The sequence below is a fragment of the Pezoporus occidentalis genome, unplaced genomic scaffold (assembly GCF_034315485.1).
Source record: "Pezoporus occidentalis ecotype Australia unplaced genomic scaffold, CSIRO_AGI_Poc_V1 ctg48, whole genome shotgun sequence".
In the NCBI taxonomy this organism is placed as follows: Eukaryota; Metazoa; Chordata; class Aves; order Psittaciformes; family Psittacidae; genus Pezoporus; species Pezoporus occidentalis.
In genome coordinates this window covers 1,926,084-1,998,172 of record NW_026915813.1, presented here as the reverse complement: position 1 = coordinate 1,998,172, position 72,089 = coordinate 1,926,084, and the positions used below count along the sequence as shown (strand labels likewise).

General features: G+C 38.7%; 1 protein-coding gene across 2 annotated transcripts; it reads left to right on the top strand.

The window, feature by feature from the left end:
• Positions 1 to 28,025: 28,025 nt before the first annotated feature.
• HS3ST1 (heparan sulfate-glucosamine 3-sulfotransferase 1) lies at positions 28,026 to 39,404 on the top strand. Of its 2 annotated transcripts, none has more exons than XM_062636383.1 (2): positions 28,026 to 28,173; positions 36,669 to 39,404. In XM_062636383.1, the coding sequence occupies exon 2, from the start codon at positions 36,804 to 36,806 to the stop codon at positions 37,764 to 37,766; it is 963 nt and encodes a 320-aa protein (XP_062492367.1). In that variant the 5' UTR covers positions 28,026 to 28,173; positions 36,669 to 36,803; the 3' UTR covers positions 37,767 to 39,404. The 2 variants fall into 2 exon arrangements, with proteins under 2 accessions (XP_062492367.1, XP_062492366.1); XM_062636382.1 differs by having other exon boundaries at positions 36,666 to 39,404.
• Positions 39,405 to 72,089: the final 32,685 nt, after the last annotated feature.

Here is a 72,089-nt window from a genome sequence, read left to right as displayed (position 1 = left end):
ATGTGCACCCAATTTAAGATTAATATTGTGCCTGAGGAAAAAAGAGGTATAGCCTTGGAGCTAGCAGTTACATTCAAAACCTAGATTCCTTGGATAATCTCCAGCATTAATCACAGCTACTGGAAATTAATTTCACCGAGAAAACTAGTATTCTGAAATTTTTTCTAAGAACAGGTTTGTTTCAATCACATGTTTAATAGGAAGAAGTTAAAAAAAATCTCTCAAAGCACTCAGAAATGGGAAATTATTTCATTCTGACAATGTTGAAAATATTTCATTCTTATTTCATTGTTAATTTATATCAGGCTGCACTGCATTTCATTGAAAATCATATAAGCAGAGGAAAAAGTTGAACTGAAATATTTTAACCATATTAAAATAAATTAGACCTTCTTGAAATGAAAGCAGGTGATCAACAGAAATGAAATCCTTCAGTGATCCCAAATCACAGAAAATCAGATCTTTTTTTTTATTTATAATTTCACTGAAAGACACTAAACTACCAGATCCTCTCCCTTCCACAAACATAAATTCAGTTTCTGACCAGCTTTACTATACTCATTGTTTGTAAAGATTATTTTATTACCTCCCTATGAGCTAAATTGCTCCTGTTTGGCACAGACTACTGGAAAAAATCAATGCAGACCCATACTACCATGGAAGGAGTAACAGGAAACAGTGGGGTTTCTCAGAACTCCCTGACTGTCCTGGGAGATAATCAAACAACTTAAGGTACCCTTTTAGTGAGGTACAGTATATTCACCACTATTAATCTCACTGTGCTGGTAACAATAAAGCTCAATAGCTACTGATTATTTTTAGAAGTTGCAGTGGGGGGAAGGAATGGGGATGAGCACTTTAATACCCAGCATGTAAAGCAGAGGAAGGCACAAAATTTGCTTAAGGGAAGACTCTGAGAGATCAAGGTAGCATTAATAAGCTTACTACACGCACACACACACACACACACACACACATGCAGTAGGAATAGCTATGTAAGTATTTGGTTTAAGAGAGAGAAAAATATAGTTTGATATAAATGAAGTTATGTTATTTCATGCAGTATCTGAGCCCACAGGTTGACATACAATGAGAGCTCCCTTTGCAAGCAATAAGACAACAGATCAGACACACAGAAGCAGAGAAAAGAAGAAGGGAGACAAAAAAATACTCATGTATCACACATCTCAACTCTATACAACCTCAGGGTCTCATGAATCATCACTACTAAGCAAACAGTATTCAACTTTACAATAGGAATTGACGTGCAATCTACGGTTTGCTTTTTCCTTCTCACACACTGACACAAAAACTTAGCTCTTCACATTCATTTAACATTGCTGTTAGGTGTTAGTTTTCATTATTTCATAAGTGCCTGAAACTGTGTCACTTATAAAGCAAACAGATTGCTCTTTGTTCATGTGACGGTTATTCATTCAGTCGTCAGGTGAGATACTGGAAAATAAATACTGATAGCTCAGTTTTGAACGCTGTATTGCACAAACCATGTAAGGTCCCTCTTGGGAGAAGGCTGAGGGTACATTGGTTTTATTCTTCTTTAATTCTCAATTAAAAAAATAAAATTAGCTTCTGTATGCTCATGCCCTACCTTTTTGCCTGCATTTTTATGAACTCCATAGAAGAAAATTAAGATAAACAACAACAAAAACCACTCATAAAATATGTACCAACAAAGGGCTTAAAACTAGTAAGTGTATTTCACTAATACATTGTAATTTGTATCATTTGGTAGTAGACAGCTGATAGTTACTTTTGAACCCAGTGACTGCCAGCCAATCATGATTACCTTGCAAGGTGCTGAAGCTAAACTGGAATGAACCTGAGGAAATAAAGTTCCAAAGATGGTTTAGGAGGAAATAGTTTTAGTGGCAGACACCATAATCCAGCTTGTGAATGAAAATGGTGGTTGTGTCATAGCTGGTGCTGTCCTACAAATATGAAAATGCAATTCCCATGAAACAGGTGCTCCATCTGACTCCAGTATTGATCTAAAGCCTATAGGAAACAAGCCAGAATATTCATTACCTTCAGGTTGGGTAATGATTCAAAAAAGGCAAGGCTGAGCACAGAGCTCACCCCTAACCCCTGAGCTGAGGGAAACTGAAGAGAGTACACAGAGAAGTTTTCTTCCTGTTCTCCATGCTCTCATGACCTATAAAAGCCTCCACTTTGCAGAGCTCACAGTGGGAGTGTCACAGAGTTTTTCGAATGCTATATATTTAATTTCAAGAAAGAAAAAAAGCTTGGTTTATAGTCAAGGGAGAAAAATCGATAGAATTCAGGTTGGCAATTCTCCCTGTTTTGTCCCTTCCAACATTATTGGCTAAAATATAAAATATTAACATGACTCTTGGTTTTTTTATTCTACGTTTGCTCAAACCTGTAGACCTAAGATTTTCCTGTTGCAAAGATCAACCTTTATTTTAATATGATTTCATACAAAAAGCCAGAAGCACAATTAAAGAATGTAATTCCTCCAGTTCTTCATATATTATAAAATTATCTTCAAGCAATCACAATGAAATGCCAACATTTTCTGCATACACTGAATATACATGCAGATCTCAATTTTTATCCCTGTAATGCTATATTTTATTCTTTGAGTGCATAGTTATAATGCAAGAAGACAAAGCAAGATACTGTGGCAGTTCCATTAAAATTAGAATGGAAAATAGTGACAGGCTACATTGAAAAAGCCAAATTCATAGATAGTGTGAGTCTGACAATGTCCAATATCAGTGGAATTAAATCAGAAATTAATTTGGGCATGGAATTCCATATACAGATACAGATACAGATACACCACCAGAGTATTTCACTGAGCAATTTTTTTCATTATGGAGGAAACCCAGATTGAAATCCAGTCAAACTGTATAGGCTAATCTGAGTCAATGCAAGCTGTAAAATTCACTGTATAATCAACACTCCTTAGCATTGTTGTATTATTTTTGCTTAAACTGTACAGGAAATGATAAATGCACATGAATCCTGAAGTGCACTGTATCTGTATATTTACATGAAAGATAAGTTGTTCAAATCTCTTCCTGGGACTTACGTGAACTACAGGTGAAAAGTTTAAAGTAATTGTAGATGTTGAAGATGAGGCACAGAGGGTTTAATTCACTCATGTACCCGAAGTAGCCACATAATTTACCAGATACTCGATTGTTGCATAATGTTGGCTGGCAGGGGGAAAAAGGCAAAGGATTACAGCAGGAATGAACACGTTGTGCTGTATAGATGAGTAAGAGCAGGTGTTTTATTACAGAGCATACTGACTATTTTACTTGTTAAAAGTTTATGCAAAAGTTTTAAAAGAAAAACTCAACAACAATGTCCAAAAACTTCAAAATTAGGTGATTTGGGGACTACAATTTAAATGTGTTTATGGCACTGTGTTCCATAAAGTCTCAGGTCTGTACAGTGGTTCTCAGCACTCATGAACTATTGCTAACTAGTAACTATCATGTTACTAGCACACATTAACACAAGTCAGCAAGATCATATCCATATGTCCACAACCAACAGTCTTCTTTCTTCTACAGAACTCAAAGTGGAAAGAGAGAAGAGAATTTCCTTGTATTTATCCAATAGGCATCTAAGCTCAAAACCTTTTATTTCTCCCATTTTTTGTAGTAAATGCAAGCACATAAACTCTTATCTAAAATGAAAGCCCTCAGTTTTAAGAAGGGATAACAAAGAAAATGAAAGAAGGTCAAGTAGAAGGTTGATAAATATGTATTGATTTCCTAGTAGCGAGTTTTATTCTGAAGTGGAAAGAAAGATAAGTGTGGGTTGTTGTTTCTTTTCTTATAACAAAATTTATGCATCAACCATGCATCGCTGTAATAATTTTTGGCCCAGTTCTGGCATCTTTACTTTGTTAGCTGCACTATATAAGGACTTACTTCACTGAGAGGGAGCTACTTGCACTGAGGGCTTTACAGGTCAGAGTTTCCAAATAGAGAATAATTTGCTTATTTTCATTAACCCAGTGTGATGTCCAAGGCCAGATAGTGACTGGCATGCATTATAACAGTATCACAAATTTACACCATTTTAAACACTTGCTTTAAATGTATAAACACAGATGATGTGTAGACTGCACCCTGATATTCCTGCTCAATCACCTTTTTAAAGAAGCTGAAATGGGCTTCACCAACAGCCATACAGGAACAGTCAAGCACAAGTGATGTCCTCATACTTCAAGTCCTTTCTCTCAATTCCCAAGTACCCATGCCCTATAATCTTTCTCATAATTTCCCATATCCAAATACAATTAGCTATTTTTGGCACCTATTATTCAAGGCTTTTCTTTATCTGATGGTTACAAACTTTCTTACTTATAGACTAAATGGCTATTCATGACAATCCAGACCCATTAGTTTTAATGCTAAAATTTGCCTTTTTACTCAATTCACCTCCCTTCCTGCATTAACCTCTTCTCCTAGTCCTGGTATATTTAGTCGTGTCCCCTTTCACCCTTTTGCTGTTAAGGGAGGCAATCTCTGTTAACTCTCTTATATTTTCATAGGCCACTTCTGTATATGTTTGGGACTGCATTCACTTCATTGTCCCACACATCTGTCCATAGCAGAGATGTGGACTGGCATAAGCAATTCTCATACTGTTTCATAAAGCATATATATAAAATAAATACATACTCATTTATATATGTGCCTAAATGCCTTTTGATTGGAAATATTTTTAGCCAGCTTACTAGCAAAACAACTGCAGAATCCAAATTCTCATGCAAGCTCATTACTTTGTCCTATTCTTTGATTATTTTGGGACAAACACTTTGCAAATCCAAAAGATTCCCTGGACACTTCTTAACAGTGCATTTAATTAGCCAGCTGAGCTCTTCTTCAGAAGGTATTACTAGTGCCAGGTATCTAGTCTTAACAAAAATTTAGGAATTGGGCATTTGACTGCATAATTAAATCTCTGACAATTAAATCAGATGGGAAGAAAACAAAAAAGGGATGAAAATACTTACACTCCAGGGAAAACCTTAACTATTTGATGTTAAGAAGAAATTTCTTTTTAAGTGCATTACTTGCATAACGTTCACTCCAGTATTTCTTTTACATTTTAGTCCATCGTTTGAAGGAGCGGTTGCAGAAGACCAGGAATTTCAGACAAGGGGGCAGTTCTGTAATAGATTTTTGCCATGTGTCAGAATTCTTCACAGACCATAGAAAATTCTCACAGATTGCTGTGAGGCCATAATATCAAATTTTATTGAACATACACTGTGAGAAACACAGTTGGGCTTTTTGAGAAGGTCCTCTCTTGACTAAGGCACCTAAGCTTAGGAATCTCTGAACTAGTTACTTGATGTTCTATGTTGATAGTTATCTTCCTAATTTACAATCCCCCACTTCCCTCTTCTCCTCACATCTGTTGTTGTTTTCACATATGGCAATAAAGAGCTGCTGAGCCAAACCTTGACCCTTGCTCAGGTCTGCCTTGCACAGGAATGCAGACAAACTTTTTCAGACTCAGATTCACAATAGTGAAGTTTGGAACCACTGCTAGAACAGGAACTGGTGCTTGTTAAAAGATGATTTTTATTCATACTTTAGCTATATATACACTGCCATTACAACAGTGGGTAAATTATACAGTGGGTAAATTATATTATCTACATTTTACAGGCAGCTCAGAGTTCAAGCAGGATGCCAAAGTGCTTTTCATTCACACTGTAAGACATTGGCAGGACCACATCAGAGCTGGCAGGCTGGACTATAGCACAACTGCATGACCCAGGGTAGGGTCTGAGTGCTGTCCAAAATGGCAGTCCTACTTTAGATGGGCAAACATTGTCTCCTGCTAAGATCAAGTTGTTAAAAGGAGGCAGTGACATGCAGCATAGTGACAGAGAGCTGTGCCTGGCACCAGTGTCTGCATCTCTGCAAGGAGTAATGCAAACTCACCTCCTGGCTGAAGACTGTCTTTGCACTATGTGCACTATGACCCATGCAACCCTGCTGGATGATTTCTCAAGAAAGATGAAGCCTTCTTTCTGCCTAGGTCTTATCCTCATTAAAAGTGTTACTACAGGCTGCTTCAAATACTGATGTGGAAGGTGTCGTTTCACTTGCTTTTGCTTATCAATGAATAAGTTAATAAGTTTCCTCAAGTAGTGCAAACTGCCTTACCTTCGCCCTTCACTTCTATGCTGTTAGGTGAGAAAAGCTCTAGAGTATTCTGCCTTCTTGTTTACTTTGATTATTTACAGTCCCACTCTTACCTTCACTGCTATAATTGCTTATGAGTTACACAGAATCAGTCACTTGCCTTTATTCATGCTGAATAGCCCCACAGACTACAGTGAAGGCATGCTGAGTGCAGCATACTTCAGTTTATGACACCCATGAATCTCACCAGACTGAAGAACTTTTAACAGGAGAAGTAATTCAGAGTAACTTCCACTGTCTCTGAAAAAGAGGACATGGCTCGTACCTCACCCTTCCTCAGACCCTCTGTCTCTAGAGTTAGCCCATTTCTTGATTGTTTCCGGTTTGTCAGGATATTGTGTTGATTCCCAATAAGCAGAATGACTCAAACATAAAAGTTTAATAAATGTCAAAATATGTATGAATCTTCCCTTCTGAATGTAATTTTAAGAAAGCATGTATCTACAAAGAAACAAGTATTTGTATGTAGAGATCTTAGATCGAAGGTCTTTCAGATTTCAGCATTAAGAGAAATTCAAGTGAAAGCCAAGATCCAAAGTTCACCTCCTAGTTCTGGCATAGCTCTGACACTTGGGCAAGGCTTATTATTGTGCAAATAAAATTAAAAAAAAATAACCAAAATAAAAACGAACAAAAAACTCCACAAAAAATTGCTGAGAACTACTGAGGAAAACCCAGTACAATCAGAACCCAAAACAATCCTTGAACTCCAGTCTCGGTTCAGCCTTCTATTACAAGCCCATGAACAACTCATCTTAAAATTGACCTAAGGCCAAAGAAATTTTCATCCCACAGACTTTGCATTCTCAGTTTATCACAGTTCTCTGTCCCTTCTCTTCTTCTTCTTTTTTAAATGTGACAAGTAGTGTTTATTTTGAGGGTTGCACTTACATTGAGAATGTAAACTGCAGTGAACCACGGAGAATAAACCAGTGAAATTTATTGCACGAAATTGTAGTTACTTTATAGCAGCCAAAAAAATCCTCTCCAGGTTCTAAGCTTTTCTTACATGAGGCTATACAATTTCTACCTACAAAAAGTGTGATGTGAAAGCTGTTAGATATGGAAGTAGCCAGATAACTATAATTCACCATGGTCATGACAGAGAAAGAGGGTTTTTCCTGGTCTTCTGATACCCTGATCTACTACTTCAAGTATCAAGCCAGAAGAAAAGGACAAACCAATGTGACAGAAGCAGCAACCATAGAAGTACAGCCTGTTAAAGCAATATTCAACAATAAGAACAACCCAACCATTCCTCTACCCCTCCTAACTTGAATTGTGCCTTGATGCACAATCTGCTATTTTTTCAGCTCTGCTGCACAGCCAACAAAAGGCATATTGCTTGTGTTATTAACAAGACTGAAAATAAGCACTGAGACTGTGAAAAATGTATTCATTCTTGAGATAAGTACTTATTGACACCATAATGGGTTGGCTGCCTCTTCTATTTCATGAGCTATAAGGAGCTTTATTATCAGGGAGTCACCTCATTCTCTCAGAACAAAAGAAATTCAGGTGTGGGGTAAATTGCTCTTTAATGTACTATAGACAAACTATGCTTATATTGTCTTCTGGTTTTGCTGCCTGAGAGATATTTCCCAGCAAACAGAAGCAGTCGGATTTTTCCCCATTACTCTTCGAATCTTTGCTCAGCTGCCACCATGGCATTTGGGACTGCTCAATACAGTTTTCAAAGCACTGCATCTGATATTTATGAACCTATAAACTCGTGCTGTGTTTTGAAGCAGCTCAGGCTGTTGGCAGGGCTTGTTGTCAGTTTTGATTGCAAACAAGTTCTGACTGCATTTCAAGTTCATTCAGAGTGAAACCTTGAAAAATCCAGTAAGAGATACTAAACAACTTCAGGCGTGTCTATATGAGCCTTGAGTGTTTCAAATACCTTCTGAGAAAGGGACAGATATGAAGTTCTCCCCACTGACCTTCTCGTTATATGTATGCCGTTCTTCCATCATCATTAACAAATAGCCACCATGGTTTCAAATGAATATTTCCAAGGAAACCCTACTTCCCAGTCTTATGTTTCTGATTTGTACACTTACTGGGAGAGAACAAAGACTAAAAGGTACACATTTTGTATTGGCTCATCTCAGTGTGGTATGCAGACTATATAATTTCAATAATAGCTTGGCAGATATATATCTTACTAACATCATCACTGCAACCACTTTATAATGGCTGTAGTCCAGCTCTTATTCATTACAAGGATCTTTTAAACTAAAGAGGAGCAGAAGCCTGTAAAACACCACAGTTTTCTACCTGCTTTCTTATGATCTCTTCTTCCTTCATCATTGGTGCATCATCATCCAAGAGTGATGGAAGAAGTAACACCACTCATCTTTCTGCTTATCTATCCACTTTAAAGACTATTTTCACATTGTACAGTGGGAAAGCTCCCAGACTGTGGAGCACTACAAGCTATGCTCAATGACTCCTGGTGCCACAGCAAGGACTGAAGAAAGACTTTCATCAATATCTCTCCATTTAGATGATGCTCATTGGAGTTTTATTTTGTAAATAAGAGGTTCACACAGCTCTACTGGCCAAGGCAAGTATAAACAAACTCCTCTTATTAAAGTACTTATATGTCCTCCACCACCACAGACAACAACCGAATGAGTAAAATAAACAATGCAAGGTGTGATGATTTTGGCTGGGATAGAGTTTATTTTCTTCATGGGAGCTAGTCCGGGCTATGTTTTATATTTGTGCTGAAAACAGTGTTGATAACACAGGGATGTTTTCACTACGGCTGAGCAGTGCTTACACAAAATCAAGGCCTCTTCTTCTCCTTACCCCACCAGAAAGCAGGCTGGGAGTGCACAAGCAGTTGGGAAGGGATATAGCCAGGACAGCTTACCCCAACTGACCCAAGAGATACCCCATACCATATGGTGTTGTGCTCAGCATATAAAGCTGGGAGAAAAAGAAAGCGGTTGACATTTGGAGTGATGGCATTTGTCTTCTTAAGTAACCATTACCCATGATGGAGCCCTGCTTGCCTGGAGATGGCTGAACGCCTGATCATGGGAAGCAGGGGATGAATTCCTTGATTGTTTCTGTGCACGGCTTTTGCTTTACCTGCTAAACTGTCTATATCTTAATCCATGTGTTTTCTCACTTTTACCCTTCTGATTCTCATCCCATCCCACCACAGAGGGAGGCTGTATGTGGCTTAGTTCCTGACTGGGCTTAAACCATGATACCAAGGAGTGTTCTTGACATGAAAATGCCATTTTTCATGCCATTCAAATCATCTTTAATATGGGGTTGACTAGGGCAAACTAGCAGTCTCTAAAATAATTCTGAGCAAAGTTTGGGTAGTAACACAAGCCAAGGACCTTTTCCAAAAGTCGTTTTGCCACTCGGTTTAAGAGGAAAAGACTTTAACCTTAAGCTCATGACCAGATCATATCACTTAGTATAAAAGGTGAAAAATATTCCCTGACAATGTTTAATTTTCCAGTAAAAATGCAGTAACAGTCTCTAAGTGTCACTCAATCTACTGAGATTCAGCTTAAGGTGGGAGAAAGGCAGTAAATATTGTTGCAAATTATGCTTGTCAAAGGCACAAGGAAAATAATGCTTACTTTCTCAATAGCATTCAGTTATGCAGCTCTCACAGCTTCAAAGATCAAGGTAGGTCTAACTTCTTGGGTAGAAAGGGCTTTGAACCCACAGTAGGAAAGAATCCAAGCAAATGGAACAAATCTTGTTTCTGTGGACCAAGCCTGCAGCTAGTATTAATGCCAAAACTGACCCCGTAATTCTGCCACAGTCAGCACAACACTTAATCGACTTCAGGTGTGACTGTCCCATGCTAAGACAGTTATCTAAAGTACGCAAAGTTGCCCTTTAGCAGGTCTTCTCTACTAATTATGAAGAGAGCCTTGATGACTATTTTGATGCATATACTTTACTTTTAGAAGGTTAAAATTATGTGAAATATATCTCAAACTTAATCCATTTTTGAGACTAAAACTATATCTGAATAAAGAGCGCACATTGGGCAATGTATCTTAGGAAGGCTAGATTTAGATATTTAGCTTAATATTTTATGAGAACTTGAAGCAAAAACTTGAAGAATTCACAAGATAAGGTGCAATCATTTACTAATAGTTTTGCATAATTTCTAACTTTTTTCCTCTTAATGGTAAATTTTAGGGGTAATTTTTTCATTATCATAGACTCAGTGAACTCCAGATAAATCACAGTAATTTTATAAAATTCTTATCAGCTCCTTTTATTTCTCAAAACCAAAGGTAAATGTGTAACTGTAGTTAAAGGTTAAGAAGTCAGAAAGATTTATCACTGAAATGACACAGATAAAATCTGCTAAGGAACATCTGCTCTAAGAAATTTATTATTGCAATACTTCCTAAGTGCTCTCTTGATTATCTTGCAAAGGTCTGCATACTAACAAATCTGCTGAATATCAATTTATAGTGAATGTATACTTACTTCTTAACACATCAGAAAAGCATAAATACATGAAAATTTCAGGCACAAGTCTATCATAGGACAGCCTTAATTATAAAAGATTAGCTCCAGTGCCACATGCTTTGCCATGTTCTCTATCCCAGATCTGTATTTCCTGTTCTCAGTCTTGAAGCAAACAGTACAGGCGAATTGTGTGCCTAGATACATCTTGGATCCCCAAACAAATGAGAATGAATGTCTTGTTTTCTTTTGGCAAAACCCGTCATTCTTTGTAACGGAGGGACATAAATAAATATACATCAAATTATATAACATGTCACAAAGCAGAAAGTCACAAGATGGATTTGCCTTTTTTAAAGACATAGCCTGTGCATAGATGTTGAGAAAATGAAACCACTACTGGTGTTATAAGGTACAGCATGGCTCCTTTGACCTGGAGATAAAGGAAGACAAAGCAACAAAGGCATGTCACACTAAAGGATATAAAACCAGAGAAGCCTGAGCACCCTAGTTTTGTGTACAAGTTTTCTTGAAAGACAGAAATATTTCCTTTAGATTTCCTTCTCTGTATCAATATTGCTTTATTCCCAGAAAGCAGCTCTGTATGTTGCTCACAGAGAAATCACTCATCATTAATGGAAAAACAAATCAACAATATATTTACTTCACTAATGCACTTCCTTAAGTCACATTATACAGGAAAGCTTTTAAAAATCATTTGTTTGACTGGTCATACTATGGTCTGAACTGTTAGCTACTCAGAGTCGGAGACCTCATTTTAATGCAAGGACTTTAAAGGTACAGTTCAGATGTGTTCACATATGGAAGGAAGGAACCACTCTGCTGCAAACCAGCTGTATGTATGGCAGATGGAATGTGTCAGGAAAAAACAAACTCTTTTAGCATCAGCTCTCAGAAACTGTGCTGCAGACTCGGCTCATGATCGTGCTGCAAGAAGGGACAATCCCAGCCAGCTAGCAGATCTCCTACTGCCTTTCTGGGTTGGCGTGCCAGAAAGCTGAGATTTTTCTTGGGCATTTGGGTAAACTTAACTACCATGACATGGGATAGCAAGGGGGCATTTCATGATGTACGGTATGTTCCAGCACAATTTACCACAGGAAATATGGCCACAGTAAACTCATCCACCTTTATGTCTTGCAACTCTCAAAACCAGATTTTTATAAAGACAGTTACTGTCAAACCTGCACATGTGCATGCATGCACACAGTGCATATGCAAATATGGCATTACTCTTCTAGCGATCTGTTAATTGCAATCACTCTTGAAAAGAGAAGGTATATAAATGGAGGTATATCCATCCTCACCAAGAGAAACAGAGTCTCTTTAAGGTCTCCCCAGAGTCTTCTCCAGGCTGAAAAACTCCAACCCTCTCAGCCTGTCAAGCTACTTCATCTGTTTCTACTAGAGAAATTTTTCCCTTTGCAACATTTTATACTCCAGAAACTGTTTTCTGTAACAATTCAGTACCAACAGCTGACTAAACCAGATACGTCATTAATTCCGTGGAATGCAAACACAAACCAATGTCAAATGAAGACAGGAGAGAGGGCAGGAGAGAGGGCTATATGTTACCCAGAGGAATTATGCATTACCCAGCCTATTGCTGTATTCTTTCTCTGTCTGACTAGTTCTCATGCACCAGTTTAGTCTTTAGGAGTTTTTTCAAGGAGTGTGATTATTATTATTTCAATCGGTCAAAAGAAGCTAATGTAGGCTATATAAAAATAGCTAGTAAGTAACTTCTGGTCATAAAAACACCTCTTTTCTGACACAGAAGTTAAAAAAAAGTTGAAATTTTTAAGTTGAAGTCTCAAGGTCAGAAATAAATCTGGTTTATTTGATTTTATCCTTTACATTGAGAAGTACAAAAGACAAACTTCCGAATGGAAATATATATGACACTATTTATGTCTCAAAACAAAATGGAAGATAACAATTCTTTCTGTGAGAATTTCTCTTATTTGAAAAAATGTATCCTAAGTCTGTATTAATTTACAGCCTGTAGTGCAAGCTTTGGTAATGCTTTGTATTATATGGTAATGCTACCATCTTTCAAAATCTGTTCTGAGTGGCTGAGAAATTATAGCCCATCTAAATTTACCTTGATTATTGTGCATCCACTTCATGGAAAACCTCTAGAATTTTTGTTTTGGGAAGGCTGCAATAGGAAAAGTATATCACCATCTGCTTGCTCCATTCATATCTCTAACATCCTAAATTGACCACTAGTGTACATGCACAGCAGTCTAAACAGACCTTTGGTTTGACTCATTACGAATGTTCTTATGTTCTCAGAATTGCTTTAGAAAAGGGAGTATATGGCTTCCTAATAAGTTTTGTGTTTCATTTTGTTTCATAAAGCAATAGCAGTGCCATTCTCTTTTTTAATCTGTTTTGCATTGCTTAGCACTGATATTTTGCGCTCCCAATGTAAACAGATTGCCCTTTGATGTCAAGACTAATTCCTTGCATGTTGATGGAGCAGAATATCAGAGATGAAATCAATCATATGGCTCTGAGACAAGAATCCATCTGTATCATCACACTAATTTGAGAACATATTTGGAGCCAAGATAAAATATAGTGCTGCATGGAGCTAAATATCATGCTGATCAGCAGAGACACAACTAAATGCCACTAAAGTCCAAGGAAAATAAAATCAGTGGGCAAACTGAATCAAGTTATTCAACTGTATTTCTTTACAGAAATGCAAATACGTGTGGTGCCCGTATATGCACATATATTAGTAAATACTTGCAGATATAGCATTTAGATTTGCTGTACCCTGGTAGATAGAGTTTTAGTGCAAGTACTGAAGGATGTTAGATTTTGCCACTTTCTTTGGATCAAAGGAACCTCTCTCACCAACTTCAGCATAAAATAAGGCAAGCATAAGAAGTTGCTCCTTGTGGCAGTTGTCATAGGGTAGACTTAGCTGACAAGAACTGCCAGCATATGAACTCTAGCTAACCCTATATGATAAAGGAGTAACTTAGTTCCAAAAATAGAAGAGTACATTGAGAGTAAACAACCTGTCAAGCAGTGTGAGAGAGCCTTTGAGATGGGCTGATTGTGAGCACAAGCACCAGCTAGCTCTTGGGTACTGAGGGAATTTGAACAAACCAACCAAGAATTAATTTTTCTCTGCCCAATACTATAACAATTGGCATCCAGAGCCATTCAAGAATGGAAAGGGACTTCACAACCCTCCCCCATGTCTAGGTACCACACAGCTGGAACCACTACATGGCCTCCCTCCTGACTTCTAGATTGTGTTGGCTCTCCCATGGGGCAGGGAAGTCATGTAATTTGTAAAATTGCTTACATCTGTGATTAAAGTGTTTTGGCATCCAATCCACTTAGTCTCTGAACTGCCAGTCTAGTCTTAAATCACAACACCTCTTCCTCATCAACTATATCTATAGTCTCAGACACCACTTCAGGAAACGTGTCGTTATTACCCAAATGACTGTGATGTAAAGATTAGATGTCATGAATGACCCAGAATAGTGGTGTCCGATTTTTCATGTTAATAAAGCTCTCGTGAAGGTATATGACTCCTGTACACTATGGTTCATCCCTCCCATGTAAGCAAATATGCACCCATTCTGTAATCAAACTGCAAATGCCTGTCATCATTCACGTTTTCAAGTATGCCATTGAACAGTGGCTACATTTATGTACCTGTCACTTTCCCCAAAAGCATGTATTCCATATCATGAGACAGCTATATCCCCATTCATACAATGGGGCATGCAAACATCTTCAGGTCACCTAAACTTACATGCCTTGTGGAGTACCCATCATATTATGAATGATCATATTATGAATACACAGTTGGCTATATAGTGAAAAGGACTGGTCATACAGGGAAGGATGACAGGTTTCTGAAGACAGAGGGTGTCAACAGTAAGGACAGGCAGGAATAAATTATTGTCTGTGGTGCCCCATCCCATAATCCAGCTGACGGTCCTTCCTAGCCCCTATCCCTGGTCAAACCTTAGTAAATCCTCCCAGAGACAGTTCTCATTGTCTAAAAAGCACATGCACTAACCCATTTTGCTCATATCTGCCCACGTGAGGAATGTTGTGGAGAAAACACATCTCTGCAACACCTGAATGGATGCGTCCTGTGTCCTCCTTCATGCATTAGCAGCAGCACTTGGTACAGATGGAGCACAACTTATGTTCTCCTTCTCCAAAGTCTCCTTATTCCTCTGAAAAGAGGGTAGTCCAGATATTGTCTGGTGGACCAGAGAGAGGACTCCCTCTAACCCTGCTTAGATTTGGATCAGCCTGGACTAGGGAGACTAGACAAGATGTGAGAAAAATCACAACATGATGAATCTTAATGGAATCTGACTTTCAAGGAATTGTTCAAATCCGTATGTGATGTCCCCCATCTGTTACAAAAATAAATGTGCAATATTCTTCATGTCACTTAAGTGGTTCTGAACACTGCGTGGGAGAACACAGGAGAAGGATTAAACTAGGCTAGGTTGATTTCATAAAATTTTGTGGCATCTCCTTTCGGTAGGGTATATTGCACTGTCTACTGAAACTCTTAGATTACTCAGATTTTCATGTGGCATGCCTAAAAAGCCATGAGGAATGACACATCCTTTGGGTCAAATTCACGTTCATACAACAGTAGCACACATTCATACAGATAGTAGCAGAAATCACAGGAAGCTTTTCCACTGGTACTCAAGGTAATCTGCAGGTACTGGGAACGGGGGAATAGGGACAGAGAACTCCAAGTCAGATGCAGTCAGATGAAAAAGAAGGACCTATACTTCTTCACTAATGAATCATATTAGTTCATAATTACAAATTTAAGTGTTGGCTGGACATCATGATTCCTTGAATCTAGCTAAGGAGGTGCCGATAAAGAATCAGATCAATGATTCTTTGATGATCAATGATCAGGTTATGATTCAATTCATTTTATCCTGCTTTGGGCATTAGAGCTGAACTACTCCTTTTCCTTTTGTGCTGTACCCTCAAAGCTGTATTTCCTTCATCCCACAGGCAGCTAAGAAGATCACTTTGGGTACAGGTAAAACTCACTTTGAATTCTTTTGAGTGGCCAGCCTACAGCCACAAGTGGGTAGAGTACTCTCCACCTTTTGTGGAGCTCAACTTGTCCAGCAAAGGGAATGCTAAAAGCAGAACAAAAGTAACGTCTTGTGTTAGGGTCCTGAGTATTAGGCAGAATAAGACAGTACTATAGACTTCTTTTGTAGGTTCATGCTACAGCCAAAGGGCAATTCCTCTCTACAAGTGCATGCTTTTGGTGCAGAAAGAAGAGTCCTCTCCTTCAGGAGTGTCTATTTTTGCATTGACTGTTACTGGCTTATACTAGGTTTCCAACATTTAAATATTTAAGTTTCAGTGAGACTTCTCCTAGCCAGTCTGCAAGGTTCCTCTGTCCCATCTACTCTAGTACTATCCTAGGGAGTGGAAACATGACAAACAGAGGGCTTTTAACACACAAACCTCTCCCACCGCTTTATAAGCCCCTTGGCCTTCACAGAGAACCTATGGACTGCTGGTCACCTACATCCGTAGTAGCTAACCAAGGAGGGATACGAAATTGTTTAGTTTCAGGTAGTCATGAACTTGCATAAGTGCATGAGTATATATAAAACTGGAGTTGAAGGAGAAACATATGTGAAGGTCGTGTGTTAGACCTGTTCTCTGTGATGTGGGCGTAAGGAGGAAAATGAGAGCATTGGCAGGTATTTGTAGAAGAAAAGGATTGCAATATTCTATTTGGTTATTTTCTCATTCTTTAGAAAGGTTTAAGAAAATGCTTTCTCTGTCTTTCCTTAGATGTGGGTTGACTCAACAAAACCTGAAACTCTGCTATCTTCAGCACTGTTTAAAGATGGGAAATGCAAGGAACATGTCAGCGTGAGGGCGACAGTAGATGCAGAGCATAAATTGAGCCCCCCCCCCAAAAAAAAACACAAAACCAAAGCAAACCAAAACAAAAAAGACTGAAACCAGCATTTTTCTATGCCTTCCCACAAGTGAGCAAGGAGGTGCTTACAAAGTACCCGTTATGTGGCCTCAGCAGGTCAAAGCACTGCCAGCAGGTGGAGGGAGCAGTACTTGTAAGGCCACACCTGGAGTCCAGTTCTGGGCTCCCCAGTACTAGAGAGACATGGATGTACTGGAGAGAGTCCAGAGAGGAACCACTAAGATGATGAAGGGGCTGAAGCATCTCTCCAATAAGGAAAGACTGAGAGGGCTGGGACTGTTCAGCTCAGAGAAGAGAAGGCTCAGGGGGATCTTATCAGTGTATATAAATACCTGAAGGCAACGTGCAAAGAAAATGGAGATAGATTCTTTTCAGTGGTGCCCAGTGACATGAACAGAGGCAATAGACACAAATTGATATAGGGCAGGTTCACAGGAGGTTACCTTCAAACATCAGAAAACACTTTTTTACTGTGAGGGTGACTGAGTACAGGTTGCCAAGAGGGGTTGTGGGGTCTCCATTCTTGAAGACACTCAAAAGCTACCTGGCCATGGTCCAGGGGAGTTACCTGTAGGGGAGGTGGACCAGATGACCTCCAGAGGTCCCTTCAAACCTCAAGCATTCTGTGATTCTGTGTCAAATTAGAAAGAAAGATGTTTCTTAACCCTTCAGTTGAAAATCTTGGCTTGGTGGAGCACATCAGAAAGACCAGGGCCCAGCTAGAATTTAATTTGGTTATCACTATAAAAGACAATAAAAATGTTTCCATAAATACATTAAAAAAGTGAATGACATGGGCAAAAAGAGACCAGAACTGGGCTGAAGGCTGTTGTTCCATTATCCTAGACTGATAGACAAGTTGAAAAAATTAAAAATAAAAATTGTAAAGCCATTGCTTGAGTGACTGACCAAGGATATTTGCGCATTTTTAAGTCAGATATCACAAATGCAAGAAATTGTTTTCTTCCTCTCTGAATAGCGACAGTGTTAAAAGAAATGTACTGGGAGTCTTTCCACCCCTCCAATATAAATACAGAATGTTCTCTGGTGCTGCTCCTCTTCTGTGTGTGTTTCATAACATAGAAGCTTATTTCTATCCAAAGGAGCTGAATTCCACTAGAACTGGAAAAAGGAACAAATCTGAGTGGACAGATCAACCTTTTCTGCACAGCAGGTGTATAGTCACCACAGATTAGTTCTGCTTCACTCCAGGACTGATTGAGCAATGCTGCCCAGAGACCAGTGACATCCCAAGAGGACAGGTGGGGTATTTAGCCTATGCACTGAGACAAGGATTTAGTCCCAAAGGCTAATTTTCTTTTCTTGACTTTTAACTAGGCTTCTTTGACCTTCTGTGTCTGAAGAATTTGTATAAAGATCTTTTCTGTAGCTATATCCCCTCTGCACATCTGACAGCCCAGAGTTTTACTGCAAATGTTTCCATCTCCTTTTAAAAACAGGTCATTTGTCTAGTTGAATCAGACTTATATAAGACACAGCTTTACCGGGGTAGCCAATGTGCATTAGCACTCTTTTATTAATGAGTTGTACACAATGAAACTGAACAATTCTTTCTGCTGTTCTCCCTGAGAACTGAAAACAGACAAGCAGTTTAAAGTGACTGTCTAATCAAGCTGCACCTTATTAACGGAGGCTTTTTTTAATAGCTTTTTATAGTGAGATTGCTTAAAAATACACTTTAATTAACTCCAGCTCATTTTTGCTTACTTCTCTTCATTTGATTTAGAACAAAGACCCTGTCAGATGATGCTTGCAAACAGGAAGAAACATTTTATGATAACTTTTTAAACAAGTGAGATTTAATCTTTTTAATCCAAAACCCCATGTCTTTCTAGTCATATTATTCACTATGAAAATATTTACATAAAATCTAAATGCTTATATGTACAAATATTTATATACAGTTATATTAGCTGGGCACATTTTAGTAATACCAGTACATACCAGTAAACACAGAGAGAAACATCAACCTAGAAAATGTAAATACTAGAATAATACTAGAATATTTAGAACATGTAATACTAGAATAAATACTTATTAGAAATCAGAATCCCAAGAACACAGCTTCCTTACACAGCGAGTGCACACCCCAAGGGCACTACTACTTGTAAACAACACAAAACGCATTGAAATCAGTCCCAGTGGGAATCAGATCAAGACCTGAATTAGGCCAGAATGATTAAGTGTTACTCTAAAGTGAGCTTGAAACAGTAGCGGATTTGGGTTCTTCTCCCACTCCATAAAGGAACTGTGCCTTGATGCTTTCCCTAAGGATATCATAAAGCATCTTTCACCCAGTCCAGTACAGTTGCATTTCAGTAAGGACAGCCCTATGAAAGACATATTGCTCCACATAAGGTTCATTTTTTCTGATTACTTTGATATGTCAAACTGAAGTTTCCATGAACTACAGTTCAGCATTTAATAATTCTGAGGGCTGGATTCCTAGGTAATGAACAGTTTTGCAACCAAGGAGCCAGGATGATCTAGAGACACCACAAATGCAAGCAGCCCCCAGGATGCTGAGTAACTGGAGAAACAATCAAGCCCAGAAACGAAGAAGGTCTAGGCAGGATTTCAGAAATAAATTTATTTCCTTCATTCTCCAGCAACCCTATTCTTAGTTGAAATACTCTGATTTGACTACATGATTTGGGTAAGTATTTCAGCTGTACCTATCCAACCAGTTTTCATCTGTACCTTCTCAAAAAGCTGACAGCTGGTGTCAGTCCTGTCCCTCAATGTCTAGGCAACCTGATTCCATCCCTATACAACTCAAACAGCCAGACTCAGAAAGGTAATGAGTTTCATTAAAGCTGTATTTTCTAGTAAACAGAAAAAGATTTGCTTTTCATTCTTTCTAACAAGTGAAATAGGGAATAAATGTTCTTCCCCTGTAGCTAAAGAAATCTGAAACAAGTCCAAACAGCCTCTGTATTGAATTTATATGAACAGCAGCTCTAAGCTCATAAAAATATATCACTTTGAAGCCTACAAATATGCCTTCATTTTATTACTCTTACAACGATAATTTGGAGCAATAAATATTTTACACCGAACTTGTATGCTGTCTGCAACGTGGGTCATTTAATTTCTTTGGACTTCACTGTATATCTGGGACTCAGTTTTCACAACCCAGTTGGTCTGTGCCTGGAAATCCTAATGATGTTCACGGCAGCTAGCTGCATGCAACAAAGACAAACACAGACCAGCCCATGTTACATATGAGTGGTATTTAATGAAAGGCTGGATCAAGTTTCTTTTTCTCTGTTAAATGTACCTTTCTCTGCAAGGTCAGTTGATCTCCACGGAGTCACTTGCAAACTTAGGTAATGCTTTGAATCAGAGTGGCAGAGTTCAGACTTAAGGGTTAGAGGCCATCACCGGGGGAAAAAAAAACCCCAAAGCTCTTTCAAAAGCTACAGTGCCTTTAAAGGAACGCAGTTATGCTGGGTATTATCTGGTAGGTGAAAGCATTCAACCTTGAACACTGTGTCTAATAAAGACTACAAAGCATCTGTGTGCCTGGGCATGTTCTTTTCATCTAAGTTAACCATACCCCTACTGCAGTCATTGCAAACAGCTTAAATCCTTTTTAAGTGTTAAGAGCAATCATGGCTTGTTTTAGGCTTCCAGCCCATTTAGTGATGCTACCTTCTATTTGAAACAAGCAAAGAGCCCACAATCAAAAGAAATTTTTCCTGTAGGGCAAACCCAGGGACAGATGACCATACAGTGGGTCCCAGTCTTGGCCCCAAGCAAGTGGACACATCACACTGTCTATGGGGAGGGTGGCTCAGAAGTGTCCTGTCACTCCCCAGTGCTTCTGAAAACACATAGTATGTTTCATCTCCTGCTGATCTCATGGAAGTGGGCATGACCTTACAAACTTTTAATCCATTTAAAGACAGCAGATATCCCAGACAATTCAACTGGGAGCAAAGTGTCCTTCACTGCAACGCACCTAGGCTCTGCCTAGGATCGTGCTACTTACAGCACACATTTCAATTTTCTATCCCCTGTCACAGCCCATGTCACAGACTAAAGGCTGAGTAAAGTCTAGCCCTCAACAATACACTGAAGTACTAGAAGAAACATATCTGTATTTATTACCTCATGCAGATTTGTATTTGAGTTGCAGACTATAAATTCAACAGAAAGTATTTCCTTCATCTAAGCAAAAAAGCCAGTACACTTCAATTTAAGTATGCAGATTACTTCTTGCCTATTATTATTATGTTCTCACAGACCATGTAGCATTGGCATGCCAGGGATTTGCTTCTAAAGAAAGCAATAATGATACACATTCTCCCCAAAAATCTAGAATAATATATTTCATCAGGTGGCACATACAGGAAAACAAAAGCAGACAGAACATATGCAAAATAGTTTCAACTACAGTGATGCCTGCTAAAAAGTGAGATGCAAACTGTCATTCTGAAGGGCTTGAATATCTTTCTCTTAAAATAATCTGGGGACAGGAAATTTTAATTTGGAGTAGCCAGAAGACTAAGCAAAGAATTAACTTGTCTTATGGAGACTTTTTGGCTATTTCCTTACATTTGTACATGGCTGTGAGTAGAAAAATATCTTCCAGCTCTCAGGTGGAATGTATAATAAACCTAAATAACACAAAAGGCTTTTTGACGCTGAGAGGTGTCTGAAATGACAAGTCTGGAAGCAAAATAATGCTTGAAGGTGACTCCAGTCAGTCATTTACCCTGCCTTCTTTCACCATCCTCAGGTTTTTTTCTGCATTTGAAACTGCCCAGCAGGGCTCAGATGCATGGATCGCTGTCACCCACCTTGCGCGAAAGGGTCTGTGTGCTGCAAGGAACGTCCAAGGGATATAATAGTGTTTAACTTTTTCCCCTCCAATTCCAAGTGGCTGAAAGTAGAGATCCTAACCTTTTCTCACCAGCTCCTGGCCACATGCTCTTGTGTTGGGGCAATGCCTTGGTGACACCGCTCCTATGAAACCAAGAGGAAGCAATTCTCTTTGCTGGTGTCACCAGCGGTTTTCTGCTGGTTTAGGAAACACAGCTGCCCAATGAATGAGTCCGGCAGCAGAAAGGTGGGGATGGGGAAAGACAGACCTGCTTTTTCTGCACCTGCAAGCTCTGCTGTCCTTGCAAGGAAAACCTGTGCAGCAGCAACACTCTGGACTCAGCTCTGCCTCTCGCCCAGAGCTCTTGTCACCCATGCAGCTGCTTGGGAAGATTACACTGCAACAAATATCCCTTTGTACCTACCCTATTCTACTTATATAGCAATACCTTACCTGAAAGGGGTGCTCTGCGTTCTCCAAGGAAAGATCTTAATTACTTGCAAAGCTATAACGAGTCTGACACATCTTCTGGAACTTGGATCTCATCCATTGTCAATTTACTACTAATCTTTTTTTTTCTTTACTTTGTTAAACCAAAAATTCTTCAGATCTGTAAAAGCCATCATCCCGAGTCTTGCATCACTAAGTAATAACTTCTGTTGCTTATTACAAGCTTCAGTCAGGGAAAAGAAAAGTATTAAATGTTTATACTGAACTACAGGATTTTGACAGGCTTCGCACTTACAGCAGTATAAACCTCAGTGCTCCTCAGTGCTTGACTCCTGGAGCTTAAAGTGCCAGCCTGAGAATCTTTGCCTAAAGAAAACATATTAGAAAGCCATGACATTACCGCATGCTTCACAGAGATCATTTTAAATGAAAATCTAAACTGTGCTATGAGGTAAGGCTGTGAGGAATCTTCAGATTAATCCTTTATTTATTTCTCCAGAAAAGTTCAATATTATCACTTATCATTCATCCTCCACTTCCACTGTAAGGTTCCTCCCTGCATGCCTCCCTTCCATCTAGCTTTCATAAGCTCACCTATACAGCAAGTCTTCACTTACTCTCTGTAGATAAATATTCTCTGAAAATATATTTATGAGATTAGGCTTTTTAGATTTTCATTGCACCTCCTTCAGTATTGTTCCTACACCAGTCTGGTCCCTCTCACACAGTTGCTTTCCATCTGCTACATTTTGTTTGTTTTCCCTGCTTTTATTGCTTAATCTAAGATGTGAATTTAATTTAAAAATATTGGACCGTAAAAAGAATATATGGTAAATATGGCTTCCAGCCACTACTTGTCCTCAATATTGCCATTACTAAATCTGCCATCACTGCTTCTGAGATAGCAAAGTTTGTTATCTGCAGCACTGGATACCTGACAAAAACAAACACAACTTTCAAAAGGTTTAGTTTAGCCTGTTATATATTTGTTCAAATCTGCTACCCATTTGGAATTACTGCTTCATTCCCACAGTTTGTTTTCCTATTTCAGCCGTACCTTCTACCATGAACAATCAAGCTGCTGTTTTCCACCCCAGTCACAGCTCTTCTCTGGACAGCTCAGAAAGCCTTAGAATCATAGAACAGTTAGGGTTGGAAAGGACCTTAAGATCATCAAGTTCCAACCCCCCTGCCATGGGCAGGGACACCTCACACTAAACCATGTCACCCAAGGCTCTGTCCAATCCGACCTTGAACACCTTGAACTCTGGCCTTCTCTGCCACAGAATAACCTTTCCCAGACCAGAGACATACAGACCCTTCTACCAGCACTAATCTAACTCTACCCATGGGCTGAAAAATCCCAGGCCCTTCTTTCAAATCCAACATCATCCAACATAACTTGTATGCTTACAAAGTCTCATCACCCAACAGTTCATTTTGGAGCATTTCTGTTAAGGCACGGCTCTATCAAAAGTGACATCAGGCCCAACAAGCAGCACTGCTTTACTCCACTGTGTGGGAGACAACTGCTTACAGACCGAAAGAATGGCTCCCTGGACTTACACTGACTGTGATCAAGAGCCACAATGCCTGGTGGCCATGCAGTCACAAACTTGGAAACCTCATGCGTCCTTGTCTTTGGGGATAAAGGAAAACGCCATGTGTAGGAAAGGAAAAAACTTCAAATGTATTTCACCTGAGCGAGGTCAGCTTATAACCTGACACTTCCAGCCACATCCGACTTTCCATACTTTCCTTCCCTTTTCACTTCCTTTGCTTTTCACATCACATTGGGGCATTTCTCATGTCTTTTTATTCTAGCCCCGAATTAGACCCATCTCCTTTACCTTTCAGACATGAAGTAACATATCTCTTATTTCCTGACTTTCAAATAATATTATATCTATTTAAATGTATTTTATAGCTCAACCCCAAATTCCCTTAGCTGACTGGATCACACCACTACTTTCTCCCTGCTTTCCCTTGAGTATTTCCCAGTGACAAATCTAGAAATATGTGAGCCTGAACTGTCCTGAATTGCTTAAGTCATAACTTCAACCTGACAAATGTAAACTTTGCTATGTAACAGGCAGCTCTGACGCTGACCACACAGAGAAAGCTCCAAGAATTTCCTCAATTAAGTAATTCCCATGTCTTTGCTCTTTCAGCCGTGATCCACCTCGGCATTTCCAAAACAGTGGAGTGGTGGCACAGGGTTTGAAACAAAGTTTTCCAATCCTGCTGAGCAGGAATTCCCTCCCTGATGATTATGGCAGCAGGAAACCACTGTTCTCCAGGCTGTGCTGGGAACAGCTCCAGTGCTAAGGCAGCAGCAGAGCCCACCGCCAGCGCTGGTTGAGCTGCACTGTGGTCGGTCCTGGGAGCCACATTGCCACCAGTGAGTCACCACCTCCTCCCTCCCCACCATTCAGGCACTCCACCTCTGCTCCCTTCCTGTCTCCAACATGGGCCCTGTCCTCACATTATCCAACCCTGGCTCTGAATCAGTTGGCATCTCCTCCAGCAGAATTATTTCCTCTGAGCAGGCTCCCATTTCATTTATTGTACGGGTATCCCTCTCCTTAGAGTGTATGACACATGACAGTCATCCAGGATATGCCGGAATTTTGGTAAAACCAGACACTTTTCACATCCTCCTTTTCAGACTAATAAAGGAAGTGTAAATGAATATTGGCAACATTGCATTGATAATTTTAATTTCCTTTCTCATTCTTTTGGCTTTATGAATTCTCATTTCCTCTTTCTAAATTAGTCATCACTCAACCAAATAAAAATAGAGCACGTGTACAGCTAGTGTCACTCTCTCTCACCAATTTTCCCACATTTGAAGAGACGCTACGACCACCATGTCAAACAAATCTGCTTTGAAACAGTTACAATTTGCTGATAAAAGATGTACACAGGCAGAACAGACCTAGACCTAAGGCACCAGATCTAGTAGCTCAGAACATCTGAATTTAAAAAGTAAAGACTACGCATCAATAAATGTACTTGAAAGAGCTTAAGAACCGAGTAACCGATAGATCTTGAAACCTTGCTGGCAATTGGGATTCATTACCAAAACACTGTGGAAATGATTCCATTGTGAATGTTAAGATCAGTATTTCACTCACTGATGAAAATTTGTCAAAAGTAAAGAAAAATAATCAAACTTCCTCGACCCTTGTGAAAATGCCTTTCAGTGAGACACTGCAAGAGATCTCCTGGCTTAGCTTATAAAAAAATACTGAGAAGTGACTTAATTAGAATAAGAGGGTATATTTTTGAGAAAATGTTTTGGGAAAGTGATAATACAGAGCAATGGCTTAGAGCTACACTTAGATACATTCAGACTAAAAGATGCACAAACATTACCTGTTATATTTTGACACCAAAGATGGTTCATGATTGGAACAAACTACCTAAAGGAATGGTGAATTTTTCATCTTTCAATTCTTTTATATCAAGACTGAGTATTAAACATGAAATGTTTTTTATGGTAGTTGATCTAAAGATGACATGCCACAAAAATTAATTCCTATGCCTAAATTTTGTGGCTATTGAAACAGAGGAATATAGGCTGTAGCAGCTGCACAACATCTAAACTTTTTTGTTTTAACCTCTTCGTAAGAAACCAAAACCCACTGTCATGCCATAAATAGCAGGGTTAAACAGCAAGGCTAATCTCAAACAGAATTATTTCTATACTTTACTCTCTGGGTCTTAAAAATAAATAGACAGTATTATCATTTTTTTTAGTAAACACATGTGTGAAATATTCTATTTTTATCTTAAAAAAAAAGTACTCACACGTCTATTGGTGATAAAGAAATTCCACTGAAATCATCTAGTAATCTCAAATACAGGAAATAAACACGAAATCTGCAAAAACATAAAATAAAATAAATGTATAGTTATTACATCCTATTTTTCCTTAAGTAGTTCTTGAAAACCTTTAACAAGATTCTATTTAGAGATACTGCTTTTAAAACATAATTGAATGCTTTTCATTCCTTACATGTTCTACTATGTATTTATTTTACTGATTAATTTAGCCATACAAAAGTATGCCTGTTCAAGGCAGGAGGCGGACAAACAGTTGTAAAAAAAATAATTCCACCCCCCCCCCCCCCTTCCTGTAATCCATTTGAAATTGCTGGTGATACTTAAATAAACATAGCATCTTTGCTCTGCATCCCTCAACAGAAGTCATGATTAGTAAACAGGGTTTCATAATTTAGTTCTGTGGCTCCTGGTGCAATATCAGTGCAGGCCAAGGCTGAAGGAAAAGGACTTAAGAAAATAATACATGATGAGAATTTTTGCACAGCATTAGTACACTGCACTGGGCTTTGGTGCAGGAAGCACATGTGACCTGACATTGCCACACATCTGCACTCAATGCATGAATGAACAGTGAGTAAGTTGCAGCCAATGGCCATAGTATCCTGAAAACCTTTCGTTAGTCCACTTTCAGCTGGAATATTAACCAGCATCCTGTCAAGGTTTGGAGAGGTGATATAAGCCTTTCTCATCTGCTTCTTATTTAAAGAGCCCACTCTCCGATGCTTAGGTCAAACTCATGCCAACCAGTCCCCACACAGAAGCCACAGCAAGCTTCTGGTAGAAGGGTGGAAAAAAGCTGGCAGGTGTACATGTACAGTGAGAACTGTGTCCTGCAATGCTCATGCAAACAGCTCCACCAACGCGGATGGAAATTCAAACATCAAACCCTAAATCAATACAATCACGTGCCATCAGAGAACAGCAGCTCTCAAAGCAAGCTGGTGAACAAGCAACTATTCTTTCCAAGCCAAACTACAGAAGTAAAACTACAGAAAAGAAGTAAAAGTTTGGAACAGAAAATAGGAGAAAAAAAAAAAAACAGGAAATCTTAAACTGACCCTCAGCTGCAGAGGTTCCTGGCTGCCACCCATCAGGGGAGTGCTGACCCAGGATTAAGCAAGTTATCTCTGTAGGGAGACAGCACTAAAACCTGTGTACAAACAGTGCCAGTCCACCTTCCTTAGGAATACCTCACTTCTCTCATATGTATCAGACAGTGTGAAACACCCCAGACAGGAGCAGAGCTAAACTGTTCAAAATCAACAGAGAAATGAGCTTTTCCACCAGCCCCTGGTGTTTTTTTTTTAGTTTTGTTGTGGTGTGGGTTTTTTTGAGTTTTTTAGTTGCTTGGCCCTGCTCTTTCTTCCTAATAAATTTCAAGGGAAATTTGGCTGTTGCAATAACGTATGAAGATGCAGTATGTTAACGCTGGGTTTGATGCATTTGGTTTCAAAACAACTCCATTGATCAGTTCATGGTAAATATAGACCTATTTCAATAAATTAACCCTATGACTTAAACTTCCCAGAAACCCTTTCCCCACTGCTTTTCATCAACAGTGGTTTTGTTATTCTAGACATCCATGTGGCTTTAGATTCAGGGGGAAAAAAGCATTTCAGGGGGAAAAAAAGCCCAACCAACCAATTCAAAACCAAACAAAACCCAGATAAACATAAAAACCCCACAAAAACCCAAAGCCACTTTGTAAAGTTCAGAGACATAAACAAGAAGATTCAAGGCCAGGCTGGATGGGGCTTTGAGCAACCTGGTCTAGTGGAAGGCATCCTGCCCATGGCAGGGGGGCTGGAACTAGATGGTCCTTAAGGGCCTTTCCAGCCTAAACCATTCTACGAAGCACATACAAGTGCGGTCTGTCTCTCATTCATGGGAACTCCCATTTTTGCAGGTGCAGGAAGGAGGCAGCCACGGGGCGGGGGCTGTTGTCCGTAGATGGCAGATTATTTCCCCAGGCCCGTAACATTATATGAATCGCCATTCCCGTGCACACGTGTGTGTATGTGTGTGCGCACAGACTCGCTGCATACACGGACGCCAGCACACACCGCCCTCTCCCCATTCTTCTCCCCGTAGCTCCGCAGCTCTCCGCGCCCCGGTAGGCACCTGCGGCTGCAGGGTGGGCAGGGCGGGGGCGGGGCCTCGCCGTGACGTATGAGGGGCGGGGCGGAGCCATACAAACAAGCTGGCGCCGGGCGCCGGCTGCGCCGCTTCCCGGTGGGTGAGGCGGGCGGCAGAGAGCGGTCCCTCGGCTCCCCCGCGGGCGCCCATGGACGAGCGGGGCGGGCGCTGGCCCACGGCTCCGCGCCCCGGCGGTGAGTGATGCGGAGGGCGCGGCGCGGTGATGCCGCGGCGGGTGCTGCCCGCACGAAGTTTGGGGTGGAAGCGGGGCGATCGCGGAGGGGGTCTGCTGGGACACCCCCGGGGGTGCACAGCGGCTGCCGCCCGCCCCCTCCACCCCCCCGCACGGCAACCTGCTTCGGGCAGGTGGGAGCCCCGCGCACGCGGGAGGCGAGCGCCGCTCCGGGGCTGAGGAGCGCGTCTGACCGGCTGTGCACAGCCCGTCCTCCCCCTGGAGGGACGTGTGGCTGCTTCCCCGCACCTTCCGTATCGAGTCAGGCTCTGGGAGACGTCGCTGACGGGGGTGGAGGGAAGGAAGGGAGGAAAGGAAGGAGAGAAAAAAGTGGTTGGAAGCACCTAGATTGCAGGTCTGTCCACCTTTGGCCCCTGGGCACTTTATTCCTTTACCTCCTGGTTTTCCCTATGGCTAAATAACAAGGGCATGTAACGGCAGCATGGCAGGGGGTGGAAGCAGGGTGACAGAGTGCAGGGCTCCTGCCCGACAGCAGAGCAACTGGCAGAAGCTCTTCTGAGCATCTCTGATCCGTTCCCACGCTGAACGCTGGAGACGGCTGGGTGCATCGTGCCGGGCTAGAACCTGGCAAGATGCACAGGGCTGGAGGGCAAGGTGGTCTCTGGGGGCTGGCAGGAAAGCACAAAGCCTGAACTCCAGTTCACTTCTGTTTTGAAGGACTGGCTCCCACGGGAAGTACAGGGAAGGCTTGGTTACTGCGGTTCTCGGGGTGCTTTCCGTAGATAAGGCTGTCAGAGGTTCAAATCTTATGGGGACAGAAGGATGCCAGGAGGGAGGAGTGCAGGTCTCCAACTGGAAGAATTCTGGTTTGGTCTTGTCTTGCAGCCATTCAGAGGATCAGGAGAAGGTACGTAGCTAAGTACAGGCATTTCAATCACTTCAGCTGGCTGGGAATTAAAGTATATGACTCTGTCACTGTGTTGGTGCAGTAGGTTGAGGGCTTTCCTTGCTCCAAGACTGTTCTTTGGATACTGAGGAGGAAAAACTATCTGGGAAGTCCTATGACAGAATAGCAGGTTTGAATGTTAGGGATGGAGTATCTGCAAGGATCATCCTTCTGGTGCGAGAGACCCATTCATAGTACTGAGAGCTTCTGCAGTAGATATGGCAAGTGAAATGTTAGTAGAACAGGTTCAATTTGGTGTATGCCCATGTGTTGCCTGGCTATCAAACTTAATGTATAGCTATAATGGCTATTACAATTTACATCTGCCAGCATTTCTTACGCTCTCAAACAAGTGCATTTCCCACATTGCTCAGACATGAGCACCTATCAGTATGAGCACAGTTACTGACATCAGCTTTAGCTGTCCCCTGCACATCCACCCTTTCAGTACCCACCCTGCTGGTTTTGATGTTTTTTTTTACCTTTTTGGAAAATGCAGAGGGTTTTGCCATTTCACAGCCAAATGAATGCCTCTAATAGGTTAGCAGCAAGATTATGCTGCTGCAGTGGGGAGGCACTAATTTGACATAGCAAATTCTAACCCCAGCATTGCCAGGTTCCTGTCCGTGTCCCCTCTTTGTCAGGATGCTACCTTGCTTATTTTGAATTGGCCATATTCTTCTATAGACATCACAGGAAAACAGGGTGGGTGTAAAACAGGTTTTAGATATGCGTCTATACATATGTATGTATAGATACATGCAACTCATCCTTTTCATTAGGAGAAACCAGAAATGTTTTTATTAGTCTGACTAGCGTGGGATATATCGCTTCCCTCTTCTAGAAATGCCACCCAGAGCCAAGAAGGCTCAGAGCCCAAAAATATGTCAAAGATGATGGATTCCCATGAAAAGTTTTGATAGTTAGAAAAAGAAAATTGAAAATATACCTGGGCAGTCCAAAATAGAAGATCCTGCTGGGTCATCTCACTTCTCCCTCTAGAGGGTGAGGGTTCCCTCCAGGTTACCGTGTAGTGCCTCACTTAGTAAATTGATTGGTTTAGCTAAGTCTAATACAGTGACGACCTCACCAGTGAACACTCTGCTCCAGTATTATCTTGAACGAAGGAGAGTGGAAGACACAGACATCAGCTTGGAATATGAACTAAAAGATTATTTGGAGGTTTGGATTTTTTTGTTTTTAAATGTCTGTTTTGTATTTGAAGTGGGACTCACAGCTACAGAGTGGTAAGAAATAGCTTGGCAGAGGAAATGAGAATGGGATTGCTTAATCTGCTATGCTCCCTTTTTCAATACATCCAGTTAAGGTGAGCCTTTGTACAGGGAGGGAGCAAGACATGAAAGAGCCATCCTTTTGCACAGGTTTTTCTTGGTGACAGCTTTGATGAATTAAGAAACAACTCTATTAACTGTGCAGTGGATTTCTATTTCCTAATTAAAATGTGACCCATTTTGCTTGGGAAGTGGGATGGGGAGTAATTTCTGGGTTTCGAATTGAACATTTGGGTTTATGGGGTGTAGAGAAGGCAGTGGTAGAGTGTACCCTTTTTGCTTTATTTAAAAGAAGGGTCCTGATAAGTATTATAAAATTGCTAGAAGGTGGCAGAGGCGATTCCATATTAGTGTTCAGTACAAAAGTTTCTTGGCATCTTGAGCTTTTCAGGTTTATTTTTATTCTGCTCTAATGTCCCATTTTATTTTTACCTGCAAGAGGCTTTCTGAAATCTAGGGTATTCTCTGTTATAAAAAGATTTATGATCTCTTGGCATGCAAGACTGCAATGGTCGCTTCTGACCTTAAGAAAAAGAGTATACGTTATATATAACTACAGTCTATTATAAATTTGCTACTTTATTGCTCATGCTGGAGCTGAATTTCTTTAATAGTCATGAACTGGTGACCTAGCTAATTTGCATATACTGTATTTATCACTGCAGGTGCAGAGCAGAAATATAGCAGATTTCAGCCAAAAATACTTCCAACAAAGTCAGCCTTTCTTAGCTTGTTAAGTTCCCCTAACCAAAATTTAGGGACTTTTTAAAGTACATTTCTGAAGTCTTAGAACTGGTAGGCAATCTGTCATCTTAACAGCACTGAAATCATGATTAGATTTCTTAACATGCTGACTATAAAAGTTAAAGCCATGGTTTGATCTCTACTAGTTGTGCACCATTCTTAATATAATTTGGGAAATGTACCTAGACTATTTCACTTAAGCACTGTAATGCAAGGCCATATGGTTACTTATCTCTTCACCTTCCCTCTTAATGCACAGATGGCTTTTTTATATCATGGGGTGATCAATAGTTTATGCCCCTAGAGATCTCTGGCTGCAGTTGTATATAGTTCTGTTTAATTTAATACACTTGTCTCTGTAGCACTTGCTCAGGTAGGCAATTACTTGTTGGTAATTACTGGAAACTAGAATTCAGGCGTTTCATTGGCACATGTTGTTTAAAACTCTTGTTAAAATGTGGTTAAACAGTGTGTGGGGGGAAGTGTGGGAAGCATTCCTTCATGAAGAGGGCATTGTGAGACAGTTTAATAGTTAAAAATAACAAAACGCAGAATACGTTTCCAAGGAAAAAAATGTTTCATAAACTAGATTAGATTAAAAAAAAAAAAGTGCTCCCTTTCCTTTCCTGCTTTTTGCTGAACTTTAAGTGATGGTGGTACTAGAGAGTTTTATTCTAACTGGATACAGTGTGTCACTCCAAAAAGCTCATATAAAAAAAACTAAGGAATATTTGCTATGGCAGACACCATCTATCCTTAGAGGATAGGAATATATACTGCTCATATCAATGAGTGCCTGAAGAATTTCAAGCGCAGTACAATTGATCTAGTTCAGTTTTTTTTAACACGTTACTGAATACAAGTGTTCAAATTGCTGACTTTCCATCAGTTTAGGAAGTTGTTCATAGACAATGCTTAGCTCAGTTATGGATTTTATTTATTTATCCAGTATAAGAAGCCATCATAGCAAATGTGGGGGTTGTACTGCACAGCAGTATTAAATCTTACATTTTGCAGTATTGTATGGAAATGAGTCCACAAACTGTCCTGAGGTTCTATCACAACTGCAAAACTAAATACACTTTTATAAGAACAGAATGTTTCCCTCAGATTTTCAGATCTAATCTCCCTCTAGAGACTGACTTTAGCAATGGTTCTATGGTTCTTGTTCAGGCCAGACTATGCTTTTTTAGAAGCCTTGGCAAAGATCTCACCAGTGAAGGGCTTCTGTTCTGCAAGGAGACAAAGTGAGGACATTTGAAACAACCTGTTTATCCTTGGTCCCTAGAGAACCATAAAACCACAACTCTTTAATGAAGGTGGAATCACCTGTGTGTTTCACGGAAAGGATGCAGTCTTCCCTCTCCTTGTTGCTGTCCTGGTGGTGACTGTGTCCCACTAGCTCTGCTGAACCTCTTGGTGGCCTTTTTTTTGTGAACAATCCACCAGTCAGATTTGCCAGCAGGCCCTATCTGACATTTACTACAGACACTCCTTGCATTGCCTCCTACCTGATTTGGCAGCTAACTTGAAGGTTCTTAGGAAAGTTCAGAGCTAAATCCAGCCCCATTCCACCCCCAGCAAAAATGGAGGCTGGGCAAAAACTACTTTTTATTAATAATAATAATCTAGGTAATTTAGGCCATGCCATTGAGTGAGGATAGACATACCAAGGCATACCTTGGTAATGTGGTAAGAAATAATAAAATACTGACACATTGTTCAAAGAGCACTGTAATATGCTTAAAGTCAGTTAAATATGGTAGCTTTGGCTCTCATACTCCATTTACTAAGAAAAGCTTCCATTTATTTCCAAGTTACTATTACTTCTGAAAGGGTACAAAAGCTGATTTGATTGGCAATACCCACATTGAATCTTGTTGAATAAACAGTATGGCACATTTTGCTAATTAATTGGAGAAAACTGAAGAAAAGATTAAGCAAAAGCAATCAGGCTTTTTGAAAAGTCTTGCTATAATCTTTGAAGCAGCATTTAACATAAACTGAGTTTCTTTTATCAACTTGCTCGTTTACTTGTAGCAAATACAATAGTAATGACTGTCAGTTAAATTTTTGTACTAATCTGGAATACAGTCATTGAGTGAAGTCATGTATGCTCTGCATGACTTGTGGAGGCAGTAAAGCACATTCTGAAAGCAGAAAAGTAATTTGGCAGAGGGGCTGCTAAAACTCTTCAGTGCATGCTTATTGTTGTTGAAACAGGTTTTTTGGACCCACAAATTTTGAAGCTATGAAACATGTTTGCATCATTTTATATAAACTGCTGTAATTCTAGCCATGAAACTGCAGATCTGCATAAAGCATTAAAGAGAACATAAGAGAAGAAAGCTGAATGACAACCAATTTATGTGCTGTTTTATTCCTGGACATCACTTTGCCCACACAACATATGTTTTGTGCTGAATTTGGAGGCACACTCATGTCCATTGTGTTGCATTAGTCTAACACACAAAAAATAATTGATATCAGATACCAAACTTATGCAGTCTAATAGAAACAAAAGAGAATGGAAAGACAGAGCTTTACTGCTCATAAGCAAACCAGCAATAACATAGGTACTTTAAATGGCATCATTACTGATATGGTTCACTGACTGTAGATAAAGGCAGTAAATGCTGCAGATACTGTGGCAGTGTTCTGCAGTATAAGAACACCAGATGTACACCTGAACAAATAGTCAGGGAGGAACAATGAAATTCTGTATGTCTGAAGCAGGAGATACTCCCATGTTATTCTGAGGTCTCATGCTGCACCAGAAAACAGTTGCTTTTGTTTATTTAGAAAAAGCTATCTCCCCAAAATTCTTTGAGTTAAGAATGGAAAGACACTGAGACAGAGCTCCACTGAGGCTCAGAAAGCTATATGAGGTGAGGCCCTAGGCAGCATGCCTGTAATATCCCACAAGTCTGATTTCAAAGAGTAATGCCAGCCAAAACAAGAGTAGAGCTACAGTTAAGAGGCGCCTTTCTGTGTCTTTGGTTTCCCCCCCAAACAATTCCATGCTATACTCAGCCATAGGAAGGTCTGAATAAAAAAAGTTGGCAACTGAGTAGTATGCAAACTATGAATTAAAAATAAACAGTCCAATAAATTGGTATATATAATTTATTAAAAAATAATAATCCCAGCAAGGTTTTGTCACTAATATTGAAGACCAGCAGCTAAAAGTTAATCTTTCCAGAGACAGCCTCTTGCAGAACTTGGCTATTAGCATAGCATATTTCAATCTGATTACTAAGAAATAAGGGTTCCTGCCATTAGGCTTTAACTCATTTCAACAACATTACAACCTGTTCCTCAGTGGAATCCTATTATGCTTCTCAAGTAAGGTGTTAAGACAACAACTCAGGCTTACTATTTATGGAGATAGTGACTCTTAAAATATACTCTGAAGTAAGTGGCTATTCCTTTAATCTGTGACCTTAAAATTCAGCATGTGTTAATGTTTTGTTGCTGTTACGTACTAAACTACCCATAAGTCCCTGATCCCATCTGGCTGGTTCCATACCATTTGCTCACATTTCTGCTGATCATGGTGGCAACATACACCAGTCAGTGGGGACGTCCACCATGCATTTACTTCAGTTAAATCGTATCACCCAGTGTTTGCCCACCAACATCCCCAGTGTGGGGCTAACAATTAAGGTTATTTCCTGTTAAAACAGAAGTAGATTAAGCTAAGATTAACAGGAATGATGAGGACAGGGAGAGAGCAGATTAATGACAGCAGCCAAAATGGAGCTCTTTTAGCCAGATAGAACTTAATGGTGACTGAAAATGGAAGAACAACAAATTCCTCTGCAAAGTTGCCTCAAATCAGACATTATAGAACAGCCCAGGGAATGACCTTCTTCCCAAGGCAGGGCATGCCCATGAGTTCAAAGCCTGCAGGCATATAGACAAGCACACACTCTCTTGACTTCACATGCGTAGTGACACTTTGCTTCCTTTTCCCAGGTTTGATTTCTGCTTCCTAATAGTATCACTGCCTTGTAGCCCTCTAAAAGTGATTAGAAAAAAAAAATAGCGTAAAAGTAATAATCTGTAATAAACATCAGGAAGCAGACCTGCCCCATTCAGGATGAAGGCCTGACCTCTGTGAATACAAAGCTATCAAACAGAACTTTCTAGATCACTTAGAAACACATCATTAGTCCTTGTCACACTGGGACTTAGCTTATTGTGGAAAAGTCATTAGTTTCTTTTCAGATTCTCTGGAGAATTTCCAAACCTAGCCCTTGCATTTCCTCAGGTTGTTCGTATGTAATTTCATATTTCAGCCCTTGTTAGCTGGTATAGTACATGCTGTTCCAAGCTTAAATTCATAATTACAGTTCTCCGCAAGTACTACTAAGGCAAAGCAGTCAGGTGCTCTGCCATCGTGGCTTCCACTTCTAAATGGAGTTGGACAATACCAAAATCACACATACATCAACCCTCCACTGAGGTTGTAAAGTCTTCAGAAGGCATCTTAATTTAGGGGGGTGTATACACTGCCTGCTCAATCTTACACCTATGCTATGTGTGAGGCCATTAAACTTTCACTTCAAACACTGCATTAAAAAAGCCCTGACCTTTAATGGAGTTCATTGGTGGTATTTAGTAGTCTTTTGATAAAGTGTGAAGTTAGCTGTTTATATTGCAGCAGATTTCTGGCTAACTTGAAATGACCTTCAGAAGTATCCATTGTGTATTTTCTTTCCTGAATATTATGACTGGACCACAGCTTTTTTAGAATTTTGTTGATGCAGTCATTCTATAGTCTGTGGTTTCATTAGCTTACCTTTTTGCAGGGCCAGAGTGCATACCAGCTGATTCTGTCCTTGGAAACCCTAAACACAAATCAAATGTTAACTTCACTTAAAAAATGATGCAAAAATTCAGCTTTTCCTTGGTCTCTTACTCACCTAAACTTCTTCCTAACTTCTTCCTAGCACAGTATTGCCTTCCTATGGTTGGGCAGCTCTGTATTGTTTGAGCCTTTCTTCCAGGAGGCTTTACTTCTAAGATTGCTATCACATAATCCTTTAGGAGGGTATGATTACCAGACTTCCTGCAAGGCCCTCAGCTTTTAGGAATGCCATTTGGGTCCAGTCCATACCTTTTCCTTTTTTTTTCCCCTAAGGTAAACCTATTCTTCCAGATAAAAAAGGCACTTAATTCTCTTGTCATTGTGCTTCAACTCAGATGAAATGAGATTTAAAAAAAAAAAAAAGTAATTATAAAAAATAATACTCTGTATGAATCTTGGGGGCAAGAGAAAGATTCAGAATTTTCATGTCTCCTGATGTCTGGAAATGATTTTCTGATGGTGTTATTGAATGTGCCTGTCTTATAAAGAATTTCATTATACCGAAAGTTCTATGAGCCTAGATTTGGGAAAACTAAACAAGTTTGTACAGTTGTGGAAAGCAAAAGATACTTGCAGTGTAGCTTTAGTAGAGATACATCTGAGTATAAAATAATGTGCTTCTTTTCTTCCTCTTTCAGCAGAGTTTCTGTTTGAGAAATACACGTTCACTCAGCAAAACAAAAACAACTTTTAAAGGTTGTTCTCGGTGGAAATCGCTCTATGCCCCATTACCTACTTGAGTGAAACCAGACTAAGAAACCAGACTAAGAACTGTCATGGCAGCTTTTCTGCTGGGAGCTGTGTTGCTTATTGTTCAACCTCAGGTAGTGCCTTCCAGACCAGCTATAAATTCGAAGGCAGAGACTTCTTCTCAATCTGTTCAGAGAGAGCTTTTAAAGAAAACATCTCAAAAAAATGACTTCAAGGAAAATATTCATTCCAATGGATCGTGCCGGCAGCTGCCACATACTATCATTATTGGAGTGAGAAAAGGTGGAACAAGAGCTTTGTTAGAGATGTTAAGTCTCCATCCAGATATTGCAGCAGCAGAGAGTGAAGTTCACTTCTTTGACTGGGAAGATCATTACAGAAATGGATTGCAGTGGTATATTAATCAGATGCCGTTCTCTTATCCCCATCAGATCACAGTGGAAAAAACTCCAGCATATTTTACATCACCTAAAGTGCCTGAAAGAGTTTATAACATGAACCAATCAATGAGACTACTCCTTATTTTGAGAGACCCAAGTGAGAGAGTACTATCAGATTACACCCAAGTGTTCTATAACCACATGCAGAAGCACAAGCCGTATCCATCCATTGAACAATTCCTGATTAAAGATGGTGAACTCAATGTGGGCTACAAGGCAATAAACAGAAGCTTATACTACATTCACATGCAAAACTGGCTGAAGTATTTTCCCCTTGATCATATCCACATTGTAGATGGGGATAAACTAATCAAAGATCCCTTCCCAGAAATAGAGAAAGTAGAGAGATTTTTGAAGTTATCACCACAGATAAATGCTTCAAACTTTTATTTCAATAAAACTAAAGGTTTCTATTGCCTAAGGGACAGTGGTAGAGAGCGTTGTTTGCACGAGTCAAAAGGAAGAGCACACCCACAAGTAGATACCTGGTTACTTGAGAAACTGCATGAATATTTCCATGAACCCAACAAGAAATTTTTTGAGCTTGTGGGCAGAACATTTGACTGGCACTCATCTGTGGCAAGTTAGTGGTAGCTTCAGAACCTATGTTCCAGTGTACAGTTAGAAATTCTAAAAAGGGCATTTAAGCTATAATTTATTTGTAAAATCCATAAATACTTCTGTACAGTATTAGATTCACAATTGCCATATATACTAGTTATATTTTTCTACTTGTTAAATTTGAAAGCATTTTGTATTGTTTTTCATGGTTGTTAACATTGTGTATGATGTGTCTATATGAAGAAACTAAATTATTTCACTGCAGAAGATGCTTTCTTGAAAATGCATTGTCTTTTTAATACATAAGAAATTCATTTCAACAGAGCCCTTCATAATTATTTGAATACTTTGGCCTTTCTGGACTGTTCTGGACTTTTTCCTCTAATTACTAATGAATATGCTAAACTTCACATTTCCATTTCTCTTGCTTTAAAATTTGGTTTAATAATTTCCTTTTCATTTGAAAATATTGTTGTAGTTAGCAAATTGTTCCATTCTGCTTTACAAAATTATTTCCTGATAAAGTGGTGGTACTTACACATGTTGGGACGTGCACACGCGAAGGACAATGGAAGTGTCTGTTTAATATGACACATTAACTGCTGTACTTACCTTTGTATTTACTGTTATAACAAGTGCTTCTCAAATTCTTCAGCAGTGCGGTGCAGGTTTTATGGCAGATTTTTAAAGATTCTGGTGGGGACCAGCTCGTAAAATCCAGAGTTGCCTGCAGAAATATGAGCAACCTGAATACTTCCTACAGTCTATGAATTTATATACACTTCATGCAGAAGGAGGGTTGAGAGAAGAATTTAAGCAATATAGGGACATTTTCAAGGTTGCTTATGACTGTTCCCTCATTTTATAGCACATTTATGCTTTGCCATCACTGAAAATGAACACTTATGCATAAAAATCAGTTGGTCTAAATTCTAACAAGCAGTAACTTCATTCATACAAATATTACCACTCTTTACCCCATTTAAGGCTGTTTACTATGAGTTGAGCAGAGGCTTCATGCAACTGAAAATTGCCCATGGTTTATTCTTCATTTAATCTCCTTCCAAGATCCGTGATGCCAGTTCTTGATTAGACTTATGTGTTCTGGGATTAACCCCAACTCCAGAAACTTTTATCATCTTCCCTCTGCTAAAAATGGAAAGTAGATGTTAGTACACTGGTAAAATTTACAGTTCTTCTTGTCTAGTAGTTATGATGTCTTGTTAGCCATCAGTTTCTGGAGTTTAAAGTTAATCCTTTTTCCACACAGAGCATTTCATGGTACTTTCATTCTGAGCACCCAATTCTCATTTTATGATCTTGAGTTTAGCTGTTGAATGTGCAGTGGCAGCACCCTGTAAATTTGAACTTGTAACTGATTGTTACAGTCCTTTATAAAATTCAAATGTAGATTCATTAATTTTTTTCCTGGTGAGATGGTGCAAACTTGGGCACAATGACAAGGTACCATCTGGATGGAAATATCCCATATTATGCTGCTTGCATGAAAATTTGAAGATGCTGGCCCTCTCTCTCCCATTCCTTGTGCACCTGCCCAAGCTGTATTCAACCTCAGAGAGGTTGGTTGTGTTTTATAAAGTAGACCTTTGACTAAAGTCTACAATTAAATGGTATTGTACTCAATAAAATATTTTCTGAATTGCATCTCTCCTTTCTCTTTTATTCATCAGTTTCTGGAAGACCAGAATTTAGAATTCAGCTCCAGTTTAGATTCCCATTAAATGTTCCTTAAAAATTTAGCTGTAGCCTTGTGGATTGATTAGAAAGCAGTTGTTTGCTGCTGGATTGTGCCTGCATGGTCCATTGCTGACTTAGAATATACAGCAAAGAGGGAAAGTTTCTAGTGGCAATAGGGTCAAATCTTACATGAAGCAGATGCCAAAATCATCAGGATTATAGTGCCATCACACTCCTTTTGACACTTTAGAAAACAGCAATTCAGAGGGTGTTTGTGTAAGGTGGGGCAGTATTTTTTTCTACCCTGGCTATTATCCCATTTCCTTGCTAATGTGATCTGCAGGAGCCATCTGGACCTAATTGATTCTGGCCCAGATGAAAGGCTTCCCACCTTAGTATAGACCTGCCTTCACTAGTGCCTCCCTACAGCCCCAGACTAAGCCTGGCACATTCACATTTTTTGCTGGGAAAGGAAAAACATTATTTGACCAGGAGCCAGAGGAATAAAGGAGGGAAGGGTTGCATCAAGTTCACCTGCAGCAGGTCATATAGGGCAGCATAGGGCATAAGTGCTGAATTGTGAATGCCAGGACAGCATTGATACCTGATGTTGGTACTGAGAATACTTTTAGATGTATAGTGCTACTTGATACCAGTATCTTGCCTGTCACACATGAGTATTTCCCCCCTACCCAATTTGGTTTGTCTCTGTAGAAAGAGAAGTAGAGCATGAACCACGGGGTCACTCTTACCATGCTACTGCTAGGATCTGATAGCATGTTCTCTATAGTATCAGGAGGTGACGTGGCCAGTTCATGCAGACAGCCTCTAGCAGAAGTTCACATGACTCATGCCCTAGACCCTACATTCAAAGGGGCCCACAGACAACACGTCATACAAAATGTGTATGCTTCATGCAGGGATGGCACGATTGTACAATACCTTATGCTGGAGGTTGCACAGGTAGTTGTGTAGTAGCTGTGCTGGTGATGAACAAGAAATCACACCCACAGTAATAATAATGGTAATATTTACCTGCCATAGATGCTCTATGTTCAAAAGTTACACTATTTAAAACTTAGGATTCTGAGTGTGAATTTAATAAGAGAAACATTTACTTCCCACACATGCATTACTATGTTTTAATATATTTGCTGGACTAAAGAAGTGCTAAAGGTTTGCTAGTTTCTAAAGAAGTGCTACACAACACCAAAAGCCAACAAAAGAGAGAGTGAAAGAAGCTGAAGCACATCCCAGTTGGGACTATAGAAACATTAGTAGTGAGCTTTGAATTCACACCATATCTATTTGTAAAGGAAAGAAAAACATCCCTGAAAACACCTTTCCAGAGTTATGCAATGAAGGTATTTATTTCTGTAAAACTCTACCCTCTCAAGTTTAAAGTGCAACCACTTGGGTGTTGCTGCAGAGGCCTGTTCTCTCAGGGCAGCTAGCCAGATCTGCGAGCACTCTTGCAAATATAAAATAAATACAACACTTTATGGGAATCCAATGTCCAGTTCAAAGTCTACCACCCCCACTGAGTACAAGAAGAAATGCCAATCAAGTAATTAATCAGGGTGGCACTGCAGGACTAAGTCCTGCCCTTTGCTTCACAACATGGATTAGTGTGCATCTTTCTTCGAAAGCCAGGTATTGTACCTGCAAAGGACAAAGTTTAAGCTATGATTATACCATGAATGCTGCCCAAACGGTATGGAAAGGGAAAGAAATATCTTAGGAAAAAAGCACACAAAAGTTATTATCGTCAAGAATATTGCTACATCTACAGTCGGTGCTGTGTGATGCTTTTACATGGGCTTTGCTGTTCCTGGTACTTTTTTCCTGATGTTGTAGGTGAAATAATATCTACTGTGCTTAAATAAATCAACATTGGTTTGGAACATCTCCGGAAAAAAAAAAATCATCCTTTTTTTAAGCTTGCTTGAGCCTGTTTGCATCAGGAATATGGTAGTGCCACACTTATTGATGAGGGTGTGAGACTTACTTAGCCACCAAAGAATATTTTAGATACAAACTTCATTTCTTTGTGGCTTAAAGTTGGTCATTTCCTGTTTCCTTGTCTACAAGCATTTTCAGACCCAGTGTCTGCAGAAAACCAGGATTCTAATTCTCTGTTGTCATCCACACAGATTTCAAATATCTAAAGAGAAATAAAAGGGTATAAGACATGTTTTCATTTATCTTTCTTCTGCTTTATCTAGCATGGCTGACGAGACATTTAAGAAAGGTTTTTATTGATATGACTCTGCCTAAGTGCCCGGTTATGCTGGAAGAATTCTATGTTCAGTGTTAATTTCTTCATTTTGCAGTTGCATTGGGAAGGCTGGTTACAGATGGAAGCCATGCAAGTATCTTATGAGTGAAAAAAAAAACAACTTTTATTAATATTTTGCTTACCAAAAATAAATGAAATTGCATTTATCACTCCTAGAATATTAGCAAAGGAGAGCAGTACTCTCTTTTCCTGCAACAGTAACCCATCCACAGTAAATTTTCGCATAACTACTACACAAGAGTTGATACAGTTTTAAGTTAATAGTGCAATAAACTCTACAGTGATGCTGCAGTTTTTAAATGCCTTCTGGGATATATAAAATATGCAAGTCAGGGTGGGGAGCAGCTGGATTCATAGGAACAGCTGGTCTCATTGGTCTGAGAACACTTTTTTGCTTTAATGATAAGGGACATGAAATTTTTGGCTTGGATTATCACTTTGTGTTCTCTATGAAAGCAATGTCTTCAATTAACTTCCAAGTCAATAATCCTAGCATAATGACATCATCTTTTTACTCGCTATTGACATTATGCTCTGCCAAAACACAGCTGAAGAGCTAAACCCCAAACAGCAGATGCATGAGTGATCCCTTAGTACAAAAAAAAAGATTGTAATACAACTCAGACACATAGCTTCAATTATGAAGTAACATTGGCTTGAACAAAGGACTGTTCTGAAGTGAATACCAAAATTCTTCTTTACTTAATTTGGATGAGGATTGCAGAGACAGAATCAGAGAATCATAGAATAGTTAGGGTTCAAAAGGACCTTAAGATCATCTAGTTCCAGCCCCCCTGCCATGGGCAGGGATACCTCACACTAAACCATGCCACCCAAGGGTCTGTCCAACCTGGCCTTGAACACCATCAGGGATGGAGCATTCACAACTTCCTTGGGCAACACATTCCAGTGCCTCACCACCCTTACAGTAAAGAACTTCTTCCTTATATCCGATCTAAACATCCCCTGTTTAAATTTTAATCCATTACCCCTTGTCCTGTCACTACAGTCCCTAATGAAGGGTCCATCCCCAGCACCCTTACAGGTCCCCTTCAGATACTGGAAGGCTGCTATAAGCAGAAGGCAGCCTTCTCTTCTCCAGGCTGAACAGACCCAACTTTCTCAGCCTGTCTTCATACAGGAGGTGCTCCAGTCCCCTGATCATCCTTGTGGCCCTCCTCTGGACTTGTTCCAACAGTTCCATGTCCTTTTTATGTTGAGGACACCAATGTGTGAGAACTACACACAATACTCTAAGTGAGGTCTCACAAGAGCAGAGCAGAGGGGCAGGATCACCTCCTTTGACCTGCTGGTCATGCTCCTTTTGATGCAGCCCAGGATACGGTTGGCTTTCTGGGCTGCAAGTGCACACTGAAGCCGGCTCATGTTCATTTTCTCATCAACCAACACCCCCAAGTCCTTCTCTGCAGGGCTGCTCTGAATCCCTTCTCTGCCCAACCTGTAGCTGTGCCTGGGGTTCCTCCGACCCAGGTGTAGGACCTTGCACTTGGCATGGTTAAACCTCATGAGGTTGGCATCAGACCACCTCACAAGCATGTCAAGGTCCCTCTGGATGGCATTCCTTCCCTCCAGCGTATCAACCGAACCACACAGCTTGGTGTCATCAGCAAACTTGCTGAGGGCGCACTCAATCCCACTGTCCATGTCACCAACAAAGATGTTGAACAAGACCGGTCCCAACACCGATCCCTGAGGGACACCACTCATTACTGGTCTCCAGCCGGACATTGAGCCATTGACGACAACACTTTGTGTGCGGCCGTCCAGCCAGCTCTTTATCCACCGAGTGGTCCATCCATCAAATTAATGTCTCTCTAGTTTAGAGACAAGGAGGTCACTCAGGACAGTGTCGAACACTTTGCACAAGTTCAGGTAGAAACAGGAACATGTATGCATTCAACAGTACAAGTAACATGCCCTCTCTTCCTTGGTTTTCAATTCATTCGGCAGTATTTCAACAATGATGATTGGTCCAGCTTCCAGGACTCAGTACAGTTCAATGAAGGCAACAGAAAATTCATGGACCAAACAAACTTATTGGGATATCTCCTACTGCTGTAATTTGTGAAATTTCTTTTTCCATTCCAGTAAACTGCTGTGTCATTTCTGTCCTATAATTAGCTATTATATTATCACTCTATAAAAAAATAGACCTGTGATCTGATTATATATTTATAAAATACTGTTGTAATGAATGGCAAATCTCAGCATTATGGGGTCCAAAGCATACTTTGTGTGTTTGCTCTGATATATTTTAAACCCTAATTGAATAAAATTCAGCTTATTTGCCCTGTGTCATTGCCTTACAGGAGGAGATATTGTCACACCATCACATGTGAGTAGTTATGCACTTGGTAAATAGAAATATATAATTGAAAGAATTTTTTTTTTCTTGTTGCTAGAATAGCAGTTATGTTATTGGCAATATTATGAGACTCTTACCCATTCTATGAATGGTAGCAGAATTTCTTTTGAAGTAATGGAAACAGTCTGAGAACCACTCTCTTGATCCATGTAGGAATAGGATCTTTCTTCCCCTTGTTGCTCCAGGTAAAGTACAAAGAGCAGGAATGCAAGTTATGCTATACAGTTAGTTAACAAAAGTTTACTGAAATGTAGCTAAACCAAAGGTAGCATAAGTGTACATGGGCTGGAAGGAAAGGAATTGGAACTATACCATGTCTTGTCTATTTTAGTGTCATACCATTTTCTTGCCTGAATATGTGTGTTCCTGTGCATGGGGAATAATAGAGAGAAAAAAAAAGAGAAAGACAAAATGCACAGAAACAGAGCACCTGTAGCACTGGCTAGGACCATCACATGAAGAGACAAGGGCACTGGCAGAATAAAGGAACACTGGATACAGAGGAACATTTTATGATGGCTTCATTCCCTGTGTTCACATCCTTACCTATGATGAACAAGTACTCTTGCTTCTTACCTGTTCTTGTCTATGCTACCCAAATAGAGAAAAGGCGTCTGAGTATCCAAATCCGAGTATCAGCTGATTCCCATGCCTTAAGGCCTTTTTTAAAAGTTAGTGCAGTATAATGCAATTAGACTTACTATTCACCTAAGTAAGTGTCTAATCTTCCCCTTTTTTGTTTTTAAATTTGTACTAAGTTTTCCATCTGCTACAAATAAAAGGGTTTGATGAATAAATGATTTACAGCCTGCAGGAGAAGAGTTCATATTAAACATTTTGCAGACAGGAAACTTGCAAAAGAGGATATTTTCTCATAGAAAAAAAAAGAGCATCTGTGGACCAGTTGGTTTCTTGCTGACTAAGCCAACTGGATATGATACTGCTTTTGGCAGCTTCCTTATTCTTGTGTGGGCTTGTTATATGAATTCCATAAGACATTTATTATTGAATATAGCTATATATTGAATGTCATGCAGATGATATTTTATGATTAGTTTTCTAAGTTAATTGTTTAACATCAAATGATGTTGAAATCCTAGTGCTGTTTTTTTCATACTTAATAAACTTGAGTCAGCTTAATGCTCAGACATTCATAAACCGAAAAGAAAATAATGTAAAAGTTTAACTGCTGCAAATGCTCTTTTTTGTGACTCATACAAGAACTTTTTTTTCTGCAGCCTTATGAAAGAAAGTTAAATTTCAAGCATGGTAAATAAAGGAAAGGATTTACTATCCCTTACAAATAAGGTAATGCATGAAAAATGGATTTTAGCAAGTGAATTAACTGTTCATGAAGTTGAACAGGGATTGACAGCTCCGGAAAGTGGAAAAGAAAGCCTTTCCTATTCTTAGAGCAAGGGTAAAATGAGTGTCACTGCCTTTGTGAGGACCTGCAGAGTTCTGGTATGTTCCCTCCACCTTATCACAAGCGTGAGAGTTTTACTGCCTCTCATCTGTCACCAAAAGATGCTTTTTCTTCTCCTGTGCCCCAGGTTACTAGCTTTGAATTGGTCTGTTTAGCTGTGAGTTTACTGGAAAGAACAATTTCAACATAAAGGAGAAAGTGGCTTAGCAGAATCAGCTCTCTTCTCTACCTACATAACTGCTTGCCTTATAAACAGTTATGCTGAACCAGCTGGGAGGACACTGTGCCCAGTGCAGACAGCAGGAATACATTACACTGACATTGCTGCTAAACTCTTCATTACCTTATTCAGGAGACAGTTTTGGCATTATTCCTACTAACTGAAGGACCTCAGCTCTTCAAAATGTGGCCATTTCTTTGGCAGACAGGCCATCATCTCTTGTGTTTGATTGTCTAGTAATAACTACTTGCTGGGGAATGATACCCCTACATTTGTTTTTCCCCAAACCAGTAATTCAGAATGTGATTTCTGCAGATACAAGTCACGGTTGAACACTCAGAGATACTGCTTGATCTGGCCAAAGCTGATCAGAGCTATGCCAGAACAGGAGTAGATTCAGCTCAAAAAGGACCCAAACAAAACCTGGTTTTCAGCTGTATCAGGTCCCTAGTTTGGGTCATCACATGTTTCTGCAAATACAAGCAACCCTGAGCAGACCTGAGTGTGAGACAGCCTTTCATTCCAACACTGCCACCAAAAATTAAACTACAGAAGTCTTCAGGTATTACAGCACCTTGAGATATTCCTGCCCTCTGCTTGTACTGCCTTAGGACTGGTACAACTTTGTGGGCAGTTATCCTGTGAATTGGATCAGGGAACTGGTAGGTTTTGCACATTATCTTTAAATCACTGTCATGCAGAGACAACTGGGGAAGTTGCTTGCTGTGGTCATTATGGGGGTTGGTAGAATTTTGCCACTGAATGCTTTGTCCCGTGACACCACAGCTCTGGTGCTTATTGCAGCATAACTTGTCTTCACCCAATGAATCTTCTAGTTCAGACCAGCCTGTGAATTGACAAATGCTCTTGGTAAAACATTCAAACAAATGAAAGCCCAGAACTTATTTTTACCTCTTGACTGATGATAGACATAGTAGTATTCAAACATTTTAGGTGAGGAGCGGATGGTAAATGACTCCCAAACATGTCTGTGAGGACACTGAACAGTGAAAGTGAAGAATTTCCCACAGCTCTCAAAGTGTTCATTTTTCAGTGGGTTCTGTTTACTTCTTTGTCCATCTGCCCACAAAAGGTAGAGGTTCTAAGATAAAGTTTTTGAAGGTGACACCTTCAGTTCCACCCTTAGCCAGTTTCACAAAGGATCTGTGCCACAGCTTTGTATTTACACTTAAATATGGATGCAATCAACCAGAAAAAGAATGACCAAAAAGTGTCTTTCCTAATCTAAAAGGATGTGCAATTCTTGATCATGTTTAACCAAAATTCTAATAACTGGGAAAATCTTTTTCTAATAATCAGGATTGTTACCTCGTTCTGCTCTCTGATATATTGATTAAACCTAGTGCCCTACAATCAAGGAAAGGGAGACAATACTGTAGGTCCATAGACATAAACCATAGTATGCAATCATATCTTCTGAAGTACTGAGAGAGCAAGAAGGGTATCTTTTCCTCTTGCTGATGAACATGTAATTTCTACTATATTTATAGTCAGGCTTGCTTTATACCTCTGGGAGAATTCTACTCAGAATATTTTAAACACCATTAATAACAGTGATAAATTCCCTTTCTTATCTAAAAAATAATTTCTGAAAACTTGTTCTTAACTTGGCAAGTGGGGAATGTATCTAAAAAACTCTACCAACAAAAGTATCTGTACGACTCTGGTTTCTGCTACAGAGTGATATTGACGGTTCTACAAAACTGGTAGAGTCAGTGGATTCAGAGCTAAAATCAGAAATTCCAGTCTTACTGAAGTTATCTTAGTAGAATAACGCCAAAGTGCTCAAGTCAATTCTTCTATGTCCCATCAGTGGCATGCATGACTCAAGTATTTTAAGGAATACGATCTGCCTTTATGCATTATTCAATTAATGTCTACATTCAGCACATTTGATTTTTGAATACAGTATACTAATTTCTAATGCTATGGCAGATATCCCATTACTTGACTATCATCTTTCAAAGTAACAGTGTCACAGTCACTACCATGAAGTGTCTCCAGGCTACCGATAATAATATATACTTACAAATTACAACTTCTTCCAAGAATTTTATAAGACTCCTGAAGAACAGCCAGTGTTACACTGAAGAATGACATTGTTATGTTTAAACATAATGCAAAAGAAAAGCAGACAAATCAGTGTTTTTGAGGAAACCAAATGCAAACCTCTACTCTTAATAGGGACAGCAAAAACTTTAATGTGTATGTAAAACAGGAGCTTCTTTTCAAGCACATCCAGTAGAGCCCTACATGGTAAACCATGCAGTATCAATTTACCTTGCTCTGGAAATGGAAATGCTGAGGAATGAGTAAATGGTCCCAAAAAGAAAGAAAAAGTATTTTAAATCAATGTCTTTAAATAGCGTATTCAGCCAGAAATAGATAAGCTGTAAATTTGCCTAGTAAGAAGTTGGGAGGTAAGAACCATGTTTTTAAAGGTATTTATATATCTGGAAATGCAGAAAAGTTGGGATTTTTAAGAGCATCTTAATAAATACCAGATTCTTTGAAGGTGTTTAAGTAATGTGGCTCTGGTAGCCATCTCATGGCTTTGTGCATACTGTCACAGGGAGATATGATTTTCTAAAGAAATACAAAAGCAAAAAAAACCAAGAAGAAACATGGTGTTAAAAAAAAAAAAAAAAAAAAAGGCATCACATTTTAAATATCTACAAACTGAACTGGTGAAAAGAAAATCTTCTAATCTTTAAAGACACATAACACTTAAAGAAATATCATCTCAGTGTAGAAAGTATCATTTTTTGTCTCTGCCATCTCCAGTGATAAGCTCTCTATAGCTTAGCTGATCGTTTTCTGAAGTTTTGCTTTCTCCTTAGGCAAAAGTTAAAAATAAAGCCAACCAAAAAGCGGAGGGGGTGTACCTCTGCTCTAATTCCTATGGAATAATTGAAATCATATCACAGGAATTTAGCATTATAGGAGCGAAATAATGGAAGAAACCCAAATCATGAAATAAAATACAGAGATGTTAGACATACACTAGACTGTTCCAGAAGATAAACAAATTCTCAGTTGATACAGATCAACACAATTTCATTAAAGCCAACAACCTTTGTTATGATATACCTTTAATCATTGGAAAAAGGACTTGAAGAAAACAAAAAAAAAAATTATCCGTAAGTGTTCTATAATCCCTTGGCACTTCTGAAGCGGTGTAAATGACTTTTTAAAAATGAGACTAAAGTCTTCCCTCCCTAGTTCCGGAAAAGAGCAACACAATTATTTAGCCATTCTTCTTAAAGCAGCCAAACTATGACAGAAGAAAAATAAATCTTTAAAATTCCACAGCAGAGTTGGGTAGCGCAAGGTCTCTTTCAAAGGACAAGAAATCAAGTAGATATTAGCTACACTCCAAGTGTTCATGAAACAACTCATGTCTCATAAAACCTCCACCCCCCAAATAAGCACAATTCAGTTTTTATTTACTGCCTATCAATCCAATGCATGCTATGTAAACTTACCTTGCACAGATTTGACTTGTTCAGTTTTTCACAGAGCTAATTTAAAACCATGCCTGCTCCTACAGATTTTCCAGCAGGACAGTCAATAAAATCCTAAATCGATTTATTCCTTTACAATTTATCACAAAAAAAGGTAATGAAGTTAAATGCAACAGAAGATTGCAGAGAGTCCCAGCAGTTATGGTTCATTTGTGTTCTGCATTCAAACTAATGATTTGTAGTGGATCAAGTTCTTTTCCTGTCATATCCCTAGAAAAGTCTACTAAATTACGCATATGTTGACACCTGTAAGTGAAGCATAAGTGATAGGCAGTTAATGAATGAAAAAAGATTTTTATTCTGGCTTTCTGGGAGCTTGTCTATCAGTAAAGAAGTTACCAGGTCTTTATGCCTTTTCTAGTATATTAAGTGAATGTGTTTTGTGAAGGAAATGCCAGTTTCCTCCTCTCCATTTCACACTTCAAAACAAATCAAAAAGAATATGCAGTAGTTGTTACTGAGGCATGTGCAAATTTGCTCATGCAGGCACATGAGGCAGTAAGACAAAGCAGACAATTGCTTATGAGATGTGGACCGTAAGAACATCATTCCTTTGAAAGGCACCTATTAATCATCTCCTAACACATTTTTAGCCTCCATGGGCAAAATCTCAGAAAAAGCAGTGACTTCTATTCTGACTGTCCAGGTTCATATGCTAATTTGAAAAGCAGAAGCAACCACAGCCACTGCCCTTTATTGAATGAAACGTGCCTGAAGCATCATGCTGATCTGAGAAGAGAAGTCTCTCACACGACTGATGTGGTGAACAAAGAAAGACTTTTGTAATCTACAGAGAAAGGCCATGACTATTCTCAGATGCCAGTTGTAGTTTAGATAAGAGAACATAGAAATGTGGAGTTGCTAAGTATTTTTTGTCTTTTTTTCTTATTATATAATTCATATAGATGTTCATGGAAGAGAGAGAACTAGCTCTGTCTATAACATCCCCAGAGGAATACTGTGGAATCTCTAGCTCTTTTCCCTCAATTTGGTTTAGAACAAGAGATGTCCTCAAAAGGGCTCTTGCTTGACACATGAAACCTACATCAAATGTAGGTTAGCTCAAGGGGAAAAAGTGGACGTCAACACAAACTTCAGAACTGGTCATTAGTATCTATCCCACAACAAACTGACATTTTAATTCACAATGGCTTCATTTATTGCATGCCACAGTAGAGGCTTTCTTTCCAAATCATGGGGATATGGTCTCAGTGAGACATGGTGATGCTGTCCTTACTCTTGATTGAGAGCAGGGAAAAAAAATGTTGAGGAAAGCAAAATGTAGCTTTAGGTGAACCTTGATGTAAGGACAAAAGGGGCTGGTTCTGCCTGCTTCTGTAGAAATCGTGAAGAGAATAAAATAATAGTCAGGAAGAAAAAGGTGCTGCAACAGTGAGGTCAATGGCTATTTTTATGAGATTTATAGATTCAGCTAAGTTAAGCTAAAGATAGCACTACATTCTTTTCTAATAAAAACAACAGAAAGCAAATAGATACATAAAATATAGCAGTATAAATAGTTTGTAAATGAAATAATAAACTGCTGAAAGGACCAAGCTTTTCAATATTTTTGAAATGCTTATATTGATATTTCATTTGCAGGAGGTAACAACATTCCTTTAAATCATTTAGAATAATTGAACAGATCTGGCTGTAGATTGTTTGTTCTTCTGAGGATTAAATATAGGAAATGTAAATCACCATTCTATAGTTAATGGTCCCATAAAATAAACAAAGTCTTATTCTGCTTGACTTGTGTGGGTGAGTATCAGAATGCAAATTAATTTTTCACCTAAGTAAACTGGCATCAAGTTATTTAAAAGCTAGCAATATGTACCTCATATCATCTTACAAAAAGTAAGCAATGCAACATGCCAAACCTTTTACTGTACTGTTGGCAAAAATTACTTTCCATTGCTGTTTTCCCTGGTTGGCTGTAAAAAACATGTACAAGATTCAAACAACATCTGAAAGTCCTTGACAACATTCAGGTGTCCAGATGATGTATAATAAAAATCTTCACAGCTTTAGGTGCAAAATCAGCCACGCAATGCTGAATTATTTTTGTGCTATGCTTTCTGCTAAGTGTAATTTAGAACATGCTTGCATTAATGTTGTCAGGTGAGATTCCAAAACAGAATTAAAAAAATACAGGTTCTTTAAAATTTCACAAGTACTTAAGTATGAAGTCAGTTTGGGATTCTCGAAAGGAGACGTAATAAGATTTCCCCTAAGGATCCCTATGAAAACATTTTGGGAAACAAACAGCTTTTCTCCAGATCTTCTAAATTAGACCATTTAAATCATACTACTCTAGCATTTATCACCACTCCAGTTTACACTAAATGCCTTTCAAATCAGTGATTTTTGAAGCAATGTAACTGGAGTTAAAGAATCCAGATGAGCTTCTTGCTAAAGACGTAGAAGGGACTCTACTCAAATGCTAAAACTCATATTCAGTGGTTTATCTGTTCTGAATTTCTCCACTATTCTCAGTTTGCCTGTAATGCCTACAGTTTCAAGAGCACTGAAATTGTTTCAAAGAACAAAGAGACTAAGGTAGCATATTTAAAGCAAAACAAATATTGGTTTAGTAGATTTAATACAGAATCATAGAACCCTAGAATCATAGAATAGTTAGGGTTGGAAAGGACCTTAAGATCATCCAGTTCCAACCTCCCTGCCGTGGGCAGGGTCACACCTCACACCAGACCATGTTGTCATGTTGGCCATCTGTTCAACCTGGCCTTGAACACTGTCAGGGATGGAGCATTCACAACTTTGGGCAACCTGTTCCAGTGCCTCACCACCCTCACAGTAAAGAGCTTCTTCCTTATATCTAACCTGAACTTTCCCTGTTTAACTTTAAACCCATTCCGCCTTGTCCTATCACTACAGACCTATTTTATTCTGACTGCACATTTCTGAATGTAGCAACCTGGTCCAAAATTTATTGCCCCTACAACTCTTCCTTTACTCGAAGTTAAGGGAGCCAAAAAAGTCACAAGTGTTCATCTAAAGGCATCTGTGCCTCCTAGAAGCTGATCGGCAATAAATACTGTTAACAATGTAAACAGAGTTCAGAGCTAATACTTATGCATTTGTGAATACAAAGCAGAAAAGGATGCGAAAGAATAGCTTTGCAAGAAACCCTCTGACTTGGTACAGAACAAATAAAAATTAAATTTAATAGAGAACAGATAACAAAGTTTAAAAGGTACAATGTTTTATGTTTCAGTTTTCTGTGTTCTTCAACATAGATAACTTCTGTACAAGGCCACTTGGGACAAACAGCCACAATCTAATATATTGTCTATCATCATCTTGCCAGTCCTTAATCTGCCTTTTTAGAGTCTGAACCCTGGAAGAATCCAGGTTTATGTGTGCTTTTATTTTTTGTTTTTAAAGAAGAAATTATGAAGGTCAGTGTCACAGCTAGTAGATATCGGAAACCCTTTATCATTTGGATCATCCTGAATATACATCAAAGTTGATAGACCTTAATTCCATCTCTCTTGGGTGGGATTCCACAGCTCCCAGGCTTGACCTGACTCCCAATAAGACATTGGTCGCGACTATTTTCTCAAACATATCTACAGGTTTATAACTAGATGACGACACAGTGATCACACCTGCAAAAACAGGCAGCAAAACATGAATTCCTGAAAGGTAGGAAGACCTACAGAACTGTTTGGAAGCTTTGATTTTCCCCTGAACTGAGCTAACCTCATTCCTGGAGGTAAAGAGAAATGAAGCAAAACCAAAAAACACTCAGCTCACCATACATGATGTTTCCCCATGTCTCTCAAAGACTGATTGCCAGCTTTCCATTGATTTATCCCTCATAGCCTTTCCTAATCTATTCATGCCCCCTCCCCTTTTCTAAAGTCTTTGAAGTTTCAGATCACCGCTGAACCCAGGCACAGCCCTAGGAAGAGTACCCCATTCCAGCCTAGATGGAGCCAGTTTGTCTCCCTGTAGCCCAGCAGCCACTCATATCTAAAATTCTTTGAAGTTGTATACCTTAGGCTGCCTTATCTCTGTCATTGCTCTATATTCTCACTCCTTTAACAACCTTGTTGCCATTTCCTATGATTAACTCTATGCATTCAGGTTGACAACAGAAAAAAAACTGAACAGAGAAAGATTCATAACACATTCACAGCTTTATAGCTTGGATAAAAGAAAAACGCATTCTGTGAATGCTAATTTATTTTTTTTTAAATTCTAAATAATTTCTTAAATTGTAATAAAAAAAGCAGGGCAACATTAATGTTAAAAACAAGATGCTTTGTGACTCAAATTTGTTGACAATAAGTGATGCTTATAGCCCTGAGAATATTTTCTGGCAACTGTAAAAAGCCAGGCCTGCTTCAGATGTAAATGCTTACCTCAATTCTCAGAACAGAATTCACACCAGAATTTGGGCCCCTACATTACCTGTCTAATGCACAAGACTTAGGTCTCTCAGAAGGGTTACCCTGCACTATTAGTAGGAAGTTTCTTAGAATACACACCAGAAAATGTTGCATTATGGAGTGCTCACTTCTATGACTCTGAGGAGGGTCCTTGCAGCTCTCCTGGAAGCAAGGTCCAGAACACCTTTCATAAAACTGAGGAGGATTTGTTCACTTTTAGAACAAAGGTGTGATATGAAGGTGTTCCTATGAATATCAGTGGGTAGCATTCCTTTCACACAGCTTTAAATTGCTGCGGCTTAGCTAATTATGTCAGAGTGCCTTTCCAGCTGATGGAAAGGGAAATATTTGGAGGGGTTCACTGACCTGACATTCTTTAGGCATTTATTCTTGGATAAGACAAATCACATCCTGAATGTGCTATCCATTTATTGCTAAGGTAGGTACACAGAGTACAATTAAACTAACCTCCCTACCCTCTCTCCTGGTGATTCAAATACTTTGTGAAGAAGCAGAGGATCCGGTCTAGCCTGTGTTCAAAGCCATGCATTGCTTCTCCAGCTGGCGAATGCTTATCATAATGCTGCGTGACCCCCTATACATTTGACAGAAGCTGTGCTGCCATTCAGAAAAGCACACAATCTGAAAGACTCCAGGGGGAAGTAGGTACATACTACACCCTGATCAAAGCATTTGCTTTTATTTTGTTTCTCCTCTTTCTTCCTGCCCCACCCACCCCAAATGTAAACACATAAATAGTCCTAGAATCAACAATTAAACCCAGGATTCCTTTTCTCTTTAAGTAAACATCACCTTCCAAGTAAGTGTATTAACCCCAGGTCTGTAAAATAAAAGATGGTCAGACTGTCACCACTTCTCCTCCAGCAGTATTTAAGGAAAGTATCTAGAAGGCAATGCTGACAGGGACCCAGCTCAGTAGCTTTGTGCTGGAATTACATTTTGTTCCTCCTCTGCCAAACCAAAGTCTTTGGCATCAATTTGCTTCACTTCTGACTTTGATTTCCTAGCATAGGTAAGAACTAGCTTGTCCATTCTGGGCCTACACAAATGACAGGACTTTGTGAACCGCACCTGAGGAACTACCAAGCGATGAGAAAACATCTAGATGCCTCTTGGTTTAAGCAGTTACTGTGCAAGCAGAATTTGTGTCACAATTCAGATTTAAGTGTCAGATCCTGTGGTTAGCCCAGTTTAGATGACTGCAATTTTTTTTCGCTAATTTTTCCCAATGACAAACCAATATTTCAAATTAAAGAGGAAAAGGTTTTAAAAGCCTGATTAACTATAAAATCACAGTCCTTTAGGGATCATTTAGAATAATTTTTCTAGTAAATCTCTTCAGACTTTTCTTCTATCTTAATTTACATAAAACTGTCATATGAAAATAGTAGGGCTTGATATGCATCTATCAAATTATTAAACAAACTTTTTCAACTGTTTTTTTTTTTGTTAGTATTTTGATTATAAAACTGTAAAAGGAGGTAAAAGGTATCTGTAATGGCATTGTTAAAATCAGAATTTAGATCAGATTTTCAACAAACATTTTAAAGTGCAAGCTTCTGGCAAATTTGGGTCATTAAGTAAATTTTGGCCTTAAACTCTTCAGAATTTTACTGTAGGTTTTAATAAGGCAGTCTATGCCAGTAAGAATTTAAGATTAATTTTCATATTGACATTTAACCTAACCAAGTCTAGGGAGGTAAAAAATTCACAAAGTGACAGAACATAAAACTCAATACACTTAGTGGAGGGAAGCCAAATTTCTAACCTCTGGAAAAAATCAGTTAGGCACTGCATAGGTTATTTTGTAGAACTGTTTTCAATGTATTTTGGTTCAAAATGAAAAAACTCCATGGATTTCGTTTATATAACTCCACAAATTTGTGAAGCCATGCTTCACAAATAAATGAGACTGGTAAAAATCTTATGACTGCCAAGAAAGAACCCCCTCCTGATTATTGGCATTTCAATGCAATTACAGAATTCAGGTTTAAAAATTAGACTGAATGATAAAAAGCACATTCTTCATAAATATTTAACCTTCTTCAGTATGACAGTAATTATTGTCTGGAGCTCAGTAGCTGCATATTGCATTTAAAAGATCTGTCATGCCTTCCATTCTAAATGCTTCTTTTCAAAGATTTGCAATACCAAGATAAAAAGAAAACTCCCCCAAGGTGGAAACTTAGAATAAAGTCTCAGCTTCTAAAAATTATTATTAATGGTAGATTCTGAGGATGAGAGAGACTGTTTGAAATATAGTAAGATTTTACAACCACTGCTTTCTTTTCCTGAGCAAAATGTTTAATAACATTGGATAGTCATTCAATTTTTGCATTCTAAAAATATCTGGGAAAAATGCAAAATATTTTCAAAATTCAAACACTGATTTTCGTGAGACCTTTTTTTTTTTTTTTTTTTTAAATGTCCTTTGGTCCTGCTAATAACATGTCATCATTTTAAAAAATACTTAGTAAAGAATTTGGTGTTGAATACAATTATTTCAGTTCAAATGAAATGTTCCAGATAACTAAAAAATACCTTATTATTCAATCAGCTTTAGACAAATATAAATAAATTTTGATAGTTAAAACCATGTTTTCACAAAATGGAAAGCTAGTGAATAACTTTGAAGAAGGTTTTGATAATGCTTAACTCAAAATTCTAAGTTGTTAAACTAGGGAAAGTTAATTCATCCATTTGAAAACTTATGGTGTGGGAGTGGGGATAAGGTGGGAAGAGGGAAAGTGCTAAATCTCAGCTATGCTCATTAGTTAAGTGATGATAACAAGTCTTGTCTGGAGAGGCTGATATTTGTGTCTGTGCTGGCACCCAGGCATTTGACTTAGGTTTTCACTTCTGAAAGAAGCAGGCAGGATGTATGCGTAAGTCTCTTGCCAGGGCAAAGTCGTGTTTTGCTACTCTGCTGTTGCAGTCAGAGCACCTTAGGAACAATCGAGACTTTCCACTTTCTTGCAAAGAGAGAGCAGGAGTCCCAGGAGCTATTTTCCCATTCTCTGCCCACACAGTGTGGATAAGCAACCAGGCTAGTTTGTGTGTAGGTGGTTGGCGGGAGGAGGCAAATAAAGACACATATGTTTATACTTCACTTCATCTCTACTGGAAGTCAGTGAGGTTTAGAACACAGCTGCTGCTTATGCATCTTTGAAAAGCTTCTTCTGGGTCCTTGTAGCTGAACTATTATTAGAGGCAAAATTCCTCTCCAGCTTCATGGCTTTATCATTGAACAGTAACTGACAATATCTCTACAAGATGCTACACACTCCTCTTTAAGATTAGTCAAAGAAATACAATTGAAACTAGAGTTTCACATCAAATTCTCTTAAGCACTGAAAGATTTAATAAGTTCTTTGTGCTTCACTTCTTTCCTCTTCTAAGCTTTTTCTAGAAGAGTAAGAACTTATCTCTTTCTTGAGTGTTCATAATGGCTTCAGCCCTAATTACCTGTATGCTATCATAGACTATTTTCATTCATTTTCATTGCTTTGCAATTATGACAGTGAATTTCTTTGTCACTCTATCAGTTAGTATGAGGGTTTTCTGCAACTCTTGACAGCTTTTGTCTGTTTTAAATAAATTTGAATCATATACAAACTGTATTTCTCTGTTCAGCCCTTTTGCAGATTTTTTGAATATGCTACATAGTACTTGCATCTCACTTCTAACTTTCTTGTATTGTCATAACAAAACACATGAGAATACTCCTACTCTGTTCCATATCTTTTATACACTTGATGGTCTATGAGGGATTGTTCTTTTTTCCCTGTTACAACTTCATTTCTTCAACAACATTGGCTTGATCCCACTGACATGCTATCAGCTTTGGAAGACCCTTAGTAATGTGTGAAATAGGAGTTTCCCCTACAGAGTGACTCTTCCTTCAGATAACACGTAATCATTTCTCTAATAACTCAAGTACATAGGGAACCCGTCACTCAATATAAATTGTATTTATTTAGCTGGTTATGAACTTCATATTTCTACATTCTCTCTGGAATGTAAGGAAGCATGTTAGGAGCATGACCAGCAGGTCGAAGGAGGTGATCCTGCCCCTCTACTCTGCTCTTGTGAGACCTCACCTGGAGTATTGTGTGCAGTTCTGGTGTCCTCAACATAAAAAGGACATGGAACTGTTGGAACAAGTCCAGAGAAGGGCCACGAAGATGATCAGGGGACTGGAGCATCTCCTGTATGAAGACAGGCTGAGGAAGTTGGGGCTGTTCAGCCTGGAGAAGAGAAGGCTGCGTGGAGACCTCATAGCAGCCTTCCAGTATCTGAAGGGGGCCTATAGGGATGCTGGGGAGGGACTCTTCATTAGGGACTGTAGTGATAGGACAAGGGGTAATGGGTTAAAACTTAAAGAGGGGAAGTTTAGGTTGGATGTAAGGAGGAAATTCTTTCCTGTTAGGGTGGTGAGGCACTGGAATGGGTTGCCCAGGAAGGTTGTGAATGCTCCATCCCTGGCAGTGTTCAAGACCAGGTTGGATGAGGCCTTGGGTGATATGATTTAGTGTAAGTTGTCCCTGCCCATGGCAGGGGGGTTGGAACTAGATCATCTTAAGGTCCTTTCCAACCCTAATTATTCTATGATTTTATGATTCTATGATTCTATGAATGTTAAGGGAATCCTTAACACTTAATTAATATAGAAAAATATATTGGCATTTAGATGTTTATTCAGCTAAATAGCCTAAAATGCTCTATGAATCCATACATTTTGTTTGGTATAAAAGATAGATTCCCTGATCCTTGGTTTCTTAGGTTCCTTTCTGATTCTTCTGAAAGTTTGGTATTATATTTTCCACCTTTTATTACTTTTGTATTAAGGTTGATTAAATTATGGATGATATACCAGAGTCATTGATGAAATTCACCTCACTATGCCTTACTTCCCTTCCTACTGCTCTAAATTTACCAAATTTCAGAGAGGACAAGAGCAGCAAAACCAAGGATTGAACAATAATAAGGAAGAAATCTAGCTATCAGTCAGAGACAAAAAGACACATGAGAAAAAGAGGGATTTAAACGGGGCAGAAGCACAACTTTTTCTAAAACAAACCTTTTTTTTTCCCCTCAAGCACAATACTCTGCTGAAGAATGTTCTGTTCTCAACACTGTTCCTTAGATAGAATTCCCCATCTAGAAACTCACTGCTCTACTTGCAAGCACATCTACTTTCTAGGGTTACAAAATAAAAGGTTTGAGGTACTCATTTTTCCTCCTTTTGGGGACTCATGACCACTATTATTGACATGCAGCTTTCTTGGATCAAAACCTATGAAAAAAACCTGAAACCTTTAAAATGAAGTAATATTCATTCACTGTTAGAAGATAGGTTTTCCTCTAAAATTAGACCATAAATGACAAGGCGAGCCTTGCACAGGAATCTGGATGACAAATATTATTTTCAAATATACAAGCAGGCCATAAATTCAAATTCATAAATTTGAAAATATTACAAAAAGTAAGTATGTTTCCCTCAGGAAGACCTGCTTATCTAAGGATGAAGCTGTTATTACTGGGATAAGGCTACCTCTCTTTTATGCATTGTGTTACTTCTTCACTGTTATGTGTCACATTTTAACCTCTTCATGTAGCCATGGTTGTCAAGTAATAAAGACAATTCCCTCACATGTGCCTCTAAAACCCATGTCTGCATTCACCTACACTCTTTACAAAATCTTTATACATCTTAAGAAGAAACAGGAGAATAAAACTATTATCTGGCCTAGTGTTTTCTTTGAAGAACTCCTAGTTATTAGTGAACAGACAATTTTTATACTTTGATTTCATGGCAGAAGTAATTCTTGTTGGTTAGTACATCTGGTTCAGCTATTATTTAAACATTGTTAAAATGCAAGAAGCCACGGTAAATGAAAATTATTTCACTGAAGTTGCTCACTTTTATGTGAGCATAATCATGTGAGCATAAACATATATAAGTTCATAATTTAAGGGGTTTTGCAGTACAATAGCCTGCTCTATAACTTGCAGTTAACTAACTGTCTTAGCATCCATTATGGGATGGTATTGGAAGACCACAGACACTTGATTGTCTTTGTTCTCATCCTCATTCAGGAGTGAACACATCATCAAAGGTAAAATTAACACAACAGCTCAGGCTTAAGCAGCAAACAGAACTGAAAAGTGACTGGAATGATACCAAATGTGAGCATTCTGACATAAGAAGATACTCTAGAAAAGGCCACCTCCTCCCTTTCTGATGCATATGAGGGTACTAATTAATTTCATCCCAGAAAACATACAAAAGATACAAATCCATATATGCTACTTATGCAGTAAATTCTATTCTATGTGCACTAAAATAATTTCTCTATTTCTGTAAGTAGGAAGTTGTAGCCCTTTTCATTCCAGGACAAGACAAGAATCCTGCTATAGCAGAAAACTCCCCATTACTATGTATTACTATGCATTACTATGCAACCCACTAGCTGCTTCTCACTGCCTCTGGAGTGATACTTGTCTTCTCCTTAGCTTCAAAGGAAACCACGAACTTAGCATGATCCACCTCTCAGATGTAACTGCTGCCATGCAGTCTGCACATGCATGATGGTGTCCTGAGGTACCCACAGTGTTTGAGCATGCCAATCTCACATGCTCTAGAGGGTACAGCCATGCAAAGAGTATGTTTACAGGCTCAGGATACGTTTACATGCTATGCTGAAAATGCTACTACTTAAGAAATTGTCATGCCTATGCTCCCCTGCCACTTAAACCTCTTGTCCTTACCTCTACACTGCTGTTTATGCTCCCTTCAGGGACCTCCTCATTTACCCTCATATAACATGTGCCAATAAAATTGGCTGCAAGCCTTTTCTATGAATTAGATCACTAAAATGATCTAAAATTTTTGTCTCTTCCTGGAAATATTTTTTTCTGTCATGTTTTTAAACCCAGCATATTTTCATGAAGTAGGTGACAGTTCAGTGCCCTAGATAAGACTGTCCTAGCCAAACCTTTATGCAACAAACGTGCTCTTCACTACCTTCAGAAAACTGCTTATATTAACACCATTATTATAATTAGCAAACTATTAAACTTTAAAGAAGTCTCAAAGAACTACAAGAATTTGGCAGATAAAATGGAATTTAGTAATTAAACCTGAGTTTTAAAGGCAGAAAGGATCCACATGTGGATATAAACAGAAAAATATATTCTTAATTAATTTACAGCCATATAATAAACAAAAAATATACCTTTTGTAATCACTTATCAACGAAATGCCTGACCTATTTAAAGCAAACACTTCCAAATGGGCATGCATAAGTGGAAGAAAGATTTAATTCTTATCAACAATCTATTCTGAGTCTTTATGGCAAAGATGAATGGAGAGGGGGTAGAAGGGAAGGGGCAGAAAAGGAAATATGACTAATGATAAATATGAAAATGACTAGATGCAATTCCAGATGATGGATATTCCCAGAAAGATTCTTATAGCAAGATAATAACTAGAAATAAAACTCCACTTGTACAGCAGCAAAGTAGAGAATGCTATTGCTGGTAAAATTCCTGAAACAGAATCAGAGAAAGAAGAAAATAAAGAAAATGGAAAATCTGAATAGGATTACAAAAAATTGCACAGTAGAAATATAGGTGTGATGGGGAAAACTACATGTGAAGGTTGGAGACAAAAGATGAGGGAAAGAGACACCCCCTCCTTTCTAACAGACTTGCTGATTTTTGTCAAAAACTGTATCAGGCTAGAATAGAAATGGGAGGTTTTACTTTGTGGTGAAAGCCACAGAAAAAGATACAAGATAAGAGCTCTAGTGTTAGCATACAAAGCATCTCAGCCCAAGTCTATAAAAATTCACAAATGAGATTTCCAACTCAGCATAACCAATGCCTTTGTGTCAAAAGAAAAATGAAAGGTTGAGTCCTCTGTTATCAGGAAATAATTTAGTGCCATTGACTTCAAATAGAGATGGAGCAATTAACACCAGCACAGAATCTGGACTGATCCATTAGTTTCCATACTAACAAGGGGGAGCAGGGCTCCCTGTTAATTTGTGACAAACTTAAAATAACTGACTGTTGCAGCTCAGAAAGTGGAAGATGAAACAAGCACTGCAGAGCAGTTGGGGGAAGCTCATTTTATCAGAAACAGCTCTTCATTCTACTTGCAAAAACAATACCACTGCTAATAATTTCACTGTTTTTACATGCCTACAATGAGTATATATACACTGAGGAAGGACCAATCCTGTCCAGATGTTTGAGAAACAAGCATATTCAGGAAGGGCAAAATTTTCTTTAAGACGTTAACACAATAGTTACTTAAATATATTCCTCAAGTCTTAGCTAACTCCCACTGGCTGAACACACGCGGTGACCAGTGCAGTGGGAACTGGTACCTTGAAACTTCAGATGTGAGAGATTTGAACACTTAAACAGTGTTTAAGTAAAGCCTGAAAGCAGCAATATGCTAGGGGTTCTGTCCAGAAGTGATCTTCCCATTCCTGGTAGAGTTAGCTAGAACTTTTTTCCATTGGACTGGTATGCCAGTGTAGAAATGTTCTGCAATAACAGGATGTGATAAGCCATTTGCAGACGCAGGTAGGTTTCCTGCAGGGGATAGCACACTTTCCTGGCTGGTCACCTGGCCTCCCAGCAGTGTGTCAAACCAGCTACACATAGCCACAATTACGGTAACTGCAGAATAACAACTAGAGCCATGAGTTGTAGGGTTTTAGAGTTCCCCACCAGGGAGCTGGAGACATGAAATGGAACAAGAGCCGTTTAGAACCGTTCAGACCATTAAAGTTTGGGGGCCTACTCAGGATAGAAAAGATTTCAATCCAAATACATGATCTGCTTATTCTTTCATGCATGGAACAACCACCTCCTTTCAACTCCCTGTGAGCTGGCATTTCATGAGTGGTTATCTCTTATCACTTCCACATGAAGATCTTCTACTTTATATAAATAATTAAATATTTATTGTACATTGGACTGAATAGTTTGGCATATAGACTGCACACTTGAAAATACAGCAGGACAAGTGTTTGACTTTTAAATACATTTTTTTTTTCTCCTGGATCATAAAAAAATGATTTGGGGAAAGGTGTTGGGAGGGGGGAATCTGTTCAAAATGGTGCACTTCCTTCAAGAACTTTCATTAGAATAAATAGTCGTTTTGCTAGAGAAAAGGCTTACTGCAGATAGTCAAGTCATTCCACTACTAAGGTCTCCATCTCTCATCAGTCCAGCTATCAGACAGCTCAGACACTTGTGCTGCCAGGATGTCACTTTGCTATTGCTTTGGCAGCTCACCAAAAAGAAACAGAGCTCTCCAAACTCCTGATTTACATCCACATTTGCCTGAGCTCCCCAGGCCTTCCTGCTAGGCTGTGTCCTGAGTGGCAGCTGCCTGCACATGCCAGCATCTTACAGACAGACCCATAATAAGGCTGACAGAGAGAGGTCAGACATATTTTAAGAGCCTTATGTTGAAGTTCCCTAAAAGTAAAGTATTTCAAGTACTTACACTGTACAGGATATCTCATATTTCTTATTTTCTGCTCAAGTTAGGAAGAACATTAAAAAAAGAGAAAGGTCCTGGGGGGTAGACATGTAATCTCCTGCACTGATTTACTCTTCATTTCCAGCTTTGAAACCCTTTCCTACAAACAGATACTCAAGTATCAATTATACAAGCAGCTGATCCTGGTTGCTTAGGCAATGACAAGAAGTCTTCTAGAGCCAGTGTTCTGTATGCTGCTGTATTGCCTTTAAGTTCAATGTGATCTGTGTGCACAGTGTAAACACAGCACATACATAGCAGTGATAAAAAGGGGATATTATATCTGGCAGCATCAATGGATTCCTTTACAATAGCAACAATTTAACTTAGAAGAAGGCCCCACAACAACCACAGCATACTCACTATGCAACAGTTCTAAATCAACGTGCAGGTACTCCATGTCTTTGTGATTTCACTTCAATTTCATAATCACATTTCCTGCTTGTCTTTTAATGAGTATTTACATCTGCCTGGCAAATACTCTCAATGGGAAATAGTTTGCAAGCAAGGAAGAAACTAGGCATACATAAAACATTTAACATCCTTAGCATGAAATATACTCACTGCAGAAGTTCCTCTTCATAGCAAAAAGTATCCCTTTAACAAAAGAAAGGAAAAACCTGCTGGAGTGGCATTTGCAGCTCCTTCTTCCCACAGCTTTGAGGTAGCCATGCACATATTCTGCTTTTGGGTCAGAGCGCATCTTATGAGATGTCTAAACATCTGCTGTACGTTGTTTTGGTACTTCACATACCTGTGAACTCCCTGATCCTCAAGTAGGGTTCAGTCACCAAAGCAAAACAAAAATCACAATGATAATAACTATAAGGAAGCTTTTCTTCCTGATAAAATACCATTATGGAATTTGGGCTCTTTCTGACTAATGATGAAAAGTCCCTTCCACTCCTACCATTTCCATAAGATTGAATGAGGTCATCTTTTGCACAGGGGATCTGAAATAACATTTGTAGTGAGATATTAACTGCAGTATAATATAAAAATACCCCCAACTTATGAACTTTTGCAGAACTGCCCAGGATTTAAAATAGTTGTCTATCAAAGGATATCAGGGATGGGAGTGCAAATGAGACTATTACAACTGAAACAAAGACAAAAGAATAAAGAAATAAAGATAAAAAGAGGCAACCACACTGATAGAGTTGCTAGGGCATTCGGAGAAAAACAGCATGCGCAATTTATCAAGTGATTAAGCTCAGATACCACTCATTAGGGAGACTTCAGCTTTCTGAAAAATAACATTTAGCACTTGCTAAAAGCAGAGGTATATTTTCCATTAGGACTGAGCATCAAGAATGAGGATACATCCTCTTACGACTCAGTTAAAAAATCAGGCTTGAGCACCTGTGTAATTGAACATGAACTGCTCCTTTTAATGTCAATGAAACTGCTTAGGGTTTCAAAGCTTGACATGTACATAGTGTTGAGGTTTTGACAAGCTTGATCATGTTTAATACTAAAATTTTGCTGTATGAAAAGAAAAAGGGAACACATCTTGGGTACATAGTTGAGAATTTATTGTTAGTCCAATTAATATTTTACATGTAATAAAAGTACATCATCTGGTTATTTTTTTCCCAAATTAATTATACCAATGCAGGTGTGTCTTGAATTACCTAAGTATTACAGAAGAACCCTTTTAATTCTACAAGAAGTTATATACAATATATCTTCCTAGTACCTACTGCTTTTCTCTAATGCTACTTGCACTCTTTTAATGCTCTTCTAGGCACTGAAGTCAACAGCTCCAGGCTCTGTAAGAAGCGGGCAGTGAAGCCTTACTCAAAAGGACTTGAAAGTAGCCTTACTTCTTTGTCCCAGTTAATAGAAAAGTCTGATGTTTGTTGTCATCAACTACTTCTACATCAAAACAACCTAAAATCTGCTCAGGCTAAGACAAGCCCAGACAAGCTCTAAAACCCTGCATTCCCAGTTAAATAAAAAGTGTGTGGCTTTTTACTAGTAATGGTAAAAATTATTTTTACTGGGCTACATAGTAAGACATGTAGATGCTCATATACAGTGCAGAAGGGAAGGCTAGGTACACAAATGTGCCTTGCTACAACAGGCAAACCTACTGACTGTTACTGTGAATGCATGAACCCTAAAATAAAATAGTGAAAACCTGCTATTGGAGCTATGTTATGAAAATCTGTTACCACATCGTAATGCTAAAGCACAGGTATAGTCACATTTCTCTCACATCTGACATGTGGTAAAGTTCCAGAAGTACAGAACTGTGTCTTTTACTTCACTATTTTATAAATATTTGACAACATGTTTCTAAGTATTAAATATGTAGAATAAGAAAACCTCTCCTGAAGGCAGATGGCTTTGATAGTGGAAACTAATGTCCCTTTTAATTATTTAGAACTTTTGAAGAAATATCAGCTGAAAGTAGAAAAAGTAATGGGAAAAAAATCTACTTCAATTTTTTAAAAGTCTAAGAAGAAGATATTCAGGAAATTCAACTGCCTTTGAGTGATGGATACAGCTTTCCCATGGGACTGCAATGACAGGCTATATGCAGAAAGGGTTAATGGTCAGCATAGCAGGTATTAACAGTATTGGAAAGATTGGAGGGTGTAGTCTATTTACAAGTACTTTGAAAAGGGAGTAAATAGCATAGCTTGCAGAAGACAAAAATTTGCATTAACTGGATCTAGTCAAGTTAAAACTGAAGAAAATTTAGATGGCTTTAACAAATGTAGGCAAAAAGACAGTAGGGATTCAGAGTCAAATTACTACAAAATTTGATGGGATAATATATGATCCTTGATACCACAAAAACTTTCTTTTATTTGCCTGCCAACATTTAGGAGAAAAATTTGCCTGGAACAGTATCCTATATAATTGGTTATTACACCTCTCAGTGTAATATATATTGACTTAGAGAAAAGACACTTGGTGAGATGGACTTCTGGTCTGATCTGATGAATGCTTTCTAGTTTTAACATTGCAAATATAAGAAATAAAGAAATAAAGAAATGTTTATAGAAAATGTACAGTTGTGGTACTCAAATAATTCTGATAACTTTTTTTGTTATTAGGCAAAATGAATGGGAAGTTGCCAAACAAGCATAGGGCAAATTACAGAGATACAGTCCCTTGGACATGTCTCTTGGAAAAATTTTAAATAATAAACAAAAAGAGTCCAAGAATGTAGTCACAGGGCAGTTATTTAAAGAGTAGCTGTGTGAATCAGGCATCTGTAATAAAAAGCTGGTGAGCTATTCTCTTATTTGTCCTGAAAGTTGAGCAGTAAATTCTAAGGTTTTTAAAATATTGAATTTAAATGTATTAGTTACAGATAGGCATTCTATAAACTGAAGTTATTCCTGGTTGCCAAATTTCTTGAGTTATGTCGAGACCAACTTTCAACTTCAGGCTTGACTTAATACTTGACATTTTTGAGACATAACTGCTTTAGCAGTACTATAAAATACACGGCTAAAAATGTTTGTGTGGTGTTGTAGCATCTCAATTTTTTTTCTGTTTCAGATTGCATCTCAAAAGTGAACTTGTTAGTGCTGTGGTCAGGAATAGAATAACATGTTGGACTGACTAACCCAGAGATTTTGATTCAACTACTCTTAAGTAGCTGATGTGAACAAACAGATGACATTTTTTCTGGAGACTAACAACACATGAAACATGAAACACAGCCTTTCAGTTACATCAAGTTTCATTTGACTTTTTAAAATACACCATCTACTTCCCACTCATCTCTAATGGTCTGCAAATAGCAAGATATCAAGTAATCCCTACATAGTAGTCACCTTACAGTCTAGGGCTTATCAAAGACTGGTTTTTCAGTTTTGGAGCAGTTAGGGGAGGGTTATGCTGAAATAAATTTGCAGTTAATGAGAGTTTGGATGTTTGAGCTTCAGTTCTGTAACACACATCATGAACATGACAAGGGAACAAAAATTTACCCTTGCAGAGATGAAGTCCAGCTGCATACCAGATTGTGCTCTCTGGTCATGAGAATTGATAATTCTAATTTGCATGTCGCCTGTGAGACTTCATCTGCAGTGCTGCAAATCAGTTTTGGGTTCCCTGAGATAAGAAAGATGTTGACAGGCTGCAACAAGCTCAGGAGATAAGCCACTAAGATAGACAGGGAGTTTTTTTTATGAGAAGAAGCTAAAAAAGCTGTGCTTGCTCAGTGTTAGGAAGAGAAGGCTGAGGGAGACCTTGCTCCAATGCACAACTACTTAATGCAAGGAGCTAAAGAAGATGGAGAGCAGTCCCTTAGTGAAAGTGCACAGTGAGAGGATAAGAGGAAATGGACACTCTTTTACCTCAGTGAGAATCTTCTATTCTCAGACACTGCCATAACAGGGCCAAAAAAGATGACCGCTAAAATTCTGAACTGCTTTTTAATATTTAAAAATAAATAAATTATGAACTATTTTTACTATTTTGTTTTTTTCTAGAATCCTCATTTTCACACTGAGATGCAAACCCCGCACTTTACCCCAGACAACTACCTATGTGTAGATGAGGGATTTTAAGAAGATACAAGTGTTTAATGACTGTTGAAGAGCACCAATTTTCAAGCGTATCAACAAGACAAACAAGGACATAAGATCCAGCAGTAAAGAAGTTGCAAAAGCCTCGCTTGGAAACAATAAGCCTGTTGCAGGAGGAAAGAATTTCCTTGCTTAAAGCAGCACAAATTGAGGCTGGGGGAATCAGATGCCAAATAAGCACAATCTTCAGACTAACACTAATAACCAATTTGTATTGCTGGGGAGTTCAGGAGGATGAAATCCCTTTGCTTTGAAAGAACCATCTTACTGAGTAAGCATTTTATCAAGCTGTGCTTGATAATACCAAAAAAATACTAAAAGCTTCATACAAGACTCAATAACAGTACTAAGCTCATGGATAGTTTGCTTTCTTTCATGCATTCAAAGAACATTAAAAGATAACAGTATTATTTTCCTCTTTGAAACAGGAGAAACTGAGAGACCAATGCTAAATGAATTCACAAGATACTAGCTTACCTTGGACTTAGACCTGGATTCTCTGAATATAAGCCCATTGCCCAATCACTAACCAACACTGTTTTCAATTGCCTGGCAGTATGCTCTGAACATACCAGCATAACTGCATACGTTTTGTATGTAAAATAAGAAGGGTTTGGCTGTTTGGTGGGTGGTTTTTTTTTGTTTGCTTGGTTGGTTGGGTTTTTTCCATAGGGAAAAAACTGGCATGGTCAGTTTGTGTTCTAAGGCTGATCACATCTCTATTAAGTCCTCTAACATTTATCTAATCCTTAGGAGTCTCAAGACTTTTCTATTTACATAAACAGTCACTGCATTTCACAGTTTGTCCTGTCAGCTTCCTTGAGGCCTGCTACATATCTTGGCAAGAATTAGTATACCCCCAGAGGAAGCACTGATTACTCTTTCAAATGGAGCTGCCACTACTTTGGAAAAAGTCTTCATAACAATGGGTTATTTTGGCTATAGATAGATTTCTTTGTCCTCCTTTATAATTAATTTGAAACTAGAACATTCAGCAAAACTGTAATGCAGTATGTCTCATTTCTCAATGTGAAGGCATCTGCAGTTAGTGTACTCCATATTCAATTAGTTTCTCTATTCAGTAAATTAATGCAATATACAGTACCATTTGAGTAGGATTCATATTCAGCATCATCTACATAAAGAAAATATATTGTATTAGCATTCATTTTTGATAAATTTTTATGAAAAATTTAATAACCTGTTCCTACAGTTAACACAATTAGATGTAGTTTAAGAGGAAACTATCACATGAAGGAAATCTTGTGATAAATTTAAGTAGTGTTTTATGTTTTGTTATTGCAATAGATGACATCAGCAATGACTAAAGTTATCAGAACAGTAATATGTAAAATACTGGAGACTGCCAGGAGTTACATTTGACTCCTCTTTGAAGAATTGTGCTATAAGTCCAGATCTAGCCAAAAGTAAACTTAATTAGTAAAGTGCCTTGCTTGGCTAGAATCACAGTAATATTAGAATGTGCTGAGTTTGTTGAATTCTTGCGGGAATTAAAATATCTGAGACAGATCTTCAAATGTCTTTTCTACAGGGAAAGACAGATGAGATGCAGACGACTGAAAGTGGCCATCTACCTATCATTAATATTGGCAACAATAACAAGGCAACATAAAGTAGATCAAAAAACATCCCTTGTATACACCCTAAAAGGATTAAATTCACCTTGCTGCAGAAGATAAGAGCAAAGTTAATGTACCATATAATCCCCACATAAGTCTAAAATGCTGTGTTATTTCAGTTGCTTTTCAGTCAGGAAAGCAAAAGCAAGGGCAGTGCTTTTGGAACAAATAATTTATGTCTTTGAATTGATTTTTCACGCATTCTTAGATTCAAGGAAAGCACGCAGTATTCTTCCTTACAATTGTTTTGCAATGCATAACAGACCCAGATGAGACATAAAAGACCCTTAAAAGTTCAGTTTCTTACACTGACTGTATTTCTTAAGTCCAAATAAACAGACGTCATTTAGTCAGCTATGTATGTGCTTTGCACAATTAACAATGTGCATGCTTGAGATCATGATTGTTTGCTTAAAACCACTCATGAGTAAGCATTGTCATCAGTATTAGGGTTGTTCCTGAAATCTTAATTTACGAAAATCCAATGAATGCTACTCTGTGATACAGCTGCTAAACCAGAACCCAGGCTAGACAGCCCATTAGGTTTGTGAAGTTTACAAGGAAGAGGTATTAGAAAAAGCCTTCCCACACTTACGTAGTACGACAACAAGGTGGGGCAACAAAGAGACCCACTCCCTTAATCCTAAAAACAATATTCCTTAAAGGGGAAAAATAGTGTGGGATTAGTTACAATCCCCTCCATGCCAGACAATCAAAACGGTCAATTGGCCACAGAGGGCATAGCAGTACAGGGCTCAAAGATTATTCACTCTAGTTGCTTCCCACTGGCTCTTTATAATTTCTAAAAGAACAGGCCTTTCCCCAGGAATCCAGAAAATCACTGCATCCAGTATTTATGATTAGTGAACCACCTTCTTCCCACTAACCAACCTTCATTAATACTTTTTTCCCAGAAAAAGAGCTTCTCCACAGCCTGCATAAGTAACTTCACAGAACATCTTGTAGCTATTTCCACAGTTTTCTAGGACGTTGTGACCAAATTATTGTGACTGGTTTTGCAATGTACTTGCTCTCTGTTGCTCTCCTCCTTTTATCCCAAGAACCCTGTTTATTTAAACAGCAGCTCCTTGCTTCTTTCCTCCCTATCCTTCAAAGGCACAAGAAATACAGTAAATACAATGGTCAAATCCCACCCTTTGCTTATGATCCACTGGGCAAAGACAGTTCTGACAATGCCAGAAGACAAATAGCCCCATCTCCATTATCCAGAATACTATCTCACAAGTTTTGTATGATTTCTATTACTTTAAGTCTTCTTGCCAGGCTGCAATTTGGTCTCATCACATGCTACAGTCGAACTTCAATCCTTCTCAACCACCAGCACTATAAGTACAGATTCTTAACCATTGCCTCTCAGAGGTAACAACAATAGTATGATTTCCTGAATCCCAGTCTCCTGCTCAGGGTTTTCTGTCTGTCCTAGGGAGAGCTTCGGTCTGTTTATCTTCTCCCATTTATTCTCTCTCTCTCTCTCCCCTCCTTTCTCAGACTCAATGCCTTTCTTCTGTCTGTTTTGATGAGCAGCTTTCCCTAGGAAATTTTCTCTAAGTCTTTTTTTTCCCCTTTATCCCAGGCTCACAGCTCGTCACAAAATCATGGGCTCGTTCTGTGGTAGGTATCTGTACTAACTATATCTTAAACTATTGGTCATAAAATATCATGAAGAGCAGTTTTTCCTCTAATGAATAAAATTCACAGAGTGACTGCATGGAATACTACTGTTTAACAATGTAACTGGCAGATAATGGAACAGTTTATAGTTAAGTGAGAATCAGTCCTTCAGTTAACTTACAGTAATACAGTCCTGTCAGTTTCTCTACAATTTCCACCTAGTTATGCTTTACTGTATAGTCGTACTTTGATATTGTCAGGAACTGGCTGAAATAAATCCAAATAAATTCCACTTTTTTTTTGTTGTTGCTCAATTTTGTGAGAAAAGATGTAATAAACTGCTAGATGTTGTATTTATTTCAGATTACGCACTGGTTGAATAAATGACCTGAGATAATTAGGAACTTGGTGTTGATAGAGGTGCCCTCTTTTAAATAAAAACAAAAAAATAGGGACCAAAGCTGATTAGATGCTAAATTTTCATAAATATATGGGTAACAGAGGTGAAGAGAACCATAAGACAGGTGCATACACAAAAACACATGCACAATTGCACAGTCAGTTTATGTAAGTTATGTAATCATTATGATTGCAGATGCAAATGGTAAGTCAGCTGTTTAACTGTTCATTTACTCATGTAAGTACTGTTTTCCTATGCAATGACATTGTATATATGTAAATTGAGAAGCAATCTGATTTGTTAGCATTATACTCACTTTGCACAGGGGTAAATAGCTACCAAAGATGAAAAGAAATAGAAGATCATGGCTGAAAAGTTGAATGGCATTAATTATTAGTGGTACTGCAGCTCATTATATTGCAAAATCTCTTCTCAATTAGGTTCACATTCAATAGGAGACATGACTAGAGAGGGAAAAAATAAAAGAAAGAAAAAAAAAAAGACTGAAACAAGAAATATTCCAAAACTTCTGCAAAGATGATAAATG

Coding starts and splice junctions, on each gene's coding strand:
- HS3ST1 (XM_062636383.1), top strand. CDS start 36,804: ATGGCAGCTTTTCTGCTGGGAGCTGTGTTGCTTATTGTTCAACCTCAG.